This window comes from Manis pentadactyla, chromosome 6 (genome assembly GCF_030020395.1).
Source record: "Manis pentadactyla isolate mManPen7 chromosome 6, mManPen7.hap1, whole genome shotgun sequence".
In the NCBI taxonomy this organism is placed as follows: Eukaryota; Metazoa; Chordata; class Mammalia; order Pholidota; family Manidae; genus Manis; species Manis pentadactyla.
The window spans coordinates 135,719,223-135,791,311 of NC_080024.1; the positions used below are offsets into that span (position 1 = coordinate 135,719,223).

The 72,089-nt window shown below is 42.9% G+C and overlaps 1 long non-coding RNA gene across 1 annotated transcript; it reads right to left on the reverse strand.

The window, feature by feature from the left end:
• Positions 1-36,213: 36,213 nt before the first annotated feature.
• Positions 36,214-46,376, reverse strand: LOC118928955 (uncharacterized). The gene is made up of 4 exons (XR_005031421.2): positions 46,208-46,376; positions 44,582-44,741; positions 41,530-41,616; positions 36,214-41,429 (listed from the first exon to the last, which is right to left on the reverse strand). It is a non-coding gene; the product is annotated as an uncharacterized LOC118928955 (long non-coding RNA).
• Positions 46,377-72,089: the final 25,713 nt, after the last annotated feature.

Here is a 72,089-nt window from a genome sequence, read left to right on the forward strand (position 1 = left end):
CTGAGGGTGGAAACATTGTCAATAGATGGTAACACCATACAAGCGCTTCAGGAGGTTCTCATGACCTTACAACTTCTGAAAACAGGCTTGGAATGACCCCCCAGTGTTGCCTGAGAGCCTTGTGGAGCCAGGCAGGCAGTTTCATAGTGGGCAGGTGCCTGGCTAACCAAAAGGTCTCTTAAGAAGGGTGAAGCTGCATGTGAGACACACCGAGGTCATGAGCATCTATCTGATCACTTTGAGAGCCACGCATGCAGCTGGGAGAACAGCATCAAGTGGATGGTTTCACCGAATAGTCACTTCAGTGAACAGAGACTAAGCTCTGAGCTGCATGCTTCAACCTGAAGTTTGCCAGGCAATGAGAGGAACAACCCCTTTTCCACCAGCCCCTTTAACAAAAACCCACCAAACAGGCTTGGTCCGGCCATTAGGAAGCCCACCTTCAAGCCTACCCACTGTGCTGATGGGCAATTCCATTAGATCAGGCGTTTATGAGACAGGGTTGTATTTTCAGAGTGACAGGGTGACCTGCGGACCAGGGGATGGTTGTAACAACATGCCGTATGGAATCCGAGGGTGTATTGCACACTCTTCATGCTCACCTCCCATTGTTTTTCTCTCTACACCAGCATTTATAGTTCTTTAGTGTTACACTTCAAGGGCTGTTTTCCCATATGCAGCACCAGGGAAACAAACAGCCTACTGGGATAAAGAACTCATGCACACTTTGTAAATATTAGCACATTTTGCAATTAGTCAGCTAATTCCTTGATTATGAACATTGGTCAGATGAACAGGCCAACAAAATCTGCAGCAGAAAAGAAAAGAATTCGATTTTGGTCATGAATAAGAACAGACCCAGTGTTTGACCCAGAAAAGGACACAGGCCTTTAGGTAGGTGTGCTTGATTACAGGAAAATTATATATTGGTCATAAAATTAAACTGCTCCTTTGGTTCTTAGGAAATAGTATGATTTAAAGAATTTATCCAGATCTATTAGGATTTCTTCTGTTCTGTTTAAATGGGATCCTCTGATTTTGTTCAGTTCAATGAACTGAAATGCTGGACACCTGCTACATGAAGAGGACAAAAAGAAAGGAGGATATGTTCTCCTTCCTTAAGTCGCTGATCGGATTATGAGAGGCACCTTAGAGAAGCAGCCTCCAGCAGCCGAAGTGCCGGTTTGGATAATACAGTCCCTTGGTACCATAGAAGTTAAGAAGAGAGAGAAAGTGAAAAGCTTGGAGCTGGGAATGTTTCATCAAAGAGGTCACTCTTCAATGGGTCACTGAAAAACAGGCAAGACTGGATGGAGGAAAGGCATTGTGCCAGACACTTTGGGCTTAGCACCGAGGGCAGCCAGCGTGGAGACAGAGATGAACCAGGCTTGGGTGCGCAACAAAGAGCAGAGGGTCTGACCCAGGCTGGTGTATCCAGAATTGCACCAAGGACTTTCTGGAAAGGCAGTAAAACTAAATGTTAGAAGTGGCTTGTATACAGTCTGTACTGACATAAATAATTAATTGAATAATTGAAAATAAATGGATATAAATAATAGAATTGAATAATTCTCCATGTAGGATAAAAGACAAATCTTTTTTGCAGAAGAATTCCAAACAATATATGTCAATACTTCCGCCTCCAGGTGGGGGACCTTCACCTGCTCTTGCGGCTTCCCTTTGTGTAGGTCAGACTTAGTGACTTGCTTCCAAAGGATGGAACATAGAAAGGGAAAAACATAGGTTCACAGAGTGGGGAAATCTGGCAAACACCACATTAACCAAGTGATTAAGGTTAACATCACTGGTGATGTGGATGTCATGTACTTCCTTACGTTAGTCAGGGCTCTCCAGAGAAACAGAACCCATACGAGACTGGTACAATTTCTTATATATAAATATATATAATAGGAACTGGTTCACATGGTTACAGAGGCCAAGTACCGTGATCTGCTATCTGCAAGCCAGAGAACCAGGAAAGTCAGTGCTGTATTTCCGCCTGAGTCCAGAAGTCTGAGAATCGGGGCCTGATGGTGTAAGTTCCAGGGCGAATCCAAGAACCCAGGAGCCGGGAGGGCCAGTGTCTGAGAACAGAAGACGAATGTCACAGACCAAGAGAAATGCAAATTCTCCCTTCCTCTACCTTTGCGTTCTGTTCAGGCCCTCAACAGATTGGTTGATGCCCACCCACACTGGTGGGGACCATCTGCTTTACTCCATCTACCAATCGAAATGCTAATCCCTTCTGGAAGCACCCTCACAGAGACACCCAGGAATAATGTTCATTAGCTTTCTGAGCATCCCATGGCCCAGTCAAGTGGATACATAAAATTAACCATCACATCTATATGATTATAATTAATCATCATTATGACATATGATATGATGGCATATGTGATATGACGTAATATGATGAGATGGACACTCCATTTCTGTGGTATTCTTTTCAAAAAGCTTATAACCCAGTCTAATCATGAGAAAACATCAGACAGTCCCAAACTGAGGGACATACTGCAAAATCCTTGAGCAGAACTTCTCAAGATGGTCATGGTCATGAAAAACAAGGAGAGTCTGAGAAACTGCTATGGCCCAGAAGAGACCAAGCAGGCATGACACTATGTGCAATGTGGGAACCCGGAGAGGGTCCTGGAACACAGGAAAAAGAACATTAATGGAAAAATTGGCAGATACCAAACAAAATCTGGAGTCTAGTTAATAGTAATGTACCAATATTGGTTTCTTAGCTTTGACAAATGTGTCAATAGAAGGTGATAATATTTGGGAAAACTAAAACTGGGCTAGGAATCTGTGGGAACTTTCTGTATTATCTTTGCAGCTCTTCTGTAATTCTAACAAAATTCCAAAATAAAAAGTTTATTTAAAAAAACCCAGGACATTTGCCATAGAGCTAAGGTCTTGGAAATTCTTAGGTTTGCAGGCTTTGTTCCATCCGTGGGATGTTGGGATCATTGTGTTTGTGGTGTGCTATCCACTAGTTGAGCAAAGGCAGACAAGCAAACTGCTGCTTGCTGCTCATACAGTGCAGGGATTTCAAGCCCGTACACAGTGATCAAATCCCGCTTCTGCCACTTACTAGCTGTGTGGCCTTGGGTAAGTTACTTAGCCTTTCTGTGTCTGAGCTTCCTCATAAGTAAAATAGGGATAGTAATAATTGTATTTTTCTCTGAGGCTATTGTGAGAATTAAGCGAGTTAAATGATACATGTAAAGGGCTTAAGATAGGGCCTGGCTAAGAGTAAATGCTATGTAAATATTATCACCAGAAAGTCACTTGTTTTTAAGTGAATTTGCCTTTTGGTTACAGCACTACTGACTTTTAAAATACATGTGTGAGACGTACTGTTTAGTCAAGAAATGTGGTTCAAGAGCTTGTACATTCAAGGTCTACATATGGATTTGGGGGTCCTTTGCAGTAAATCTTTGCCTCGGGCCACTCCTACCCCAGGGACTGTCCCCACAGCAGCATGGTGACATTATGGGGGTTAGAGAGTACTGGGCTGAAGCAGGGGACACTGACACCCTGGCTGAGGCATCAGGTAAGCTAGGGCTTCAGAGCCTGTGTTGCAGAGGAGAGGAGCGTGACGCTGGCACTGGCCTATAGTGGCCTCCAAAGCACCAATTACATACTCGGAAACCAGAGTCCTAAGGCGACTCCATGAACTGTACACGCAGGGAAAGGAAGACCAGGGACCAGGGCTCCAGGGCAAAGAGTGTTTTTTATCAGATGGAAGAACATGGCCACATGCGTCACAGATTTTAAGTCCATCATGAAATGAACCAAGATCCAAGAAGAACCTTTAAAAAAATTTCAGCCTTGCACATGTGGAAACACATTCTGCCACTTCCACCCTCAACAACTTGCCTTACTAAGTGCATCAAAGGCCTGTGCCCCTTTCCTTCTCCTGGGAAGTATGACCTGACCAAGGAGAACGCAAGCCCTGGAGATGAATGCCCAGTGCAATAACTGGCTATACCACATCCCCTGTGTCCTTGGGCAAGATGCTCAGCCTCTCTGTGCCTCCATTCCTCCTTTGTAAATACAGGCTAACAATGGTACCTTCCTCACAGGGTTTTGTTTTGATGATGAATTGAGGTAAAGTGAAAAGACCAAGAAGGCTGTCTGGCATAGTCAACTTAAGATCAATGTTAGCAAGTATTATTGGGACTGAGAGTGTCCAGTGCAGCAAAGAATTCAAGGAGAAAGATGTGGCCGTGGGATTTGTTCCTATGGAGGTCCAGGCAACAGTTTGAGGGCTGGTGTTGGGACGGGGGTAGAAAGCCAGACTGCAGCAGACAGGCAGTGAGTGGATGCGCCAAGCTGCCTGCTCCTGAGTGTTCGTTCATACTGTTTGCTTCTTGAATGTTTTAGTCCTCTTTGCTGTTGGTTTGGGTGCTGCATTAGTGCCCCAGGGCACACACACTCCTGATGCTGGGGTTTTCTTGCGGATACAAAATCCTTGGTTCAGCAAGTATTAAACTTTTCACGGTTACTTCTCCATTTAGAGACACCAGCGCAGCCAGCAGATATGAGCAAGCAACCCTGGGGACTGGGAACTTCACCTCTGCCTCTCTTTCTGCCTCGTGAGCTGTCCCCAGGGAGACCAACAGTGGCCTCTGGCCCAGCTGCAGGAACAATAGGGAAGATGTTAACCTCTTCTCTTAGTTTCTTTGGGTTTGGAACTCCCAGCCTGCCCAGGAAGGTAAAATGAACCAGAGAAGGTGGTAGATGGCCCCCTGTTTCCATGATGTTTCCGTAGTGGAAGGGGAAGAGACAGAGAAAGGCCAGCTGCGATAGAGTCGCCCAGGCAGAGCAAACCCTTGCCAGCTCTTGGCAGGTTTTCTCCCAGAACTCCCCTAGGCTTCAGGGAGAGTACCAGATCTTTCCTGGAGTGCTGTGACCCCCAGGGACTGATTATTCCTCCTCTTGAATGTGGCTGTGAGCTAAGAACACTGCCCTGGTCCGAGGACAAAGGTCTACGGAGCTGCTGCAAAATGAGAGAGCAGATTTTGGGACAACAAGCGAAGGTGGGGAAGGGAAGGGGTGAGTGGTGCTGCAGCTCTGGGCACCTGGATAGACCACGGGGGTCAAGGACCGGGGGGGCGGGGCGCTGCAGCCCCGCCTCAGGGCTCTGTAGCTCTGGGAAGAGGGAGTTGAGAGGATGAGCCCAGGGCGGACCCCCTGACCCCGAGGAGCTCAGCAGACCCACCCTGAGCCGCTGCCCTCAGCCTCCAGAGCCAGCAGGCAGGCAGCAAGCGGGGGCAACCCTGCCCCGAAGGGCGAGCACGCGGGACAGCCGCCCCCCGCTGCCGCTCTCCTCGAAGCTGGGAGGCGCTTTAAGCTGCCTCCTCTGCCGGAAACGGATCGTCCTCTTTGGGAAAAACGGGGTGGGGAGGCGTGAAGTCTGAGATGTGATCGTTTTCTTTTCCTAGGAGGGCCTGTTTGGAATATTTGATTGACTGGGCTACACATATAATCTAATCTCCTCTGTCCCTTCCACACCACGGGGGGAGGACCCGTTAGTTAGGGTGTAATGGGTTGAATTGTGTTCCCCTAAACTCATATATTGATGACCCAACCCTCAGGACTTCAAAATGTGACCTTGTGGAAATAAGCTTGTCATCACACTTTATTAGTTAAGATGAGGTCATACTGGAGCAGGTGGGCCAACATGACTGGTGTCCCTGTGCCACAGAAACTGAACACAGACACACACACAGGGAGAAGGCCTCCTGAAGACGAAGGCTGAGATTGGTGTGACGCCAAATGCCGGGAAAGCCCCAGAAGGCAGGCGAGAGGCCTGGGACAGGCTCTCCCTGCAGCCCCAGCAGGAACCAGCCGTACTGACACCTGATCTTGGGAGTGTAGCCTCTAGAACCATGAACAAATTAATTTCTGCTGTTTGAGCCACTGAGTTCACGGTGCCTTGAAATGGCAGCCATAGTCAAGTAACAGCAAACATAGAGGAAACAGAGAGACTGCCTTTCCCATGCTCTCCAGGAACCAGCAACACTACTGACCTGCAGAGCCAGAGTACCCCAAGTCAGTCCTGCTGTGGGGAAACAGCAGCGGAGCCACCGGTGGTCGGGGCTGCAGCACCAAGAGGGGACCGCGCTGGGCCTGGCAGGTGCTCGCCAGAGAACGGGGAGGTGGCAGGCCAGGGCCCCTGAAGAAGCCTGTCTGAATCTCTGGATGCTTCGCTCCTTGGCTCTCTGGGACCTGCTCCGCATTTAACAACGGCCCCTGTCCCCTCTGGGCTGTCTGTTTCTCTGGCCAAAACCGGGAAGGAAGAAGATCACTAAGTTACGGGAGGAATGAAGTCTGGATCTGTAAAAGTGACTCTCTTCTATTCTTATCATGAATCCACGGAGTTGGCAACACCAACTGAAAGTCCTTTGGCATTTTCCTAGAGGAAGTGGGGCTCAAATTTGCAAGGCCGACTGCTTCAAGCACTGGCTGTGGAACCCCTGTTCTGATTCTCCCGCCTCCAGGAACTCTCCCTCGATGAGCCCCCACAGAGGGCAATCAGTTCCTTCCTCTGAGTCTCAGATACCCATTCACACGTACTGTTCACATCAAAGCTTTCCGGAGAAAAACAGTCACCCGAATGGTCTCAGCTGGTCCAAGTTGCTGTAACAGAACACCACAGGCTGGGTGGCTGGTACACAGTGGGAACATGTTTCTCACAGTTCTGGGGGCTGGAAGTCTGAGGGCAAGGGGTCTTCAAGGTTGAGTTCTGGTGAGAACCCCTTCCGGTTGCAGATAGCTGGCTTCTTGCTGTGTCCTCACATGCTAGAAGGCGAGAGAGCTCTCTGGGTTCTCTTGTATCAGGGCACTCATTGCATTCACCAGGGCCCCACCCTCATGACCTAATCACTTCCCAAGGACCCCACCTGCTAAAACCATCACACTGAGGGGTAGGATTTGAACATATGAGTTTTGGGGGGACAGTGATATTCAATCCAGAGCACAAAGAAGCAGAGCCCTGCTGGTACCAGAAGGAGATGCCATTGAGCCAGACTGGCCCAGGCTGAGATGCGACTGCTCAACAGACAGAGCAGAAGGGCATTGGGGTAAGTTGGTGAGATCCACCAAAGGTACGTCTTCACTTCCAAAAGCCATGGAGGAAAGGAGGAGCCAGGACCCTGAGGACCCAGAGAAGAAGCACATGGGGTGAAGGTCGGGGCACCAAGGGACAAGAGCCACTGTGGTCATCAGCAGAAGCAGCGATGGGACAGGTGTTTCAGTGGGAAGCAGCCAACAGTTCCAAGGTGAAGTAGATGGCACTTGGTGGTAATGAGGCAGAAAACATAAGGACTCTACTGAATCAGAGAGAAGAGGGTGAGCAGTTACCTGGCTGCCCTTCATTTAGGGAAGGGGAGAAATATGTTTTGATGCACATATGCAGCCTCTATGAAGCATCAGAATCACTCAGAGGTGTTTTAGGGGGATGATCCTTGGGTCGTGCCCCAGCCCTCTGGCTACTGAATCTCCGTGGAGTGGGTGGGTGTGGGGTCAGGGCATTCCTGCCACCCAGGACAGCGTCCACATGCCCACCTGTGCAGTAGCTAAAGAGCATTGTGATGGCTGGTATTTGCAACAGTGCTCTTGAATTATCAGGAAAAGATTGTCTCCTGTGTTGATCCTGTCCAGAGAAGGAAAGGATGACAACTATATGTAGTACTTTACAGTTTGCGAAGAGCTTCTACGTACAGTGCCTCATCACAGCCCTGGGAGGTACAGATTATTATGTCATTGTTGTGCTGAGGCAGTGATGACCTTTGCACAAGGTCACAGAACTAGCAGGCATGGCATTCCCTGATGCCAGACCCTGTGCCTTTCTATAAATCCTATCTGCAGAGGAGCATCACTCCACTTTAGGAAAGCTTGCATTAAAATTTATTAAATTAAAATCATATTTCCTAAAGAGCTTATTCATTCACTTACCCCACAGACATCACTGAGGGCCCACCGATTCAGGCACTGTACCAGGCGCTGGGCAGACCCTCAGTTATGTGGAAGACTGAATTATCCCAAATGCCATTCCCCTTACAGTTCGCAATAGCTATGGCTGCTGCAAATTTATTGATAGAGTCTCACTGGGAAGTGAGTAGAGGTAATTTCCTCTCTCTAATCAAGCAGTAGCCTCTATGAACATAGAGGCATGTCTCCTATTTCTGGGGTTCTTTCCAGCACTGAACACAGCTCCTGACTGATGTGCAGACCTTTGAGGACATTTCGCTCTCTGATGTTTTCTTTACAGGGAAACTCACCAGGGAATTTCCTCAATTCTGGGAATTGTTCAACTGGAGAAGGTCTGTTTATTTCCTACTTCTCAGAGCTTTTAGGGAATCCCAGGGGGGTCTTTGGGGTGAGGCTTTCCCTGTGATGGCATTTGTATTCGATTAGAGGGCAATATTGCCAGAGGGAAGGGGACATGCCTAAGGGACACCTCACCACATGTGAGTGGGTGAGCTCAGGATTCTTCTCTCACTTGGACGCCAGGGCTTTCCCCCTTGTGTGCAGTGTCCCCAGTGGAACTGCTTATCAGATCTCAGAAACTTCCGAGCTGGAAGGAAGCTCCGGAGTTATCAATTCCAGTTTTATTATTTCATTGCTGGGGAGACTGGTATCTGGAGGGAGGAAAGACTTTCCCAGGGTCTCACTGGTAGTTTTGAGGCATGGCTAAGGCTAGAACCCAGAACTTTCCAAGGTCAGGTTCCCTGTAGTTTGCCTACACCATCTCTACATCCTCACTTGTTTGCTTAAACTTTGACAGGATAAAAAACTGTCCTCAGGAGCCTTAGGAAGGAAAAGAAGAGCCGCACTACTGGTTCAACCTCTAGCCAAGCTGTTGTAGAAGAACTTTCAGACCTCGTCTAACTGTGTTGACTTCTATGGGACCAAAGAACAGTAACCACTTGAAATTCGAAGTTATGCACAGGACAGTGCCATGTGCTAGATTAGTCTGTCAATTGTCCGTTTCTGAGATGTGGATGCTATATAGATATTCAGCACATCCCTGGCCGGGCAACCTTCTTGAACCAGCAAGGCAGTTCTTGGGCTGCTGACCTGCTTGGGATTTTCCAGGTGTATGTGCCTCTTTTGTTTGGAGCCGTCTCACAGAGCAGGCAGGCAGCCTGCTGGGCAGATGGCCTGAAGTTAACCTAGAAACCTTGCCAGACTCCACAGTGGCTGGGCTGTGTGGTCTAAAGTTAGTCACATAGCTTCTCTGGGACACTTCTCTGAACACTGGAGTTTATGATCCATCCTATGACTGTTGGGAGGACTGAGTGAGGAACTGATGGAGAAACACTTGGAAAATAGTGCCAGAAAGCCGGGTGGGCTGGCAGCTGTCTGTTCACTTTGCTGCTCGCCTACCGCCAGATGACTTAACCACAGGCAGAGATAAGGCCTGCTAACTCCTGCCAGGAGCCATCCTGCAAGTCAAAGGTTTGTTGTCATTCCTGAAAACTTAACAACGTGGAGGAGGACAACTGTATTGAAATCCAGATCCCTGGGCCCAGGGGAAGTAGGCTAAAGGTTCTGACCAGGGTCTGCTAGTCTCCAGGGCAGGACACTGGGGCAGCTCTGTCTCAGGTCCTAGCTGGCGCTGCTCTTTCTGGGAGGCTGGAGACCACAGAGAAAAATGTAGGTTGAGTCTGAGGTCTAATATGGGTCTCCTATCTGGCTTAATATACTTTGAAATTGCTCACTTAGAAATGTGGTTCTTGACTCCCACTGAAGCTTAGCTCCCCTTGGAAGCAGTAATCCTGGATGCTAGCATGAGTCACATACATTTATAAGTTAGTGAGTTTGTCAGCTCCCTTGAGGACCAAAAAGTTGATAATGGGGAAGAAGAGAAGGGAGGAACAAAGAGTAGGGAAGAACCGAGGGAGAGAGGGGGTCATGAAATTCAGACCAAGGATAGGATTGTGCAGTTACAAAAGGTTAGTAAGTTTCTAGCCTCAGATAAAATTTGGGGATGTACTGTGACTTGAAAATGGCCAAGCTCTCCTTTGAAGCTGATGAGTTTGAGTTGATTGAATTAATTTTAATATTTTGCTATGTATCAACTAACAATTTAATTTCTGAGATACATTTTCTCCTACTAAATGGTGAGTGTGCATTTAGTGCATGCATGGTACTGGGGAAGTGTGATAGCATATTGATTCCTGTGATCACACATTCTAGAATAATTGAAAAATACTTTCCTTGATAGCCTTGCCAGGTTTTTGTGGTTTCTCCTGTTCTGTTGCCTGGAAGGGTGCTTCATAAATAATATTCTATCATTTTTTTAAGGTGATAATCATGATGATGATGATGATGACAGGCAACTTCCTAATTCATTTTCCTTAAACAAGTCTTCCATCTCAGTGTTCCTGACCTACTTAGTTGGTTCACATGCAGCGGGGAAAGAGTGGACCCCTGGCCCTGCCTTTGGCTAATAGCCTGAATCTATCCAAAGTACTTCATTTCTCTCAGTCTTGGTTCTCTCACATTAAAATGATGGGATGGTTGTAAAGCAATGGACACCAATTCAGATGCCTTCAGGATCAAGAGGCAAAGTGAATGAGTGAAACAGGACGGCGGGGATGGTGGCCAACTGGAAAGGCTGTGCCTGTTTGAAGGGGTGGTGCCTACTGGGTTCCAGATGCCAATGCCTTGCAAGAATAAGGGCCCAATTTTTTGTCCCGACCCTCTCCTTCTCTTTTTTTTTTTCTGCAAGAAAATGCAGAAATTCAGATTTATTTTTAAAAATCATTTGATTTTTAAATGTTGGCAACTAATTCAGGTTTTCTTTTCCATTTTTATAGCAATTTTATTTCAAAAATAAGCCTATTTATGGAACAAACACAAAGGAAATAAATTCCTTTATGATAAATTATTGTAGCATTAAATGATGCATTCTGTTTGCTTACAAAATACTTGCACATAAGCGTAATAAATTTTCCAGTTCACAGCATTTACTTTTCTTAAATCTTCCCACATACATCATATAGATTTTACTTCAGAAAGCACCAGATAAATAAAATAACATCATTGACCATTAAATCTCATGAATAAGTGAGTGAATGTTGCTTTCCAAGATAGGATAAATGAACTAAACAGATTTGGGATCATGATGATGAATTTTTTTTTTTTGTGCCTATATATATGTGCACTTTAATTTTTAAAATAGCATTCTAAAAAAACTGGTTAACAATGAGCATAATAATAAACAATGCTAGTTTATAGGTAAAGTCATTAAGGATTTTTTTTTTGTTTGTTTGGTTTTTTTTTTGTAGATAATTATTTTTTATTGAAGGGTAGTTGACACACAGTATTACATTACATTAGTTTCAGGTGTACAACATAGTGATTCAACATTTATATACATGACAATTCTAGGTACCAGCTATCACCATACCAAGCTGTTACAATATCTTGACTATATTCCTTATGCTATACATTACATCCTGGTTACTTATTATTTTACCATTGGAAGTGTGTACTTTTTTTTTTTGTGAGGGTATCTCTCATATTTATTGATCAAATGGTTGTTAACAACAATAAAATTCTGTATAGGGGAGTCAATGCTCAATGCACAATCATTAATCCACCCCAAGCCTAATTTTCGTCAGTCTCCAATCTTCTGAGGCATAACAAACAAGTTCTTAAATGGAGAACAAATTCTTACATAGTGAATAAGTTCTTACATGGTGAACAGTACAAGGGCAGTCATCACAGAAACCTTCGGTTTTGCTCATGCATTATGAACTATAAACAGTCAGTTCAAATATGAATACTCATTTGATTTTTATACTTGATTTATATGTGGATACCACATTTCTCTCTTTATTATTATTATTTTTAATAAAATGCTGTAATTCAGATTTTTTTTTTTAAAGTGCTGCAGGCCAAACTAAGCTCAAACTGAGAGTTAGCAGCTTGTCATCTCTATGGGAGGATCCAGAAGGCCCCTCTCAGTAGGCAGCTGTGGGTCTTTGGATAACATCAACTGAGGGTAAGAAGGGAGATTCTGATTCCTTTCCTAGTCTTAAAGCTAAAGGCTCAGCAGTTGCAGAGTCAGGGGAAGGGGCTGAGGGCTCCATCCTGGCTGAGCATCAGAGTTACCCAAGGAGTTCGAAAAATTACAGATGATGGAGTCTTACTTCAGACCCACTGAGCAGGAATCTCCGGCAGTGGCACCAAACCATCTTAGTTTTTAAAAGGCTTCCCAGAGGATTGTGAAACAAGAAGTTCACGGTCTACACCCTGAGAAGGACTGCTTGTAGACACTCATAACCTGAACACTGACTACCAATGTAAGGGAGATTTACGGATATTTAAAAATCATCCATGTATCTACCTAATCATTCCTTCACCCATCCATTGGCGATCTGTTGTTGATTCATCCATTCATCCATCTGCCACCCAGAAAATCTTTGCTAAACACCCACTGTGTGTTCCAGGCACTGTGTAGCCACCGTGTGGCAGAAGCCAGAGGCAAATTCAAGACTGGCTGTTCCCCAGCGACCAAGGGGCACTCCTAGATGGCCACTTACCAACAGGCTGTGGACTGTAGTTCTTGTAAACTTTGATACCTACTAGGCTGACTCTGGATGAAATTGTGAAACAAAGAGAGGTTCAGAACATTTAGATTCTGGTTGTTGGCTCAACTCCAGGAGCAGATAGATGCATGTGCAGAGAGCAGGGGACAACCAATTACTGGCTCCCACTCGGAAGACTCGGTCAAGTTAGATAGGAAGAAAGTTTCCCCCGTTCCTAGACTGACTGCCTGGAATTGAAGCAACAGGAACAAGATTTTGTAAAGACAAACAGGAAATACCCTTTTGTTTCTAACAAGTGTCTTCGGGGTAAGATTCGGGGCCAGACACTGAGGCTTCGTATTGTATCACCAATTAGTCATATGCAAAATCTCCACCAAGTGAAAGAGGACAGAAATATAAGTTTGATTCCTGCTCATGAGGCAATTAAGGCCTTAATGAGGCAACATATTTTTATTAAGAGAACAATGCAAGGCAGGAAATAATCAAGTGTGTAGCATGTGCAGACAGTGAGTGCTGCAGAGGAACGAGATGTCTCCGGAAATTCTTACTCTGGGCCCAGGAGACCATGCTCCTAGTCAACTATAATTGTTGTTTCCTCTCCCTTGTAAGGAGCTCCTGTTCTGGAACCATTCCTGGCTGCACTCCCTGCTCTACCTGCTGGCTCAATTAGTCTTGCCCATGTGGTTAGAGAGTTGCTAGAATCTTGGAGTCAAACAGCTGTGTGAGCTTGGGGAAATTTATTGATGACTCTGAACTTCAGCCTCCTGGTGTGTAAAATGTAGATAATCATCCCAACCTCACGGTATTATGCTGAGGATTAAATGAGACGGTATATATTAAAGGGTGTTATGGTACCTTGGCACTCAATAAATACAATTTTGTGTTTTCACGAAGGAATATTAATACCGATTCCTCTAAACCTACACTTCCCAAATAGACTATTTTGGGACACTGACAAATAGAGTAGTGGACAAGAATAGAAAGCCTGCCAAGTACACATGGAAATTTGGTATATGATCGAGGTTACATCTCAAATTACTAGATCAAAAATCTTTTAAATAAGTGGTGCTGGGACAATTGAGTAACTATTTGGAAAAGGATAAAATTAGACCCATACCTCACTCTATACACAAGAATAACACAGTAGCCACCAGGTGCATGTGATTATGGAGTGCCTGAAATGTGGCTAGTATGAATTGAGATCTTCTGAACGTGAAATGCATAGTAACTTTTGAAGAATTTGGTATGAAAAAAAGAAATAATAAAAAAATAATAAAGAGAAAGTGAATAGTGGTCACATGTTGAGATGATAATAGTTTAGATATAGTAGGTTAAATACATTATTAAATTAATCTGTTTCTTTTCACTTTTTTAAAATGTGGTAACTAGAGAGTTTTAAATTACATATGTAGCTCACATTGTATGTCTACTGAGCTGTGCTGGAAACTTCCCCAAGGCAGATGGCCTGCCATAGCTCAAGTTTGTCTAGGGGGCCGCCTCCTATGGATTTTCCTGGAAAGAAAAACTAGGGCCCAATTAGGCCACAAGGCACAAGACACTCCTGACTGATTTACAGATGGCTGGGCCTGTTTATATCCAATCTTCCATTTGGACAACACGAAGCTGCTCTTGGGATGAGCTGAGGCAGTTTTCCTCTGTGAAGAGGCATGAGTAAATTATAAGGGCTCAATACATATTAGTTCTTATTATTATTCCTGTAGCTTTGGATCATGTAATAATCCATGGCATAAGAATGATTTAAAGTAAGAGAAATAGCTATATGTACAAGAATGATTTAAAGTAAAAGAAATAAATTTTCTGTTTGCTGATGATATATTAGAAAACCCCAGGAAATAAGTGATAAAGCTAACTCAAACAATACAAGGATTCAGGATACTGGTAAGATATAAAATTAACATAGAAAAATCAAGAACCACCATACATAAATAATAACCAGTTAAAAGATACATAATTGTAGAGAAAATTCCATTTATAATAGCATAAGGGAAAATTAAATACTAGGGTAAACTTTGATAGGAACATCTAAAAGAGGAGAATTTCAAATACTTCTGAAAACTACAAAAATAGACTTTAACAAATGGAAAAGACATTCATTGTTGTTGGATAGGATGACTCAACATTATAAAGATGTCAGTTCTTTCTATGTTAATTTATAAATTTAATGAGATTCCCAACAAAAATACCCTCAAATATTTTGTGGAGTTAGATAGGTTGATGTAACATTCATATAGAAAAACAAGCATATAAGAGTGACAGAAAAACATTAAAAGAGAGAAACTTCCAAGGGGGCTAGCTCCAGCAGGCATTAAACACATTACAGTGTCCATATGAAGGTATCATGGTATTGGTGTGGGATAGACAAATAGGCTAGTGGAAGAGGATAGAAACTTGCCGATAGACCCAAGTACATGTGGAAATTCAGTACATGAGACAAGCAGCACCTCAAAGCACTAGAGCAAAGATGATCCTTTTAATAAATGATGTTGGGACAATTGGAAAAAGATAAAACATCCAAATCTCACTCCATATATAAGAATAAATTCCAAATGGATTAGACCTCTAAAAAGAAAATATGCAACCATAAAAGTACTAGGAAAAATTGGGTGAATTCCTGTTAACCTCAGTTAAGAGGTTATCCCAGTTAACTGACTCAAAATCCAGAGAAAAGACAGGAAAACACTGACCAGTTTGACTAAACAACCACTACCACTAACCAACTGCATGGCAAAAAAGCACCATAAATAACTCAAAATACAATTAACAGGGGGAGAAAATTTTTGCGACATATACAACAGGCAACAGGCCAATATTCCTAATACATGAAGAAGTCTTAGGAGGACAAAGGCCCAGAAACCTTATTAAAAAAATAGGGAGGAAGTCATAAACAGACATATATATGTATAAATGTGTGCAAACATTGTACTCTGGCTAAATTTGTTTCTCATAGGGTATGGGTTAGCAATTTTGAAATGACTTTATGTGTCTACACTAAAATTAAACAAATAAGCAAATATATATAATGACAGCCAGGTTTTTCACAGTGTAAGAAAAATTACAAATAAGGAAAGTTGGAGAGTTAGAATGAAACACACACACAGATAGATGGATACAGAAGTACATGTAGAAGTGTATGTATGTGTGTGGTTTCTAGGTCTGACTGCTGAGGGGGCCTAGAAGAAATGACACCCCATTAGCAATGAGTACACCTAGTATCCCAATCTTGGTTTCTAAATACCATTCTTAAATAAAAAGAACCAGAGCTCATTGGGGAAATGGTTGATTCCAGGGCTGGGGCTGAAAAAATATAAATGTACCTGAAACATCTTCTGTGCCAGTAAGTAATGCTAAAAAAAAAAAAAATTATATATATGATGGAACATGCCAAAGGACCTGAAGGATTTCCTAATACCAAAGATGGAATAGGTTGAGTAACAATATAAATGATGATAATATTATATTATAACCCATGGAAGAAAATAAATATCCATTAGCTCATACTATTAAGATAAATAGCTAAATAAAGAAACAATGGAGGAGAAGGGACAGCTCTGTCTTACAGAATTCCAATTAATAAAATGTAGAAGGGATGAGGAAAACAGAAAATAGAAAATTACCATTGGGCAAACCTCACACTAATCATTGTTACAAGCAAGAACTATCGATGGATGCTAAAATTAGTGGGCAAAAGTGTGGTGAGAAACAGAATGTTTGCATAGTCTCAAAGTATCTCCCCAAAGGAGATTTATTAATTACAACAGGGAAAATAAAGGTAAATTTTTATAGTGGAACAACTTGCTACCTTAACAAAATGATCAAGGCTAACATTACCAGGGATACTGCAACATGTACCCCTGATATGCTGCACAGAGAAAGACACGCATTGCCTCTGTGGTGTTCTTGCACAAAACAAATCTCAGTCTAATCATAAGGACATAGCAGGTGAACCTCTAAACTGAGAAACAGTCACAGGCCCAGGGAAACTAAGCAGACATGAGGACTGAGTGCAATGTGGGATTCTGAACAGCATCTTAGACAGGGAAAAAGACATTAGTGGGGGAGCTGTTGAAATTAAACTAAGATCTATAATTTAGTTCACAGTGTTGTATCAATGGTAATTTCCTTCTTTTGATAATAGGAGTACTTATATAAAATGTTAACATCAGGGGAAGCTGAGTGAAGAGTACACGGACATCCTATATTATTTTTCTAAGTTTTCTTTAAAAAAGTTTTGAAAAATGCCTCTTACGTATTTGGGTCAAAGATCCCAAGTCAAATATAAATAGATGCTCCATGGCTCCCCTTAGACCTCTTCCTATTACAGCTTCGCTGAGCTACTACACACTGAATTCATTTTTCTATTATACATTCAGTTTGTACCCTCTATGAACCCAGTCCTAGAAAACAGAAGTTAAAATACGGTCATGCATAAACAGTTTACATCCACCAGCACTGAAAAAACCCTAAAGGACAGCAGAATAAAAAAACTTGGAAGCAAAAATAAAAGTGACTACTGTTTTAACCTCTTTCAAGTTGAGAATAAAACGTAAAATTCCTTCTGCATTCCAGGGCCACAGTGCCTAAGAAAACCAGGAGAAATGGGGTAAGAAGCGATGAACCTCATCTGAGTCATTCGAATCAGCTTGATTTCCCAAAACTTCGTGCATAACTGCTTCCTGCTTCCTGATGTTCTAGATAAGTAATTGCTCCACTTCCACCCCTACCCCCTAAATTATCATCAAATAGGAAGCAGCTTTGTCAGCATGTGTTGGCCGTAGCTAGGGTGTGCGGTAAAAGGAGGGAAAAGCCACCGAAAAGGAGTGTCTCGGGGCAGAGGGGCATGGCAGAGAGCCAGTGGCACCTGCAGACTCACTCACAGGAGCCTGACAGGGTCCCAAATCCCTCTTGCAGAAGGTCCTTGTGAAGGAGGGATGGCTGGAGGAGCGTGGGCGCCAGGGCAGCTGCAAGCTGGCTAAGGGTCTCTTCAAGGGAAACAGAAGTTAGGGAACCATGGGCCTGGTGTCCTGGAGCATGGTCAGTACTTCACACACCTTTGCTCATGGCCCCATAGCCGGCAGAGCCTGTCAGTGCCCTGTCTGGGGAGAGGCCTAATAGGAAACGGGCCAGGAGCCCTACTGCAACAAATCACCAGTGGCTGGACCATTATCTGAGCTCCAGCCAGAGATCAGCTGCTGTTCTATTCCTGAAGGCAGGTCACAGCCAGTCCGAGTCCACCTCCTAATATAAGTCGAGTTCACCAGCCTTATGTGTAGGTGCTCTAGGCTGCCAGTTTCTGGTTCTCTTGCTCCTCTGAAGGACTGAAATTCCACGTTAGGACTCTGTTCCATTGGACTAGGAGTACATGGATAGATAATAGACATTACGGGTTATGAAGTGGCTGGGTTACCCTTCCTCCTGAAAGTTCAGTTTCAGTGGGAGACGAGGACAAGGAGCTAAGAGGAGCACAGGTGTCAGGGTAGGCCTCCTGGCAGGGTCCTGAAGGGGATGCCTGGGCAGCCTCCAGGCAAGGGGGCTTCCAGAAGGCGCTGGCGTCCCTGGACAAGGAGGGAGGATGCCGACAAGGACAAACTCAGCTCAGGGCTGCAGCAGGTCAGACTTTGGCAGCCTCTTCCAGCTGGGAGGCCTCTGGGTGTGTGGACTGGCACAGCAGAGCCCAAGTACCAGCTCGGGTAAAGGAAGGAGACGATGCCACTCTACCACAGAGGAGACCTGGAGGTTCTGGAATTGGGTGGGAAGGGTCCAGGGCAGGGATCAGCCAACCAAAACCCCTGCACCTATTCAAGCTCACTGTTTTCATAAATAAAGTTTTATTAGCACATAGCCACACTCATTATTGTATGTACTTCTATGGCTGCTTTCATGCCTCAGTGGCAGTCGAGTAGTTGTGATAAAGACCTAATGGCCTGCAGAAACTACAATATTTATTATCTGGCCCATGACAGGTAAAGTTTACTGGCCCTTAGTCTAGGGCATATTGGGTTCTGTCTGTGCTTTCTCAAAAGACATACCCATGCTTGAAAGAATAAATTCATATGCAAGGTCCCCCAAATTCTGCTTTGACTGTTCTACCATTCTAGAGACCAAGATGCCACGTTTCTGGCACCTAAGGCAGTCACATCACTTCTGTGAGTGCTGACCCCTCATACAGGGGCCAGTGATAGAACCATCTCTTAGGGAACTTTGGAAGGTGAGGGTCAACAAAGGGGAGAAGGGCCAGGAATACAGGGAATCAGGGTTAATGGTGAGAATTCTATGAAGCAGCTAGTAGATGTGGACTATTTTCAATTTTGAATTAAACATGTTTCCCTTCCAAAGTGACAATTTGTGTTAGCAACAATTCGTGCTGCACTCAGATTGTCAGTGCAAAATAAGCTCTATTTCTGGGGATGCCCAGGGTCTCAGGCAGGAGACAGGTTTAGGAACTGTGGAGAACGGTCTTTGTGAGAAGACTTTCTGACAGCACTGAGCTGTGCAATAGTCTCCCAAAGGAATTAGGTTTCCAAACATTGCAAGCTCTTTCTAAATTTAGATCTGGAATCTTTGATCGACAAAGGTGAATTATTCCAGGCTTACAGTTGCCACTGGGGACTTAGAATACACATGCTTAGTCTTTGGGATTTTGACAAAGCCAACATATGAAACACTCACCAGACCATGGTCCCAGACTGGGCCATGGTGAAACGAATCACAAAGCTAGGTATTAAGTGGGATGCCAAAAAGCTCTAAGACACCACTTGCCCCATCAAGGGACATAAAATCTAGCTAAGAAAAGAGATATGTGCATAAAAAGGTATCAGCATCACTGTACCTAATTGAGATTAGGTTCAGCCATGAGTAAGTCAAAACCTCTAGACAAGATGGAAAGTCCATAAGCATGCATTTTAGGTCTGGGGGACAGCTCAGTTTCATGCATCCCTTAGCTCTCTGTCACCTGTAGAGTGTGGCCCTCATTCCCTGGGTTCAAGGCTCAGCTGCAGCTGCATTCCAGGCAGCTAGAAGGAGGAAGAAACTAGGCAGGGCTAGTGTGAAGGAGACAAGAAATGTCAAGTGTTGGCAAGGATGTGGAGTAAAGGGAGCCCCTGTGCATGGTGGGAGGGTGTGTAAACTCGTGCAGTCACTATGGAAAACAGTGTGGAGGGTCCTCAAAAAGTTAAAAATAGAGTTACCATATGATCTAGTCTTTCCATGTCTTGGTATTTATCTCAAAAAATCAAAACACTGACTTGAAAAGATATCTGCATTCTCATGTTCATAGCAGCCTTATTTACAATAACCAGATATGGAAACCACCTAAGTGTCCACTGCTGGATGATGGATACAGTCGATCCGTATAATGGAATATTACTCAGCCATAAAAAAGAAAGGAAGTCTTACCATTTGTGACAATGTGGATGGACAATGAGGGCATTATACTAAGTGAAATAAATCAGGCAGAAAAAGAGGAATAGCTTATGATCTCACCTATATGTGAAATCTAAAAACAAAAAGCAAAACAAAACAAAAGCCAAAGTCCTAGACAGAATAGATTTGCGGTTACCAGAGGCAGGAAGTTGAGGGGGTAGGTGAAATGGATGAAGGTGGTCAAAAGATACAAACTTCCAGTTATGAGATAAATCCTGGGGATGTAATGTACAGCATGGTGACTATATTTAATAATGCATTATTGTATATCTGAAAGTTGCTAAGATAGTAGATCTTAAAGGTCCTGGTCATAAGAAAAAAACTTGCAACTATGTATGGTGATGGATGTTAACTAGACTTAATTTGGTGATCATTTCATAACATATACAAGTATTGAATCATTAAGTTGTATACCTGAAATATAATATTATATCTCAATAAAAAAGTAGTACCATCTTTAAAAAAGTGCTGAAGCTAATATATCAATTATATCTTAGTAAAAAAATCATGTGCAATATTTAATTGCACTGAAATGTGCTCATGGCATATGTTCATAGAAAATGAAACAGGATAAAAGTCCCTAAAAAAAGATCTTTTTATTCAACGAAAAACAGTTTGCTTGAATATTTTGAAGAAACTTTGTGTTCAGTCTCAAGTTTTTTCATAGCATTTATAGCTACTTTGCTGGTCCTTAGTTACAATATTATAAGATGCATTATAAGTTATTTAAAACTAATAATAAGGAACTGATTGTCTTGAAGGCTTTCTTTTACAAAATCAGAGAGGATTCAGGTTATTTCTCTATTGATGTTACTCTTGCACATTTTATTCAACATCCTCTTTTAGATTGTGGTAAAGAATAAGGCACATAGCTTGCACACTAGTAATTATACATTATGGAGCTGCCTAACTTCTCTATGACAGTGCTCTTTGGGTGCATTAGAATGATAATTACAAGTTAGTTTAATGCTTTACTTTTTCTCATTGCTATGGCCGTATGTTGGATTTATGAACAGTATTCATTTGTGTATTCAAGAAATATTTAATGAGCTTCTACTCTGCAGGGTTATGATGGTCCAAAGATGAATAAAAGACATAGACCTTGCCTCAGAAAAACTGTTTCTAGCAAAGATAATGGACATAAAAAATGTTTGTACCTGTGGGACATGACCTGGACCTGCTTCTGCAGGAGTCATCATGGAGCTGGCCCCTTTTGGTCCTAATGCTCTAAGAGCAACAGAAGAACAACATCTAATTTAAACGTGACAGATTCCTTTTCTCAGAAGTAGTCAATTGCATAACATTTGATGGACAAGTTGCTACCGCTGGTGTATTCTTCACTCTGAACATGAAGCAGAGAATTTCACAAGAGGAGAAAAATTCAGATCAGAGGATTCCCCCGCCCAGGTGTAACTTTTTCAGAGTGACTCTGACTAATACTCTGACTGCTACATTTGGTGAATTTCCTGGTTCAGCTCAGAGCTACTGATTCAGCAGCTGTTTCCCAAGTCAACATGTGCAAATGGAACCAACATGGAAGGTCTGGTGCTGGTCACTGTCAGGTGCTCAACAAGGACTTGTAGAGTAAATGAATTTGTGAATATTCACACTAAACAGTTGGTTTCTGTCTTCCCCTTTTTCTCCCCCTATTCCCTGACTGTTTTCTTCCTTCGCTCTCAGGCTGCAGTGCTTCTCTTAGACACAGGGGTGTTTTATGGTCCTGCTGGGCTTGAAAGAGTATGCACCTTCCAGGGTCCAGTGACTTGGTATCAGACGATCTAAGTTTTCTCCTTTTAAAGAAGTGTGCTGGAACTTCCCCAGCAGAAGTGGAAGTGGCTAAGACTACTCACATGTTTGCATGGGCAGAGGGAGCAGAAGAGAAAGAGGGAACTTGGAAGGGGTGAGAGCAAACATAAACCCTGACCACCCAGTGGAAGGAAAGGAAAACTTGAGTTCAAGGGCAATTTTGTCCCCAATTATAATTCTCTGTCATCAAGCAGGGTGCCAGAAAAAAAAGTTCATACTTTTATACATTAATTTTGGCAGCTGGGACTTTCTCATTTGCCAAAGGAGGAGCTGTACAAGGGGTGCACAATTTATAGTTAATTTGAAGATGCATAGAATATTAACATACTTTTTGTTTCCCCCCAACCATAATTCCTAAATTAGCAGAGTGCCCCGATTACCACCCTACACATGCACTTATATTGCAAATGAGCTCAGTTCTAAGCACATTTATAACAGCTGAGTGAGAGATGCATTACCAAGTGAGAGATGCATTACCATGTTTATATTAATAATGGTGACCTCCAGAACTGTCCCATCCTAAGACCACACACACACAAACACACACATACACATACACACACATGACACTGGGAAGGGGCCAAAGGCATATCCACCTGTCTCTCAAGGCAGGTTTGTGATAGCTGCTGCACAATAGTTTTACTTACATTCCATTGGCCCAAACTTAGACCACACCTGGTTGCATGGGAGGCAGGAAATAGTCTTTATTCTGAGTGGTCACCTGTATTGCTAAAATAGCAATTACTATGGAAAAAAAATAGCATGCTTCTTCTCTGTTATGAAAAGGCCTCTTTTTTTTATTGCTTTGCTATAAATTCCATTTTGTTTTGATATTCATGTTGTTACACTATGAGTGTTTCGGTTAGCATTTGCATGGTTTGCTTTTTCCACTCCTTTTTTTTCAACTCTTTTGGATGGATTTGTTTTAGCCAAGCCTTTTGGCTATAGCTTATAGCTGGATTTTGTTTTCTTTTTTATTCAATCCAATAATTCTGTCTTTAGGCAACTTAAATCCATTACACTTACTGTGCACCATTTTTTGTTTTCTGTGTACTATCCATTTGTTCTTTTCTTTCCTTTCTTTTCCCTCTGTCTATGCTGTATGTTGAGCTGGATAGAGTTATACAGATCTTTCCACCCCTTTTTGCCACTCTACTGCTTGGAAGCTGTAAGCTCTATTTATATTCATTTAGCAATTTCACTTAAACTTTAACATCATATCAGGTACGTGAGGCAGGTAGGATGTCTCACGCTCAAAAGAATTCTGGCTTGGCAAGGAGTCCAGTGATACTCCCTGGGATGTGCTTACTGGCTCTGATGAGCCCATCTCATGCCATGTGTATACTCTTAAGTCCATCATTAGCACAGGGAAGGGAGTGGTGGTGGTGTTCTCCGTGGTCCTGCCGGCATCATGAACGACCTGTTAGTCAGGGGAAGGGATCAGACCCACCCAGACAACAGAGACTGGGCATGGGGGAGGGGCGCTATTACCAAAGGAAGGGTCTAGATATCTACCCAGGAGGATCCATCCTATACATGTAGGCACCTAACAACAGAGCTTCAAATTATATAATAAAATATCATACAACATTATGAAACAACAATAATACAATTATTAATACAAATACAATTGTTAATACAATTAACAATATTATACAACAGAGCTTCAAAATGTATAATAGAATTGATTGAACAGAAGGCGCAATAGACAAATCTATAATTCATTGGCAAGTTCATGATGTTTTTTATCTCTGAGTCATTGGAAGATTGGAATATAATTTTATTTTCTCTCATCTCCTTAAACAGCTGGAAAACAAACAGCTCCTTGCCCTCAGGGAAGGAAATTAATTTTTTCATTGCTAATTATTCTGACTTAGAATTTAATGGACCATGGAGAATGACTGTGAAGGAAAAAGAGGAAGGAGGAGTGCCTTTGGGGTGAAGCCAAAGAAAGAGAGGGATTTCACCCAGAATGAGATGTCTAAGAGGGGAGTGCGAGTGAGTCTAAGAGCAGAACCACATACCACTCAGTGGTAGAGCTCATGGATGTCATAATACCTCACTGAACGGCAAGGTGGTGCTCTAGGGAGGTGGGTCTGCAATCACGGAGAGCTCCAGCCTTTCCAAAGTTTTATGCACCCAAGTGAATGCGTGCTGCTGGCCCTAAGGGAGTGTGGGAACTGTGACAATGGGCATTTAGGCAGTCATCAATGAGGACAGATTACTTATGGGGGGAGGGTCCTCCCTCATGTCTTGGTGCAGCCGAAGACCCTAGGACACAGGTAACATCTGTTGGGAAGTGGGGAGAGAGATCCATGAATGAGTGAAATTGGATTATCATCCTGATTCAATGAGAGCTTAGAGGTGAGTTCATTTATTTCTTCCTTTACAGATCATATGCCTTTTTATTTCTTCTTTTCCTTCCTCCCTCTTTTATCATGAACAGATGTTGAATTTTGTCAGATGCTTTTTCCACATCTATTCAGATGATCATATAGTTTTTTTCTTTGATTAGTTAATATGGTGAAATACATTGATTGTTTTTAAAATGTCGAGCCAGTCAGTCATTCCTGGAATAAATCCTTCTTTGTCATGACATATTATGCTTTTCATATATTGCTGGATTCTTTTTGTCGTATTTTGTTGACAACTATTTGCATCTATGTTTATGACTGATGTTGGCCTGTATTATTTTTCTTGCAATGTCTTTGTCTGTTTTTGGCATTAGGGTAATATCAACTCCATAAAATGAATCGGGAAGAGTTCCTGCCTCTTTTTCTGGAAGAGACTGTATAGAATTGAGTGAATTATGGTAATTTGTGTCTTCTAAGGACTTGTTCCATGTCATTTAAAGTTAGTGAATTTATGAGGTTAAGGGTTGTTTGTAGAATCCTTTTAGTCTTTTAATGTCTGTGGGGTGTGTAGTGATGTCTCCTCTTTGATTCCTGATGTTGGTTCTTTGTCTCATCTTTGTTTTTTTCTTGCTCAGTCTTACTGGAGTTTTAGCAGTTTTATTGCTCCCTTCAAAGAAACAGCTTTTGGTTTCACTTTGTTTCTCTATTGTCCTTCAATTTCATTTTCATTATTTCTGATCCTATCTTTATATACTTTCCTTTCCTTTCTTATGCTTGCTTTCGGTTTAATTTTCTTTTATAGTTTATTATGATTGGATCTTAGATCACTGATTTTAGGTTTATTTGTTTTCTGTTATATGCAGCATTGCTTTAGTTGCATCCTACAAATTTGGATGTTATATTTTCATTTTTATCCAATTCAAAATATTTAAAAATTTCTCTTTAGACTTCCTCTTTGACTCATGAATTATTAAGAAGTGTGCTGTTTAATTTTAAAATTTTGAGGATTTTCCCAATACATTTCTGTCTAGTTAATTCTGTCTAGTCATTTGATGTCTAGTTACTTATGTTACTGTCTGAAACATATTTTGTATGATTTCTAGTCTTTTAAATTTGTGAAAGTGTATTTTATGACCCAGAATATGGTGCATTTTGGTGAATGCCCCATGTGTCCTTGAAAAGAGTATGTGTTCTGCTGATGCTGGATGGAGTGTTCTAGAAATGTCAGTTAGGTCAAGTTGGTTGCTAGTGTTGTTCAGGTCTTTTTTTTTCTTACTAATTTTCTGTCTTCTTGTTCTATCAATTGCTGATTAAGGAGTATTGAAACCTTTAACTCTAATTGTGGATTTTCTATTTCTCCTTTTGTTCTACTAGATTTTGCTGCATGTTTTATAACACTGTTGTTAGGTACATTTAGGATTGTTATGTCCTTTTGAAACTTGCCCCCTTTATCATCATCTAATATCTCTCTTTATCCCAGATAATATTCTTTGTTCTGAAGCCTTCTTTGTTTGATATTAATATAGTTATTCCAGCTTTCTTTTGGTTAGTGTTTACATAGCATATCTTTTCATTTACAAATGTTTATATGTATAAAGGGAGTTTTTTGTAGAGAGCATATATTCCATCTGGCAATCTCTTTTAATTATCTAAATATGCCAATTAAAGGACAGAGATTGATAATTGAGTATTATGTAGTTAAAGTCCACTATTTTGCTAGATGTTTTCTATTTGGTTCATCTGTTCTTTGTTTCTTTTTTCCTTTATCAGCCTTCTCTTGGGTTAATTAACAGAACATATTTTATGATTCCATTTTGTCTCCAGTATTATTTATATCTAAAAATTCTTGTGATGGCTTTAGCATTCACATCTCTAATTAATCAAAGTAACCTTCAAATAATATCTTGCTTCATGTATAGTGTAAAAGCCTCACAAAAGTATGTTTCTAATTCTTTTGTGCGGCTGTTGTCATATATTTTACTTATACATATGCTATAAAAGTCTACTGATACTATTTTTGCTTTGGATAAATAATTTTTCCTTTAGAGTAATTAAAACATTTTTTTAATGCTCTAATTAAAAAAATTTTTGAATTAAGGCATTTTAATGAAACTTTTAAATTTTTAAAAAATTTAAACATTTTAAGAATTACTTTAATTTTACCATTATTTATTCCATTTCCGTTGCTCTATATTTCTCTGTGCGAACACCAAGTTTCAGTTCAGTATCACATTCCTGTGCCTGAACAACTTCTTTTGAATTTTCTTGTGGTGTAGATCTGCTGAGAATGAATTTTCTGGTTTTATTTGCCAGAGAAAGTCTTTATTTCTCCTTCATTGTTGAAAAATATTTTCACTGGATATAGATTTCTGGGTTTGATAGTATTTTTCTTTCTTTCAACATTTTAAAGCTGTCATTCAATTATCTTTTGACTTGCATGTAATTCCTAGCTTTATTCTTCTGTACATCATGTGTTTTTCCTTCTGCATTTGTCTTCAAAATGTTCTTTTATTTTCAGCAGTTTTAATACAATATGCCTAGATATGTGTGTGTGTGTGTGTGTGTGTGTGTGTCTGTATTTTCTGGAGTTGATATTTATCTTGGAATTCTCCAAGTTTTTAGATCTGTGTTTTGGTGCCTGTCATTATTTTGGAAAATTCTCAGCCATTATTTGTTCAGATATTTCTTCTACTCTATTATCTTCTTCACTTAATTTTTGGTCTAATTATGTATGTGTTAGAACAGTTGATGCTGTCCCACAACTCCTGGATATCTTTGTTCTCTTTTTCTGCTCTTTTTTTTACTTTGTATTTCAGTTTGGGTAATTTCTATGGGCCTATCTTTAGGTTCACCTATTCTTTCCTCAGATGTGTCAGGTCTAGTAATGGGCTGATTAAAAACATTATTTCTCTTAATGTGTTGTCATTTCTAGCATTTCCAGTAGATTCTTTCTTATAATTTCTATATTTTTGCTGAAAGGATCTTGCATATTATTTCTCTTTTCCAGTAGTTTTAACATGTTAATCATAGTTATTCTAAATTCCCTGTGAAATAATTCCAGCATCTGTGTTGTATCTGAGTCTGGTTCTATTGATTGCTGTGGCCTGGACCAGGCATGCAGTTCTGGGCCTGGAATGTATTCCTGCCCCTCCCCCAGGGGTAGAGGGTTCTTTCTCTTCCCTTACCCCAGTTCCAAAGGGTTTTTCCAGTGCCCTAATGGCTATGGTGTTGTGGCTGTTTCCCCTGCAGACTAAGGTTTTTGTCCCATAGAGGGACACGGGATAAACATTTGGATGGGGTATGTGTCCCCCCATGGTGGCTCCTGTTTACTTCCCAAAGGCCGGTATCACAAATATCTCAAGAACTCTCCCCAACCTTGGGGTCTACAGAGAAAATAAAATTCCATCCTTGGAGTCGCAGTTCTTGCCAGCCTATACTCCATCGCTCCTGGTTTGTTAAGTGTTCCAACAGAGTTCTTACTGGTATGCAGCTGTGTCAGCCCCTGGTAAGCCCATGTTCACTTCCTGTCTCTCCCTGTAGGCAGCTGTCTCTTCTTGGAGTTCAATTTAGTTGGTTGACCTACAACCTCAGCTCTCATGGGCTCAATACAAATGGTAAACTTGCCATTTTCCCAGCTTTTAAAAATCTTTGTAAGGGTGGGAACAATATATTTTCCAGGTTGCTGCATCTAGGCTCGAAACTGGGAGACACAGTTGAGTTACCTTGAAGGGAACAGAAATCACTTTGCTCATTCATGTTTGTGGGTTGAATTGGTAACCACTTCTTATATAGTGTATTGCTGTTTGGTTCCGATAATCCAATGAGGTAAGTCATTACTATTCCCTTTGACAGATGAGGTTCAGAGAGGATGAGAAAAGCAGTTGGGATTCCATTTCGGGCCTGCAGAATTGCCCAGGAGCCGAGGCTCTGTGCTGCCTTCTGAGACGGGGAAGGAGGAAGTTCCGAGGAGCCTGGCAGAGAAGCAGCACAGCCCTGTCCTCGGCCGGCACTGCAGGGGCTGTCCAGGACTGAGCAGGGGGAGGGACCAAGGCGTTAGGCTGAGCGGGAAGGATCTGGCATGGGTCGGGTGGGCTGAGGCGTTAGCTGGTGGGCTTCACCCATGAACTCAGGAGGAAGCAGACCTTGGGGGAAGAGTGCTAACGGCTGGAGAGAGACGGGAGGCTTTCTACTGAGCACCGCGCTGCTCACACGGGAGAGTGGAGTCCTCACGACCTTGGAATATGGGCTCAGCACCAGGCAGGGTGGAGCTTCTCCTGATGTTGGGGAATCCGGGCCTTGGCTCTGTGAGTGTGGCTGGTGGTGGAGGAATGTGTAGGGGAAAGGCGATGATGGAGATGGAGCTGCTAGACAGTGACCCCAAGTTTCTGCTCAGTCAGGACTCTCTCCCCTTCTTCAGGAGCACAGCCAGTCCCATAATTTCAAGACGAAGGGTAGGATGGCACCTCTCTCCCTTTACCCTGTCTCGCCAGTGGGTTTCAGCTCCGGACAAGTTCACTGTGGATTCAGTGAAACTGAAAAAATGACAGTGGAATGTTTTTGGGTGAAAGGGTTTATACCCAGCTTTATTCCCACAGTGGCCGGTCAGTCACTAGAATTGTGTCCACTCAGAGCGAGTCTGCAGGCAGCAAGCCAGTCTCTGTCTCTGGGCCTCTCTGCCCCACAGCCACCTCAGTCTCTGTCCTGGGTGCTGCCACCACTCCAGCCTCTGCTCTCCTGCAGCCGTGCAGCCCAGAGCACAGGGCAGAGCTCTTTATATAGAGTCAATAACAACATGTTGCCCACATGTGTGTTGTGAGCAAGTCAACCAGGGCCAGGTGAGAATTCTGGACATAGGAACTGGAAGGGAAGAAAGGATGCCGACTCCACCACCCAAGCAGGTTTGCTGCTAAGCCTGAGAGGGACCTCTCTGTTATAGTGAGTAGAACGAAGGAAAAAGCGGTCCCTAACAGGCCTAGAGGCTTTTTATGGCCAGGTTTTTCCGTGGGCTTTTTGAGGGGAGGGGTCGGGGAAAGGCGGGCTTGTGGCTTGCTGACATGTCCTCTGGAGGATGCTTGTAGCCTAGGGAAGATGACACCCAGGTCTCTCTGAGATGGCGGGTGGGCTTATTCAAAAGGCGGTACTCAGGTCCGGATTCTATCAGGAACCTTCACTTGACTGACACTGACACACACACACACACACACACACACACACTCTCTCTCTCTCTCTCTCTCTCTCTCTCTCTCTTCTCTCTCTCTCTCTCTCTTTCTCCTTTTATGCCTTCCTCTAGAAGGTTGCAATTACATATTCATCCACTCATTCACTAATTTCTATCAATAAGTATTCATTATCATCTACTCCATACCCTGTAATCTGGTCTGCCTGAACAGGGGCAGGGGAGGGGAAAGTTACCTGGGCGGCTGGCTTGGCATCAGGTCTCTGCTGTGGGCATGAGCAAGGCTGACCTTTGAGCTCACCTCTCCCCGCGCAAGGAGCTACAGATCCTCAGTGTGCTATTTAATGCACGGCAGCTGCGTCGCGATCCACATCTCCTGCCTCCGCCTCCCTGCGGGCTACTCTGCTCACCTGTTCCCGAGGCTGGCCTTCCACTTGCAGGCTAGCAAGCTTCCTTTCCTCCTCTCTGCCCATCCAAGGCACCAAGCCCTCCAAGATGCAGCTTAAATGTCACCTTCTCCAGGGAGACTTCTCTGGATCTTCTAATCAGAATTAATCACACTAACCTCTCGGCTCTCATGTGAAATTGTTTGTACCTGTTCCATATTTAACTAGTTTGATCTTGTTTCACTAGAGGCAATTCCTGGATAGCTGAAATATCACTGTTCTCCCTAACCCCCAGGTGTGCTCAACAATGTTGAAATACAACCAGATCTTTTCTGTGGAAACCCTTCTGTGACCTCCCTACAGATCAATTCTGAGCCTGCGAGGCTCTGCACAATCTGGCCTCCCTCTCCTGCTCATCTGTAAACCACTTGGGGACAGAGACCAGAGGGGGCCCCAACATGTGCCACCATCTCAAACAGCTGGGCAAACAGTGAGCTAGCTCAGCCCCAGTGCTCAGTGCTGGGTGCCTACGGGGTCTGCCCACCTGGAATGGCCTGGAGGACAGGCCCTTCATATTCCTTGCAGGAATAGTGAAGTGAGGATGGGCCTTCAGGGAAGGCTCCCCTCTCTCTCCTTCCTGGAGGGTAAAAGACACACAGGCTAATAGGCCCTTCCCATCCAGCTGTGTCTGGCTCCGACTGACTTGAGGGCCTTTACAGGTAATTACCAGGAAGAGTGCTTTGCAGCTGTGGAAAGTCCCCTTAGCAACACCTTCCTGACCCCTTGGCCTAACTGTCCACTGTATCTGGCTTCCCAGGCTTCTAAAGGAAAAGTCCACATGTTTAGGACATAAGTCTATCTCATGCCAACCTGATACTACTAGGAGTTTCCACACTTCCCAAGGAGGGGGAAGTCATGAATTAGAAGAGGTCATGGTCACTGGCCTAGAATCCCAGGCCTAGGAAAGTGCAGGGGCCTAGCAGCCACTCACCACCCGTGGCCCTGGGCTTGTGCAACCTCAGCTTATTGTATTTGTAATACAATGGAGGGGGATAGTTAGAAGAAGGGGTGGATTTTCAAGCTTTTTTCCCTTTGGCTGTGGAAACCTTTCTTTCAAGAGGTGACAGACGAACCCCACTGTGAGGACACCACTGGGGCTACTGCGGTGTTTGAAATGGGCACTGGAACCCTGTTCCCTGTCCTCCCTCCCATCTCAGGTTAAGCAGCAACCTAGGCTCCTTTGGGCTTTGTTGAAAACTGCATTCCTATGACCCCAACCACTCTACTCCTAGGTATGCACCCCAGAGAAATGCAAGCACCCACACAAACACTGGCACGCACATGGTTAAGTGCCACCCTTTTGGTAATAATCCCACATGGAAGCATACTCAGTGTCCCTTGGCAGGTGAGCAGATAAACAAATCAAGTGTATGTACAAAGGGATTCTGCTAGATGACAAAAATGAATGAACGGGCTGCCGATACATGTAACTACATGAATGAATCCCAAAACCCTGGTGCGTAGGTGAAAGAAGCCAGACCGGAGAAAGTATATCCTATACAACTCCATTCAGCCGGAACTCTAGACAATGCAGCTGATCTACCGTGAGGACAAGCAGATAGGTGGTTGCCTGGGGTGGGAAGGACGGAAGGATTCCAAGGGATTGGGAAATTTTTGGGGGGATGGAAATATCCATATCCTTATGAAGGTGATGACTTATAGGTGCATGTATCAAAACAGAGTAAATTGTACACTTCAAAGGTGCAGTTTATTAAATGTTAACTATACCTCAATAAAGTATATAAAAGAAAAAAAAAGGCCACCAGATTGTTCTAGCTCAAAGAATTAGCCTGAAAAGCCCAAAAATGATCACTGAATTCTCTATCAAAGCTAATCCTGGGACATTTCTCTCCAGAACCCTGTGATCAACACTGACCCACTCCCTGTCCTTTGTTTATCTGTTTGTCCATCCAGGGCCATCTGGGCTGTTGCCATGTCTTGGCTATCATGAATAATGCTGCTATGAACATGGATGTACAAATACCTCTTTGAGACTCTGCTTTCAAAGTTTTGAGTATCTTCCAAGAAGTGAAGTAACGGGATCCTGTGGTGACCTATGTTTGTTTTGAGGAACTGCCATACTGTTTTCCACCAGCAGTTGCAGCATTTTACCCGCTAACAGTGCACAGGGTTCAAATCTCTCCACTTCCTCACCAACATGTGTTATTTGGTCCTTACTTTTTTTTGAGAACAGCCATCCTAAGGGGTGTGAAATGTTATCTCAGTATGGTTTTGATTTGCATTTCTCTAATGATTAGTGATAGTGTGCATTAATTCAGGCAGATCTATGAATGTTTAAGTAATAAAATATTTAAAATATTTCATCAGTGCAAAGGAAAAGATGTAATGGACTATGAGGAAACCCTCATACATTTTTCTTGCCTCTTGAAATGTTTCTGATTTTCTACAAACATGATATTGTCCGTCACCATGTGGAGTGGTTCTACAGTGGCAAAATTAACACCACCTGGTTCATCTCTGAGATGCGACCTTTCTGCCCAGGCCATGGCCACTGGAGTCCTTTGAGGCTGCACTGTTTCTCTGCGCTGGTGGCCAGATGGAGGCTTAGGGGTCAGGGATGTGAGAAGGTGCAGGGGAGCTGAGAGTGAAGGCGGTCACATCAATCAGTATAGTAGGCAAGGGAGTTACAAGCCTCTGACAATTCACAGCTGTTTTGCTTCTAGATGGGTTGGAAAGCAACCTCTAGGCAGGTCAGTTGTCTCGTGGCTAGAAGGCAGCTCCGCTTAAGTTAAGGACAGTTTGTAGGTGGGGGACTTGCTGGTTTCCAAGTAGTGAATACAGTTCTGGGTATGTTCAGACTTGCTTGACCTCAGGATGGTTTGTGGAAATGCCCCTAAAACAGCTGTTCATTAATCCACATGGGGTAAAGAGACTTTGTAAAAGGGTGTGGGCAGTCTGGCTGTCTTCACTTTATGGAGCTTCCCATTTGCAGAGTGAGCTCAATCATTTTTTCTCCAGGTTCACCCATTCCCATCTTTGGACAGCTCTGCTAAGTAGGTTTCTGACCCAGGGAGGAGCTATATGCGGCCAAAATCTGAGTCAGCATTAAGACTTCTGGGCTGAGATTTACTTCCTCTGAAATCAAAAGCTCAAAGCATTTCAGGAAAATGACTCCTCTTTAATATAACACATTTTTCTACATGTTGCTCAGACTGGATGATCTGGCTGTCTCCCACATGCAACCTTTCCTGTCTTATTGTTTTCAAGTCTAATTCAACCTTCTATGATAGTGCTGTGTTGGTTAGTTTCGAAATGAACTGAATTCCTTTAAGTTCCCAGAAAGAGCTTGTCACTGTATTGGAAGATTTTCAGTTGGGGAAAGTGACCTCAGTTGGGGAAAGTGACCTCAGAGAGCTTCTCATTCAAAATCTTGATATACTTGCAATTGAATGGAAGTAGCTGGGACAGCCCACCTTTGAGGGTCTTTGCCCTGCTGTTCCTTCTGTGGGGACTGTCATGTTTTCTATTTGGCAAATCTGCCTGACTCTGCTCAGGCATCGTCTTCTTTGTAAAACCTTTCTTGGCCTCCCTAGGCTGCTGGACTCCCTCCACCGGGCTGGCTCCGCACCATGAGGGCCCTCACTACCTCCCAGTGGAGCCCATGGTAGGCACTCCTCTCTCCCATTATCCTAGAACCTCACAGTGTCTGGCACATAATAGGCTGTCAGGGATCCGTGAAGAGTTTCCATTTCATGCCGTGGCTTCTGAGGAGGCAGGGACCAGCCTGGACCAGTCTCCATAGATTTCAACTCTGGTTTTCTTTGAGGACAGGAGACTGGAAAGAGGCCACCGGTAACGCCGCTGATGGGATCAAGGGCACCATCGGCCCTAGGCTGCATGAGGGTGCCGCTCCCACGGTCAGCTCCTTTTACTTCTCAGACTCAGAAGGGGGAGTGTGGGTTTTATACTGAGAAAAGCCACAGACCTATAGCTCTAGGCAGTTTCCCAGAAACTTGAGCCTGACCCCAGGACAGCACCCTGCCAAGCTCCTCGGGCCAGGGCCAGCCTGTGCAGTTCCTGGGGGCTTCCTGACTCCAGGAAAGCATGGGCTCCCTGGTGCCAGTGCCAGCTGGAAACTGCCAAGGGGCTTGTGAGCAGTGGAAGTGCAGGCTCCTTCTCTATCCAAACTGCAGAGGGGAACGTAAGTGAAGGAAACTCATTTGTGGAAGGCCCACTGGCCGCCTACTCCAGCCCTGCCTGCTTTCTGGGACTTCAGCTCTCAAGAGCCATTGGCCTGGCTGGTCCCGCAAGTGCCAGCAGTCCCGGGCCCTGATCAGTACTCTTTTAATGAATTTGCTCTCATTTAAAGGACTAAGTTCCTCTTTCTCCTGCTCTTCTCTTTTTCTGCATTTGGAGCACAGATTCAACAAGACTAACAAAACCCAGCGGTAACCTGAAGTAATTTGGATTTAACCATTGTTATTCTCCACACCTCTTGTCTGACTTCTTCGTCTACCTTTCTTGCATTTATAACTTAAAAAACTACCAAAATGGTATGCACATTCTAAACAGTTGGAAAACAGAAAAGAGAGAAAAAAACTCATTCCCTCATAATCCCATCACCGTAACACAGCTGTTTGGGTGTATTCTCTCCTAGTTTGTTTAGCGCCTCTGTTTGACTAAAGTCAGTGAATGTAAAAGGCCATGTGATCCGCTGTGGACTTTTTCTCTACAACATTGTGTCATAAACAGTGTTTCCTTAGAAACCTATGCCCACCATAAATCATTTTAGTATCTGTAGAATATTGAAGGATGGGATTTCTTTAAAATTGTCCCTTATTTGCTTTGTTTTCAACTTTTATTTCTAGTAGAGCTATTCTTAAAAAAAAAATGTTGGCTTGCATTCCCCACGCCCGGCTCTGAATGCCCTGTTTCGCTGTCTTCCTCCTGGACTTGGGCATGTAGGTCCTTGCGGAGTCCCTACCACTGCAGGGCCCTCCTTCTCACTACCCTGCAGGGAAGGCACAGGAGTTGTCCTGAAGCATGCTTAAATTAGGGGAGTTCAAACCTAGGCTCGTGGCTCTTACATCACCATGGTGGATGACAACAGAGGTGAGTGGGCCTGGGACAGTGCTGGCGAGGCCTGTGGGATGAATGTGTGGGTCATTTTAAAAGGCTCCTGAGCAGTGGGAGAGAAAGTGTAGCCCATCTGAAGTAGTCAGGCAGGTGGGTGATGGTTCAGCCAAGGCCCTTGGGAAAGAAACGAAAGGATAAATGAAGTGTCCTAGAGAAGCCTTGTCTAACAATTACAGGAACTGATAAAGGGCTGTATACTCAAAACACTGTGTGGTGTAATGTTTGGAAATTTCAAGGGATTTTTTTTTCAAGAGTAATTTTTATTTTATTTTCTACTTTCATTCTGACGTTAGGACCAGATGGACTCCACCATGGGTGGGAATGACCTAAGCTAATTTGACTGGTCCTCTAGCATTTGTCACGTTCTTTCAATAACCTCCAGGAAGGGGAAATAGGCAGAGGCCACTTGTCCCTTTCCCCTGGTCTCTCCCTGTGGTGGCATGTCACAACAAGAGCAAGTCTTAGTCCCAATCTGTATGGCCTGTTCTTGTAAATTCAGGGTGTCCCCACCCACTCACAGGCATGCCTCTGGCACCATGCAGGAGATGCCTGCTCTGACGTGGGTGATGTAATATTCTGATGGTAGGATCAGCCAACATGCAGTGAGTCAGGCAACTGACCCCTGCATGAAGTGGGGAAGCCCAGGGCCAGGTGGAGCCCAGGACCTAGGCTGTACCGCAGAAGGGTTAGGCCTAGTCTTACAAGGGTGGTGGGTACTGTGACACCTTTGTAGCTAACTGCATTCAACAATATTCATTCTTCTAGTGAAAAATTAAAACATTTCTAACATCTCATCTGTTAATTATTGACTGCTGTAGATGGCCAAAGATATGTGGGTCTTGCTTTTGCCCCCTCAGGAATGTGGATTCCTGATTAGACTGCTTCCAATATGATTCCCCACTCCTAGGATGTGGATTAAAGTTAGTTTACAGCAGGAAACAATGAGAATGTCGACCGACACAGGACTGCTTAAATCAAATTCAATATGATCATATAATGATATAATGAAACACTCTACTGCTGAAATAAGAAAAGAAGAAAGCTCTCTGGGAACTGGTGAGGAAAGACCTCGGGCTAGAGGATTCAGTGGAAAGAGCCAGGTGCTGATGCATGAACGGATAACAGGCTACATTTTGTGTACATGAAGGTGGAAGGGGGTGAGAGCCCGTATTTGTATTTGCTTGTAATTACAGAAAGAGTCTCTGGAAGGATATATAAGAAACTAATGTTACCTCTGGGGTCAGGGGTGGGCAAGGGGATTGGGAATAGGGCCAGTAGGGAAATGGAAGCAAGACTTTGCACTGCAATACATTTTATACTCTTGATTTTTTTAACATGTGAATGTATTTCCTATTTGAAGCAAATGGATATATAATTTCATTTTCACATACACACATCTTACAATTTATTCCAAAGTATTTGAAAGTAAATTCCAGCACAGGCAATATGACAGTGGCCCTCAGTTCTGGCGTCACTTTAAGGTAGAGCTTCTCAAGGCAGGGGACCAGGCCCCCCAGACCACCGGACAAACATGTTGCTGGGAGATCTGGAAGGAGAACAGACATAGCCATATTCTCGCGCAGAAGGTGGCTTTGCTGAAAGCTCCCGGGCTCACTGCATGCAACTGACTGCTGGCCTTCAGGTCTGTGGGGGGAATGAGCAATAATCACAGACTCTCTCTCTGCCCAACTGATGTACTGTCAGTCCTTGTGAAGTTCATCTGTGCGGGCTTTTTGGACTTCATAAACACAAATTTTATTTGGTCTCCACAACACCTCTGAGAAGTAGTAAATATTATCTCCACTTGACACAAGAAGAAACTAGGGCTCAAAGACCACAGGGTTGGATTAAAGTAATTTCACTAAAGTAAATTCCAGACCAGTATCTCTATTCTGACTCATGAACAATGTCTATGCTCTGTTGGAATTTATGTATTTATGCATTTTGTTATTTGAGACAAGAGCTATCATTGTCTTGCTCCTGACCGTAAGTTTTTGGTTTTTTTTTTATCTAGTGAATTTTCCTGATGTTTTCAAGGGAAGTCTACATACACAGAAGAAGGTCCATGGAAAATGAAGGGAGGAAGGATAAATCAAAGCCAAGAGGCCTCAGTTCTGCAACATGGGAAGCCAAAAAGGTGGATGCAACCTCTCCCATAGACAGTGCTAAAAGGGAATCAGGGGAAATTTGGCCTGTCTTGTGGCCCTTGCTGGGGACCTTGGGAATGCTTGTGGAATAGCAGGCTGGGCAGAACGATGACACCAGACGGAGCTGACATCTGTTTATAAGCAGAGATTGAAAAAAAAGTCCAGAAGGTGAGCGCCTCTTCTTTTCCTTGATAATTTACCAGAGAAAATGTGGATTCTTTCCGGTAGTGAGGCGTCGGTTGATCCACGGATCCTTTCACTGTTGCTTCTTATCAGTATTCCTGCCTCTGACTCACTCACCTCCACACTGTGTCCAGAGTAGCTGTCACCTGTAAAGGGTGGGGGCCCTCATTCTAATCTCAGTGGCTCTATTTGCATCACCCAGATGCTCACCCAGAAGCCAGGGTTTGGCACTTTCTCATTTGATTCCTGCACTAACAGGGAGGAAGGCATGGCAGGTGAAGGTCATGACTTTCACTAGGGAAAACAAGACTGAGTGGGAGACGGCACCAGGCCTAGCGCCGGAGTCAGGAAGCCTGGGGAGGAGCTCTTGCAGCCACAGCAAGTGTTGGGGTGAAGGGTCGTAGGGTCTGGGGCTGCCCACAGCTCCTGGGCAGCAGAGCCCAGGTGCCATCTGCTGCTGCTTTTCCAGTGCCGGGCACGGTTGGGGTGGCCTCATGGGCATTTGACCAGTGCATAGGACCTCACACTCGGAAAGGCCCACACGGTTTAATGCTCTGCAGTCACTGTCTTCAAATCCTTAATGTTATTTTACCTCTTAAAAAAAAATTATTGTGGCAAAATATACATAAAATTTACCACCATGACCATTTTTAATTGAACAGTTCAGTAGCATTAAATACATTCACAATGTTGTATAGCCATCACCACCATCCATTTCCAAATGCTTTCAGTCCCCTAAACAGTAACTCTGTACCCCCAAACTCCCCATCTTCTTCTGCTCCCAGCCCCTGGGAATCTCTATCCCACCTCCTGTCTCTATGAATTTGACTATACTAGGAACCTCATGTGAGTGGACTCATACAGTATTTGTCCTTTTATGACTGGCTTAGGTCACTCAGCCTAATGTCTTCACGGGTCATTCATGCTATATAGCACATGTCAGAATTTCCTTCCCTTTTAAGACTGAATAATTGAGTGGCTGCACCATATTTGTTTTATCCATTCATCCATCACTGAACATTTAGGTTGCTCCCACCTTTAGGCTATTGTGCATAATGCTGCTATGAACACTGGTGTACAAGTTACTATTGGCTTTTAATTATTTTTAAAATGGAGAAAACATTAATAATAAATACATGGACTAATAAATAAATAAGTGGGTTAATAATAAATGGAAACATTAATAAATGGCCTTCAAACTCCAAGGCCAAAGGGAAGAAAATAACAGAAAGGATCTCCGGTGGTAAAAATGTAGGGAAAATTGCTCAAGGGCAAGGTTGTTTCCTGGAGAATTTTCTTCCCTGCTGTTCATTTGCATCAGCCTGTTCATCCTTAACCAGTTGTCAGTTACCTTGATGATTTAATAGATTTGGTGAGGTAAAGAAATACTACATTAAATATATCCACTGACCATAAATGTATCCCAATTTCAGAAATGCTCAATGTGGATAATTATTAAAGCTGAGTGATGGGTGTGTGGAGATTCATTGTACTATTCTTCTAAATGTTTGAAATTTTAATAATAAAATTGGAAAATAATTTGAAAAATGTGAAAAGTGCATCTTGAAGTGGAGGAAAAGGGTTCATTCTACTTCCTGACTTAACCCAGTTTTCAGCCTTCATCTTGGGGGTTGGAAGTTTGAGGCTTGGCTCATGTCCCTGGGTGTGGGTGCCCCCAGGAGGCCTCCCCAGGGCCCGGATTGTTATAGCAAGTTGTCCTGGAGTTATTTCCCTTCTCCATCCTCTGGCCTCACATGCTCTACTCAAGTGAGTTCCAGTAAAATTAACAGCCTGGATGGAGAAACAAGAAGAGGGCGGGGAAGCCCCTAGATTTCTCCTGGGAGGCCCTTCTGTCTCCCGCCACCCCTGCAGGGCCAGCAAGAGCTGAGCTGCCGGGGGAAGGGGGCTGGGCTGTAAAACGACGCTCCCTTCAATCCCCAGCCCCCACTTCCTTATGTTAGGAATTTTAACAAAAGGAGGAACATTAAACCGGAGAGTAATACTCTGCCAGTCTTTCAAGTGGTCCGGGAACATCTGCTTGAGAAAACACATTGTGCGGTGAGTCACTGGGGTCCGGCCTGGCCTCGCATTGGCCAGGAGGATCTCCTGATGCCGGACGAACGCTGGTCCTTCTCCCATTGGAAGGGAGCTGACCCAGGCCGCCTGCACTGCTTGGCCCGGGTGATGCTGGAGCACACTGCCATCCCCGTGGCCTCCCAGCTTGTCCTCAGCCCCTGGCAGAGTGCATGGCTTCCTGAAACTGTCTGCTAACTTTGGAAGAGGTTAGAAAAATGAGAAAGACGTGCAGCGTAGGCAACATGTCTGAGTATGAGTGTCTGCCCCTTCAAGAACCGGCCACAAGGCCTGCACCTGTTTAAATGAGCTGTCAATCCCGGGACGGTGGTCCTGCTGGGGCTGGAAAAGCGTGATGGCTTCTTAGCCTGCAAAAGTAAAAGTCTCACTGTCCATAGTAGCAGCTCATTTGGGCTTGGATCCAAAAGCTTGGGCCTGGTGGATGGGCCCCAAAGCAGCCTAACGAGGGCAGGGTCCTGTGTGAAAACTACAGTCAACACCTGCTGCCTCAGGCCTCTGACATCCTAGAAGGTGGGATTTGCTGTTTATCCTACGGCGACTGTCAAGAAGGGGGCTGTCTGCAATTACCACTGGCTCACGTCTTCTGGGCCTGTTCCGAACCAACTCTTCTCCCCTCTGTCTCTGCTGGCCACCTCCCTCTAGTTACCATGGACACATCTTCTCCATTTTCTGGAAAGATATTTGAGAAAAAAAGTAAAGGGGCTTTGGGGCAATACAGAATCCAGGGCCTTAGTGAAAAGGGCATGCAGGGACCATACAAAGTCTTAGAACGTCCGAGCAGGAACAGTATTGTAGGGCTTCTTGAAAAGAAGTCATAATTGACACCAGTCTTGGAGCTGAACTTCCATGGCTTATTTCATTTAACACTAAACAAACTACCTGGGGTAACCTCCTGACTTTACAGGTGGAATCAGGGCAGGTAACTTGCCCAAGTTCCCATGTGTTGCACATGGCAGAGTTGACATTCATGCTTGTCACTAAGCTAGACCCAAGCGCCAAGCGTGGAGGTGGCTGAGAATTCGCCCAGCCTACTTCGCAGACGTCTTCCCACTGTGGCCAAGAGTGAAGCAGAATCTACTTTGCTTTGTTGAATGAGGCCCGAAACCCAGTGACTCACCTATGGAACAATGGCGAGGAGGCCCCTTGTTAGGCGGCTGGAGTGCCCCCCACACTGCTCAGCCCTGTCCACTGGGAGCCCCACCAGCCACTTCCCAGAGTGAGGCCACTGTGGGGCAGCCCTAGCCTGCTGGGCCTGGGAGGGCAGGCTCCTTGTCGGCAGGGCCCTTCCGAGGGACTGAGGCATTCTGAATGTGTGTATTTGCATTATTCTTCTTAAAGCAGGCCCCCCAAACTGCATAAACTTCAGGGTCCCTCAGAACCTGGATCTACCCTTGCCTGAAGGCAGTGACTATCCAGAGCTGAACTTGGGCCTTCACAGAGCAAGGAATTGTTCTGGGAGAGAATGCAGGGCATCTCCAGCTTCAGAGCTTGGGGCCATCCTTGGGGAGTCTCCGCCTGGTGAAGGTGGAAGGATCTGGGGCAAGGAAGACTTGGCTGGAAAGCAGCTACGACCCTCAGCACCCTATAGGGCAGGGAAGTCAGGCTGCTTGCAGACCTGTAGGGCACTGTGCTCTGATGTTGCGGGGCCAGGATGGAAGGGGATACAGAGTTGAGAAAACAATGCCTTGCAGAGAGGGAGGTTGACTGGCCTCTCAGTGCTGCTGGACTTGTGGTGGGTAACATTCTCCTTGAGGTTCTGTTCTCAGCCCTAGATTCTGGGAAAGGAGGCTGGCTGGTGCTCCCTACAGCTTCAGCTGGAGCGCAGCCCCTTGTAGGAAAGGCGTTGCAGGGCCCTGAGCTGTGCGGCCTCGGGCAGGATACTTCCTCGGGGCCTCGGTTCCCCCGTCTGAAGTGCCTGACTCAAGAGAAGACATTGCTGCCGCTTCTCTTCAGCCTCCATAAGGCCTGCCCCGCTCCAGGAAAAACAAGCAGCGACACAGTGCTGTGGCCATACGATGACTCTGTGAATCTTGGTGAGGCAGGGGCCACAGGGCAGAAAGAGCGCCTTGAGGGGCTGTCTTGTGACCTCCCGGAGCCCGACTCCCCACTGTTCCCTGGCAGTCGGGCAAACAGAGGGGGCAGTTTAGGAGAGCCTGAGCTCAGTCTGGTGTCACTGCCATCTGCCCCCAAGTTTGGCTGAGCCTCTGTCCTCACCTGTTAAGTGCAGGGCTCAGGGTGGTGGAGGGGAGCACTCCTATTTGGATTTTTTCTGAGGTGGTGTAAGCATCAAATATGAAAGACCTTTGAAAAGGATAAAGTTCCACTCAGACTTAAAGGATTATTATTTACTTGATTCCTTGAAAGAAAATCACAGTGAGAACTTCTTTGGTCCTGGACAGGCCAGGGTTTCTGGGGATCATTTCAACACCATTCAGTGGCACTTTCACACCTGGCCTCGTTAGCTGGTAAACCCTCATCCGGGAGAGGTTTTCAGTGGCTCTCGCTGCTACAAATGGGCCAGAAGAGGCCTTAGTGAGCTGGCCTAAAACATTCCCTGGTTGGATTTTTTTTTCATAGCAGGCCAAGACTGTTAGCCCAAAGCCTGCCAGTGCCAAACTCTTGATTTTTACACATTCCATTGCATAAAATATAATCCAAATAAACATTTTTAGCTACTTAGGGCCCACCAACTTTGCATATCCCATCAAAGTACACCTGACATCTGCTAACCACAGATAGGACAAACCATGCAGCCAGGAGAGGCCCCCACGTCACTGCTGCCATCAGGAGCTCCCTGGCCCAGGGACCGCATATCGCTGTCACCTAGACACCCAGCGCCCTCTCTGTCCCGGGAATCCCCTTGCCCTGCTCCCCTTCTGGGTGGTGGCTTTGTGCCACTGACTCTGGAAGGACTCTTGCCGGGGCGGCCTTCCCCTTCCTTCAGCCCTGCCCGAAGTCCCCCCAGTATAGCTTGCTCTGTGTTACTGACTCTTGTGGTCCCGTGTTCTCTTTACCAACCCTGAAAATCCTCAAACTCACCACATTTGATCAGTCTGCTTCTGAGTCAGAAAAACCTCAGGCATTTTGCCAGTGGCTCAGCTTAGGAGCTTGTGTAAACACCAGCAAACTTCTTTAGTCTGGAAGTTCTCCACATGAGACACGGCTCCCCAGTACTCAGAGCCTTCAGAACAGGCAGCAGCTCCAGGGGGAGCAGAGGGGCAAAACCCCAAACGCAGCCCAAGCATCAGGCTCCAGGCTCGTAATGGCACATGTGGTCAGACACATGTGTGTGGGATGGCCTGAGGGTCCCCCCTGGCTGTGCCTGGCATAGGGATCAGGGCGGACTGGTTTCTGGGTGTCGTCATAAGGTAGAACTTGGGAAGTAATTTACCAAAGAGAGAAAGAGAGAGAACTGGAGGAGCCCAGGGAGAGCAAGTGCAGCTTCATTTCACAGAAAAGGAAACAGGTCTGGGGAGCTGGGCGAAGCGACTTGCCCAGCTCACATTCCAATTCCTGGCAGAGCTGGGGAGCCTAATCCATTACTTTTCAACCACAGTGCTCCACTTAAACATGGAAGGGTCACTTTGTACTAGTGAGCTCATTACATGATTTGCCGTGAGAACAGTACCTGCAGACTGGCCTTATCTTTATCTTACAGCTGTGAAGCCAGAACACCTCATCCCCGGCCCCAGTGTCTGGCTCAGGATGAGAGTACATCAACAGGGCTGGCAAACGGCAAGACCACTTCGGCTGGAACAGTGGGAGAGAGGGGGCATGTCCTTTCCAGCTGTACACAAACCCAGGCAGCGCGGGCCTGCACCTGCCGCGGGTCCTTGCCTCACACCAGGCCTGAGAAGGGATTCAGCCTGGAACGCAAAGGAAGCTTCACCTGAAGTTCTCCTGGGGCCTTTCAGTCATGAAAAACCTGGAATACCCTTTTCTATGTAACAAATCTGAGTCAAATTTTCTCCTTTTCAGCATCCACTGGGGTGCCAAACTGCCTGTCCCCCTGTTATTTTCTACCATTGTTCTGTGGCTGTGGTTCTGATCGTTGTGCTCATGCTGATGTACCACCTGTCGTTGGAATCCTGCACAGGCCGGAGGTGGAGGACCAGGTGCCCTGCCCTGAGCCCCTCCTTAATGCGAAGGCTTTTGGCCAAGGTCCCATGCTAGTTAGGGCAGAGTTGGACACCCCACCTCTTTCTACAAGACCACGTTGCCCCGTTATGCTGACCAACCTGGAGGCACTACAGACATTTAAAATATGCCAAGTGTAGGCCACAGAAACTGGTGCCATCGCCAACCAACATGGGAGACCATAACTAGAGGGGATAAAGGGAAGCTGATCTCATTTGGAGATGTAAAACCAAGGAAGAGGCTGGTGAGAATTCTTGGCATCATTCTGGGTCAGAAGAAGTGAGAGAGAAACTGGAAAATATAAGTGAAAGAAAGGAGGAATTTGAAAAGAGGTTATTATTAGAAACTGACCAGTTGGCCTCAGGGCCGGTTTCCCACCCTGCAGCTGTGTCCCACTTCTAGCAACAGGGCGTGGCTCTTGGCTGAGGAGACTCGCTTGGCTGTGGCCCAAGAGAAAGGAATGCTGGGCTCATAGGGTTTGGGGTTATTGTGTTCAAAGTTAAGAGGGCAGGAGGCTATGCCTCGTAGGATGTGAACTCCTAGTTCCACTGGACTCTGTTGAAGAACTGGTAGAACATGAAGGCTGGCTGCTCTGAAAAGATTTTAGAATTTGGCAGTGGGCAGCTGATGCATGATAAATTCCAGTATCCCAGAGGCCTGCTCAACTCTGTGGTTGAGACCAGAAGCTGTTCTCAAGAATGAGAAGAACCAGAGAAGACTTTTAGTCTCAGATGCCCATTCCCAAAATTTAAGAGTTTAGTTTTGTTGGATCTGTTACCCCAAGAGGTTTTTACAAAACAAAAATTACAGCAGTAATTTTGAAGGTGTATTTCTATGGTTAGTTGTTAGAACTCCAAGTGGAAAAGTTAAGCACATTTCTTTAAGGCTGCATGTGACTGACACTATTAATTGGCTGCCCACAAAGGCTCTCCCAACCCCCTTCTACCTTGCCAATTTTTGCCATCAATATTAGAATCTCCACAGTCCTCCTTGTAGATAGGGGTGAGCATATGATCCTGTTCTAACCCAAAAGATATAAATGGAAGCCTAAAAGGATAGAGGTTGGGGGGTTCTGAGAAAGCTTATGCCTTCATGATACACAAAACAGAGGGTCAGCTTGGGGCCTTACCTTCCTCCTCTTATCTGTTATAAATACATTTGTGATGGTTGGAGCAGCAGCAGCTATCATGTGATTCTGAGGGACGACCAAGAAAATTGCAGTCACATCTGCTCTGGTATGACTAATTCATTGAACACCAAGGCCACAACCAGCTTGCCAGGCTTCTTGTCTTAAAAACAAAACAAACACAAAAGCCTTATATTGAGGTTTCTGCCTCTTGTAGCTGAATGTCATCATAATCGATATCTAAGACTTCTCAGTACATTTAATATGCTTGGGTGTCTTTTGAATCTCTAAGAGGGGAAGAGAATATGCAGCAATTCCAAACTTGTGTAACTGAGGTGTGATGTAAAAGAAATTTGTGTGGGGGGGGGACTAGTGTGTCAGTGGTTCATAAGCCTGGTATGACAGGCTGACCCTAGGATGGGTCTAATTCCATCCCACTGAGTTTAGCCAGAACCTGAGACTCACTTGTAACCAGTAGAATATAGCAACAGCCACATGTTTGGAAGAGGACCCCGGGCTTCAGAGGTAGCACCCTGGCTGATATCTTTATTGCAGTCGTGTGAGACCCTGAGTAGAACAGATAAGCTCTACTGACTTCTGACCCCCTAGAAACCATGAGATAATAAAGTGTGTCATTTTACATGCTAAGTTTGTAATCGTTATACAACAATAGAAAACTAACACACTTAGGAAAGTGCCAGCTCCAGTATAAAGCTCTGACTTGTAAGTTGCTTCTGGTCTTTGGGGTCTGGGGATAATGATGTGAAGGCTTTCTGATATGGGTCACCCATTGGCTTTTCTTCTAGGGCACTTTTCTTCCAATAAAGATGTTCTAATCTAGTAAGTATTAAATCCTCAAAAAATGAAACAGGTCTAGATGTGAAGGCTTTCTGATATGGGTCACCCATTGGCTTTTCTTCTAGGACACTTCTCTTCCAATAAAGATGTTCTAATCTAGTAAGTATTAAATCCTCAAAAAATGAAACAGTTCTAAATACATGTTGTTCTGCATGAGTTTCATCACCTCTGACTGGTTAGAAATACCAACTTCCTCATGTAGAGTTCATTCCGTTTTCCACCTACTTGGAGAGAAGTTGACTGTCCTAGGTGGGGACACAGATATTGTTCTGAGAGACTGTTTTGCTCTTCAGAGTGAGGATGCTGGTTTCCTGGTATTTTGGTTATTGATCATCCTTCCTTGTCTTCATTTCACATTCAAAATATATACCTTCCTATGAAATTTCCAAAATAGGTAGGTGGGTGAGACAAGCAAATTAGACTTTGTTGGGCCCCTTAGCCCAGTGATATTCCAAAACTTTTTAGAAAAAAAGAGAGCTCAATTTACCTGAAGCTATTTATAATTTTTGTCTTTTGTTCCACACCAACAAGCAGTTCTCTAAAACCAGTTGGCTGTTCTATAATTTAACTCAATTCTGATACCATCAACCCAGAGATAGCATCAGACCCCACAGGTTAAAGGCTCAGTCCCACAAGGGCCTCCCACCTGCACTCAGAGTCCAGCTGCAAGTCCAGACTGTCACCTGTGCTTCTGAGGTTCCTGTGACCCACCTCTGGGTTTGATTAATTTGCTAGAGGGGCTCACAGAATCCAGAGAAACATCTTACTTACTAGATCACTGGTTTTTTATAGAAGGATATAACTCAGGAACAGGCAGATGGAGGAAGTGAACAGGGATTCGGAGCTTCCATGTCCTCTTCCAGGGCACCACCTGCCTGGTGCCTCCACGTGTTCGTCAGTCTGGAAGCTCTCTGAACCCTGGCCTTTTCGGGTTTATGGAGGCTTCATTACATAGGCATGATTGATTAACTCATTGGCCACTGGTGATCGATTCAACATGCAGGCCAATTACAGCATCAAGCAGTTTAGGTTCAGGTGAGGATCCTGGCCATAGGGACTTCCATTTACCCCACACTATTTAAAAGTTTATTTTGTCATTTTAGATTGGCAAAGATTAAACACAATAAAACCTAGTGTAGTCAAGGTCTAGCAAAGCCAGTCAATTTTATACCCTGTTGTTAGGATTGTAAATGGAAACAGTGAATCAGGAAGCCTATGATTTGAACTGTGCTTGTGTTCAGTGCCACCATTTATGCACACCTTTATTACATATTGGGACAGATTCCCTACGTATTGCTGGGTGGAAAACAGCCTGGTGTTACTGATCTCAAACTGCACACTGTATGTATACGATTGTGTACTGTGTATCGTTGTACTCACACAATACAGGGACTGAGGGAAGAGTTTAGAAAGAGAGTCGCAGTACTTGTTCTGGCGTGTGGGATTTGGGGTTATCTTGTTCTCGCTTACCAAGTCTAAGAGACCATTCTGTCTCTGCCCCATCCTCACTCAGCCCCACTGAGGTACAGCAGGGACATGGGGCAACATGATTAATTTTTCCTGCCTATGATGAAAAATGCCAAGATATAAATAGTATAGTAAGAACAGGAGGGACCCTATCTTAAGGCTAAGATTCCATTTTAAAAACCAAGGAGTTAGGAGTAAGATTCCTAACATACTTTATGGTAATTAGCTAATGACCAACCCTATCTTAAGGCAGGGTAAGCATTCCTAACTGGTATGTTCCCACTGCTTGAGGGCAACCACATCATGGAGACGAACAGGATTAATAAATTCCTTCTGTTAAATTTAATCTCATAGAGTATCTAGAGGACTGACTCTGGATGATGCATCGTGTCTCTCACCAGAGACGTCATGAGACCACAGAACAAGCCTATGCCCCCTTGTCCTTTACCCCATTCTCAAAATCCTTAAAAGATATGAATCCTAAGCCTTTAAGCACACTCCCCTTTCTTTGAGTGTGTACTTTGCATTTTATTTCTGTGCTCTTCCACCCTCTCGAGAATTTAATAAGAGACCCCTTTTCCCTGTGGTGTCTCTGTTACTTTGCTATTTCCTTCAATTTTCTAGACTTAAGCACAAGTCTTCACTTTCTCTGTTCTACTTCAGACAAGTAGGGAAGGGCTGCTAAGATCTCTGATTTAAGCTGTAAGTTCCCATTGCCTGGGTGACCTGGATGAGGCTGCTGCTCTACATTCATGCTCTGTAGGAGCCTGCCCCCAAATCCCCTTTCTTTGCTTTGGGAAGCTCTCAGAACATGATCTCACTCCATCCAGTGCTCTGCAGCTCCCCCAAATCCTGGGGTGGTAGGGGCTTAGTTCCCATGCCATGCAGATCAAGTGGACACTGGATGCCAGGCGATTCTAGCTTCAGGAGTCAGCAAGGGATTTGCCCTATGCTGCGCAGGAGTTCAATGAGCTTCTCTTTCTTCTCTTTGCTCTTCTTTTAAAAGGCATTTAAAAACCTTGAGGCTCTCTACTGCCTGCATAACTACTGCCATTCGCTACTACTCTCACTTTAATGAATTTCTTCCTTACCTACACTCATCTGACCTGTCTGTGAATTCTTTCTTGATCAGAGTCAAGAACCCTCCCCCATCCAGGGTGAGGATTCACCTAGTGCACAGGGAGAGGCCTCCCCAGATGCTGCTGCTGGCAACCCCAGGACGAGAGCTCCTATTCCTCCGCTCCTTTCCAGGCTGAACTGGTTCTGTGGGCACAGCCACAGTGGGAAAGGAGGCAGGGCAGTCAGGCCATTCAAAGGAATGCAAAGACAATTTTGGCGTATGGAGAGAAGATGAGTCATTCATTTTAATACCAAAGAACAACCACCTTAGAAACTAGGAGAAGCTTCCTGGCCTAGCTGCTCTAAGACTGAAGATAGTGGGGTATGTGGATTTTCAGTATATTTTTTTTCTTTCTGGAGCATTTCTCTGTATCTCCCACTCCCTTATATTGTGAAAGAATATATATACATGTTATATATGTATATAATATAATATGTATTATATATGTGTGTGTGTGTGTGTATACATATATATATATACATTTGAGAATGAAAGTTTTACATATGCAACCTAATCAAACCACAGGAAGTCCCCTACCAAGTGGTGTTTCCCAGCCCAGCTACTCTACATGCCTGGGAGCCAGACTAACAAGGAGAAACTTGGTATCTATGGCATATAATACATAACATATAACAAGTACTTGCACATCTGGAGGCATATGAGTTTCTCCAGCTTTTCATCCTGGTTTTTTTTTTTTTTTGGAAACCATTGGGCTTGTTTAAACTGTGTCTGAATGGAAAGTTTTATGAAGAACAAGAATGAAAATTTATTTTAGAAAATCAGTTTTAGGTCTTGTTTACCCTGGGGCCAATATTCATTCTAAGGGGAAAACAAAAAAGGAAAAAACATCTGAGTCTTGGGTTTTCTCTAGGAAGGCTGAGAGCTGAGATTCTAGAGTCCTTTTCTTTGTTTAGGGGCTGGAAACCCAAAGCAATGGGGCCAGGCAGCTGACGGTGAGGCTGGTGGATGGAGGCTCGCCTAGCTAGAGAGTACAGCCCTTCTAAAGGGGGCACCGTTACACAGAGCCAGGAGTGTCACCTAATCCTCTCATTTTTAAAAGAAGGCAGAGATTGATTTGAAAGATATATGTGCCCCTATGTTTATCGCTGCACTATTTACAATGGCCAAAATATGGAAGCAACCTAAGTGTTCATTAATAGATGAATGGAGATGAAAGAAGATGTGGTACATATACACAATGGAATATTATTCAGCCATTAGAAGACCACAAATCCTACCATTTGCAACAACATGGATGGAGCTAGAGGGTATTATGCTCAGTGAAATAAGCCAGGTGGAGAAAGACAAGTACCAAATGACTTCACTCATTTGTGGAGTATAACAACAAAGCAAAAACTGAAAGAACAAAACAGCAGCAGAAGCACAGACACCAAGAAGGGACTAATGGTTACCAAAGGGAAGGGGCTGTGGAGGGTGAGTGGGGAGGGAGAAGGGGATTAAGGGGCATTATAATTCACAATTTCAATATAGGTAGGTCATGGGGAGGGCAGTACAGCATGGAGAAGACAAGTAATGATTCTATACAATCTTACTGTGCTGACAGACAGTGGCCTCAATAGAGAGGATGAGGACTTGATAATATGGGTGAATGTTGAAACCACAGTGTTGTTTATGTGAAACCATCATAAGATTGTATATCAATGATATTTTAACAAAAAAAAGAAAGAAAAGAAAATATTCACAAATATATAATTATACTTCAAGCATTATTTCTAGTTACAGTTTAAATACACCATGGATGCATATATCTTTCTTCCTTTAAAAAAAAGTGTTTTATATGGGATGTGGACACCAAGATGTTAATGGTGTTTATCTCTGTATGGATCATGAGTTGTTTTATTTTGTTTTATAGTTTTCTATATTTTTCTAGAAATAACATCAATACTTTGTAATTGGAAAAAAATATGGATTAGAGATAATTTTTGGCTTATGCAAAATTCCTTTCTTTTGTGAAAATACAGAGGAAAATTCCAATGTTATGTTACAGTGAATATATGTTATATGTAAAATGAATTCTTTTAAAGAAGTCCTTGGAAATCAAAGGAAAAAACAGATTGGCTTTTCACTGGTCAAATCTCCCAATATGTAAATATAAGTAATTGATTGGAATTTTTAAGAGATAATGTCTGAACCAAATGATACAGAGCAGGAGAGACCTTAGAGATCATCTTGTTTAATCTATCATTTGGGAGATAAAAGTTTGAGGTCCAGAGGAAGAAATGACTATCCAGGATAATACTGAAAGTTGGACCCGAGACTAGACCTATTGACTCATGATGTGGTTTTATTAATGGGCTTTCCACTGCTGGTACTTCCAAATAACCCAACACATTTCATTAGGGTAGTCATCCTTTCCTCCCCCCTTCCTTCTCCCTCTCTCCTCCCCTCCCTCCCTTCTCTAATTCATCCATTCATGTATGTGTATCTCCTTTTCATTATTTTCTAGGCAATTGTAAATCTGAATTCCTCTCATGGAGGAGGCATTTGGGACAGCGGTTCTTAATTCTAAGTACTTAAGACTTTTTAAGTACGATGTTTTCATGTATTTTTAATTTTATTGCCCTATAATCAGGAAATTTGGCTTGTAAATCTCTACTTTTTGTATTTTATTGAGGTTTTCTTGGAAGCCAAATATATGATCAATTTTTATAAAGATTCCATGGACAAAATAAAATAATGTTCATTTTTCATCAGTAAGACACTGAATCCTATGTACATATTAAATCAAGTTTGTAGATTATAATATTCAAATCCTCTATGTCATTTATTTGTTTTACGAGATCTGTCAAATTCAGAATATACATTAAAGTATTTTAATATGCATATATAAACATACACATACGCAGGAGGCAGCATAGTCAGGCCATTCAAAGGAATGCAAAGACAATTTTGGTGTATGGAGAGAAGATGAGTCATTCATTTTAATACCAAAGAGCTCTTTATATATAGTGACTCAGTCAATAATAGCTCATTGCCTATTGGTGTGGGAGCAGTAGCCTAATGCTTCTACATAGTGTATGTGTGTGTGTGTTCATGTTTTAAATTAAGTCCTAGTATTTTTAGTTTTTGTTTTATGTATCTTATAACTCTATTGTTTGGTATATCAAAATTTATAGCTGGTATATTTTCTTCAAACTATACCTTTTACCATACTATAATGTCTCTCTAACTCTGAGTAATGCTTTTGACTTTAAATTCCCCTCTGTCTGATGTTAGTATCTCTGTCTACCTGCTTTCTTTTTGAGTGTTATCTGTTTGGTATCTCTTTGTCCATCCCTTTATTTTCTTTATGCATGGTATTTTAATATAAACTGTACATTCTTATTTCTTTAAAAATTTAAGAAATACAGAGAGTTATGAAGAAGCAAAAAATTACCCCAAATCCTACTACCTAAAAATAATTTATGATGATGTGTGGTTGACATCATTGCAGACAGCAGTTTATACATGTATAGAAAGAAGGATCTAGAGAAAGACAGAGATAGAGAAACAGAGATAGGGAGATGAAAACAATTAGATAATAATGGCATCATTCATTATGTGATGTACTTTTAAAAATAAAGACTACATTTAATTTTAAATGAATTTAACAGAAACACTTAGATCAAATTACTTCAGATAATTGTTTCTTCCCTAGAAGGTTAGTAAGTTCCTAAAAGATGCCTCTAAATATAAGAAATCATCGTGGAGTTATTGTGGATTTTTAAAAAGCATGAGTTTCCTGGCATGTCTGTATGTCTGCATACATACATAGACAGGATTGACTGATTACTTGCTAGGAAAGACAAGGGATTAACACTTAAATATATCCTTCATCCTGCCCTCTTCTCCCTCCCAATTTTGATGCTTATTTTCATTTTGTTTGAGTTTACAACAGTTGTGTTCTTTGTTATGAAACCCTAATTATCTCAGATGTTTAATTAGCATGTTTTAAAGTTTAATACTTTATCTGAATTGACTGCATTCCCCAGCAGGTCCATTTCAATGGCTTCAGAATAACCGGACTCTATTGTAATTCACCCTGTAGTGAGCAGGATTTCACCATCAAATAGATTTGTCAAAAGGGGTCATCAAGGCCATATTTTCTGAGTTTTTTTGGTCTGAAAATGTGAGCTCTTGCCTGTTCACTCATGCTCCAGGTCGGCTGGGTGGAATCCACTTGGACTGAGCTCTCTTTTCCTTGTAGCCTTTTCTCCTTTGCTCTGGCACTGATTGCTGCTGGAGAGACATCTGGAGCACGCATTACTTTTCTCCTCCTTTCTTTTTGTCCTGAATATGAAAAAAAAAAATTATATATATATATATAGTCCTGAATATGAAAAAAGAAATAGGTATATATATATATATATATATGTATATTATTTTCTAAGTTCAGTAGTTTAGCCAGAATGTGTCTGAAGGTTTACTGTTACAGGTTTTTCCTACTAATCAGGTGTTTTCAACCTTGCAGATTGCCTTATTCTAATACTTCTCTGAGTTTACTTTTCAAATACAGGTCTCTCGTCCATTTGGAATTGATTCTGTGTATATATGAGCGATGGGTCCAACATTATCTTTTCCTGATGACTATCCAGGTACTGCGAGGGGCATTTTGAATTTGAAGCGCTGATGGAGCGTGCAGGTGAAGCTGTCTACAGGGCCACTGTAGTCAGGGCTGGAGAGGAGTCAGGGACAGAGGGAGTGATTTGATGGTCAGAATAGGGATGTCCAAAAGAGGAGATGAATGGGATTGACAGGTGTAAAAAATCGAGAAATAGCTAAATTAAACCCACCAAAGCAAAAAACACTGCTTAGTATGAGTTTATTGTGCATATAAGAATAGTTTGTAAACTGGGAACTTTTAAATTCAAAAGACAGATATGGAGTTCAGGGACCTGACATTACAGGATGGCAACAAAGTGAAAGGGAGGAGGTTGTTTAACCTTTACAATGATTGGTTATTTCAATGAGGGTTTCCAGATGGCAGGGGATTGTCTAAAAATGATTATCTCATATCATTTTTAGGAAGAGGACTTCAGGTTTTTTTTTATGAGTATCAGGCATTTACGAGAAGTGGTCCAAGTTGAGTTTTGCTTGTTTCGCAGAATAAACTAAGTTTCCCTTAGGTGGCTTAAATGGTTTTATCTGCTTAGGGAATTTTCAAGTCCGGGCACCCTTTTTAAAAAATTTTTTTTATTAACTTTAACAGTTCCTCCCTTTTGGTCATTCTTTCAGTCAAAAGCTGAGACTATGACTAGTTAGCATTATTCGTGGCTTCTACTGTTGATATTGTCAGACTGAAAACATCACAGATTTGCTGTTTCTGCTAGTTGAGTCCTCAGGATGGAAGGCTGTGGAGTTTCTGTTACCAACACGTGCATTGCCAGGATGGAGCTGGCAGTCAGATCATTGAGTTCCCCTAGTTGTCTAATCCGATGCATAACATTAGACATGCAAAAGGCATTTGAAAACCTTGAAAGAATACATCATCAAGGTTGATATGATGACTATAAGAATAAGAGACAAGAACTGAAGAGTTCTCCAGAGTAGAGATCCCCGGGAGCCAAGACTTAACCAATTAAATGAATCAAATGAGTTATGATCAGATTCAGATTTTACCTTTCTAAGCTGATCTTCATTTTGGGGGAATAATATGTAATTGGGTTTCAGGTTTTTTTTTTTTTTTGAGAGGGCATATCTTATATTTATTGATCAAATGGTTGTTAACAACAATAAAATTCTGTATAGGGGACTCAATGCACAATCATTAATCAACCCCAAGCCTAATTCTCAACAGTCTCCAATCTTCTAAAGTATAATGAACAAGTTCTTACATGCAGAACAAATTCTTACATAGTGAATAAGTTCTTACATGGTGAACAGTGCAAGGGCAGTCATCACAGAAACTTTCGGTTTTGATCACACATTATGAACCATAAACAATCAGGTCAAATATGAATATTCGTTTGATTTTTATACTTGATTTATATGTGGATCCCACATTTCTCCCTTTATTATTATTATTATTATTTTAAATAAAATGCTGAAGTGGTAGGTAGATGCAAGATAAAGGTAGAAAACATAGTTTAGTGTTGTAAGAGAGCAAATGTAGATGATCAGGTGTGTGCCTGTAGACTAAGTGTTATTCCAAGCTAGACAAGGGCAATAAAACATCCACAGATGCAGAAGATTTCTCTCAAAACAGGGGGGGTGAGGTTCTAAGCCTCACCTCTGTTGATCCCCAATTTCTCACCTGATGGCCCCCCTGCGACTGTGCCTGTCTTAGGTTGTTCCTCCCTTGAGGAATCTTACCCGTCTCTGGCTAACCAGTCATCTTCCGGGGCCATACAGGGAAATGTAAAGTTGGTAAGTGAGAGAGAAGCAATATTGTTTGAAAGGTTTCAGGTTTTTTTCTGAATTATTTACATAGGCAAAACTTGATGTGTGAGCAATCACATAATGTTACTTGGGATGAGATGAACATCAGGATGTTTTTTCAGAAAGGGGTATTGCAGGTGAGCTTCCCTGTAAATCAGGCCTCTACATGTTGTGAGGAATCAGGTAATTTAATAAGAGGCATTTCTATGGAAACAAAAGAAAAATAAAGGTTAATAGCTGGAGAAAACTCTAAGTGCAGTTTCTGAGTTTGGAGAGCAGCCAGTTGAGAAAATTTCTAGATTTAAGTTAGAAGCATCTTTTAATGACGGAAGGAGGATGGCAGTTTCCATCTGATCGGTTTTTTAAATTTGTAGTTTGACTACCCTTGTATTAGGTGTTCTGGTCACTAACTCTGTTGAGAGGCCCACATAAGCAACAGGAATGAAGACTATTCATACATGATCTGTTGTGGCAGTTTTTCTAAAGTTTACAAGTAGATGACAAAAACCTCAAACACAATGAATGGGACTAGAATCTAATAATGGACGCACTATAGTTTTCTAACGAAACAATTTCAAAATAATCACCTATTTTTATCAAAGATAACTGTAGTGAAACTGATTTTTTAAAATAAAATAGGTCTAATCTTATTAACTTGGCTTGATTATTTATACAGTTGTAACAAGATAGTGATTCTATACATGTCCTGAAATGTGACATTCCAGTCAAAGCTTTGGTAATCTCTGAGGGGCTTTATTGGTTCCATAAAGTCAACCTTAGTTCTTTAAAATTGTCTGGTAATTAGGATTCTCAGACTAGATGTTTTAAACTCCTTTAGACTAAGAAGCCAAGCTAAGGGCTTGTCCAATTGTGTCCCGTTACAAGAACAGATTTTTATTGAACTTATGTAAATACATATACTGTCATGAAAAATAAGAATATTTGATAAGAGTTTCTAAATTTTGGAGGGATCAGCTAGGGAGAAAAAAAAAATAAAAGTTTTAAACTTTGTTTATATGAAAGTATACTTTACCAAATTGCTATAACTTATAGATAGCTTGAAAGAGTGGAGCAAAAGGGATTCTTTTCCTGGAAAACAAAACATTAAAGAACCAGCAGTGTTTTAAGTTATACAAATTGTAATCATCTTCATCAATCTATTCATTCTCTTGTAATGAATTCTTGCATTGCTTGATTTTGGGTTAGCAGTTTTACGAATCAATTTTCCATGAGAATTTTAGAAGTTCTTACCCAGTTCAGTGTTATGATCTTAGTTTATCAGAAACCTGTATCTGGAGTACTTGTTAAAGTCATTTCCATGAATCTCTAAAGGTGAAGCATTTTTTCCTACAGTTGATTGTAAATGTTTTCAGAGAAGAGTCAAGAATAAAATAATAACTCTCCATGAATGACAAAAAACTTAAAAACAGCCCCGGTCAAAGACCTGGTGAGAGTCTACTAAAAAATCATGCAACTGACAAGTAAATTTGGTTATTCTTGTGATACACAACATTTAAGATAATAGCTGGAGCCTCCTAGTCTTTGGGGGCTCTGACATCAGAAACTGTCAAAAATCCAGAAATAGCTAAATAAAACCCACCACATAAAAATTAGTACCTAGTAAGGTTTATTATACATACAAGAACAGTTGATGAGCTGGGAGCTTTTAAATTTGAAGACTTACATGGCTCAGTGGCAGGATGTTAGACAGCGCCAATAAAGTGAAAATGAAGAAGTCATTCAACTTTTCAATGATTAATTACAGCAATAAGGGTTTCCAGATGTCAGTGCCAATGTGAGCAGAGCCAAAACCCAAACCTTTGGATCCAAGATCCAAATTTAGGTAATGCAAAGAAGGAACAAGAGGGAGGAGGGGCTTGTATTCCTTGCTCAGTGTAGCAGGGAAGACAGGCCCATGGACATTTAATGAGAATGCATCAAATGCATTGTGAGGAACACTGCAGGAGGGATAGGAGGCAACCTATAGCTGAATAGAAGGCATTTGTTTTGTCCCAGGGAAAGAGCTGGTTGGAATGAGGGGATGGGCTGGGAAGTGTGGACATACTGGGGAAGGACTTGCATTTTCAGTAGGATTTTGTCACATGTTATGGGTTAAATTGCAGATTCATGTGTTGAAATCCGAACCCCCAGTACCTCAGAGTGACTGTATTTGGAGATAGGTCTTTGAAGATGTAATCGAGCTAAACTGAAGTGAATAGGGTGGGCCCTAATCCAATGTAATTGGTGTCCTAATAAGACAAAGAGATTAGGACACAGGCACATACAGCAGGAAGACCTTGTGAAGACACAGGGAAAAGAAAGAACAAAGACACTAAAATACATTCTAAGAAGCAAGTCATTTTACTGGCCCAGGAATAGGCAATTGGATCAATGGAACAGAATAGAAAGCCCAGAAACAAACATGGGAATTTACTATTTGCTTAAAAATGTCATTTCAAGACAGAAGGAAAGGAAATATGATTCAGTGTTGGGATAGTTGGTTTCCATTAGGAAAAAAAGTTGTAACCCTACTTCAAAAGAGTCACAAAAATAAATGGGAGGTGGGTTAAAGACTGAAATCATTTTTGAATGCTATAAATACATTAGAATAAAATATAAGATATATTGATAATCTTGGGGAAAGGAAAGCCCCTATACAAGTCACACATGCATATATTCACATACAAATAAGACTAAAGGAAAAGTGTGACACCTCATAATTTGATCACAACACAACCAGACAGTCCTAAATGACAAATACATGTGTGTACACATGAGTGTATGTGTATGTATGTGCGTGAGACAACAAATAATGTTAAAAAACAAGTGACAGTGAAGAGAGCAGGAAAATGATAGGGTTTTCCATTGATGATAAGAAAGAAGCTAATATACTACCTGTCTGTGCCCAGCCCTACCAAACAATCCCCCACCAGTGAAGGCAATGCTGCGTTTCAACACTAAGTAGTTGTGCATTGAGCAGGACTAGACTTTTGATGGGTGGATCTCTGTGGCATAATTCCCAGAGGTCCTGGCAGAACCTCCTGTCTACTCTGCCCCAAAAGAATTCTCCTGCCTGTTGCCTACTGCCAAAATTCTCCCTCAAAAGCTACATTCCTAAGTCAAGTCTTTGATTCCTGGCATTACTCTCCCGTGGCTGCAGGGTGCTTTACATTTCAGAGGTGCTTTCCAACCACTGGCACAGTATTCACTCCCCTGAGAACTCTGTGCTGCAGACAGATACAGCTGGAGACACCGAGAGGTTAACTGGCCTGCCCAGGGTCAGACAAGGGATCCTTGGCAGAGCTGGGGAAAGCAGTAGCCAGGACAGTGGGTGACTCACTGGCTGCCTGGTCCCTGGACACCTGGCCGCCCAGGGAGCCGAAGACGCAGGAAGCGAAAGTGAAGGCTCCAAAGTGGAGCCACAACACTGCAGCCCTGGCAGGGACTGTCTCTGGTCATCAGTTTCCTTAGAAGAACCCACGTCAGCTTGGTCTGCAACTCTGGCTGCTCAGCGACCATTCATGGAGTTGGCTGTTCAGGGAGAAATAGAATCATTCCAAGGATGCCTCTCTGCCCGGAGACAGGCTCCCAGCTGGCCACACAATGACGGCCCGGCACAAGGGAATTCTCACCTCTGGGAAACTGGGAAGTCTGCACCATTCCCTGGGCAGTCAGTCCGTTGTGCTTGACCTTGTTGTGTCTGGACAAATTCTTCTGCTCCAAGTTGAAGATACTCGTCTACATTTTATTCTTTTTTTTTTTTTTTGTATTTATTTATTTATTTATTTATTTATTTAAAATAATTATTTTTTATTGAAGGGTAGTTGATGCACAGTATTACATTACATTAGTTTCAAGTGTACAACACAGTGGTAGAACATTTATATACATAATTCTAGGTTCCAGCTATCACCCTATCAAGCTGTTACAATATCTTGACTATATTCCTTATGCTATACATTACATCCCGGTTACTTATTTATTTTACCATTGGAAGTCTGCTTTTTTTTGTTTTTTTTTTTTTTTTTTTTTTTGTGAGGGCATCTCTCATATTTATTGATCAAATGGTTGTTAACGACAATAAAATTCTGTATAGGGGAGTCAATGCTCAATGCACAATCATTAATCCACCCCAAGCCTAATTTTCGTCAGTCTCCAATCTTCTGAGGCATAACAAACAAGTTCTTACATGTAGAACAAATTCTTACATAATGAATAAGTTACATGGTGAACAGCACAAGGGCAGTCATCACAGAATCTTTCGGTTTTGCTCATGCATTATGAACTCTAAACAGTCAGTTCAAATATGAATACTCATTTGGTTTTTATACTTGATTTATATGTGGATACCACATTTCTCTCTTTATTATTATTATTTTTAATAAAATGCTGAAGTGGTAGGTAGATGCAAGATAAAGGTAGAAAACATAGTTTAGTGTTGTAAGAGAGCAAATATAGATGATCAGGTGTGTGCCTGTAGACTATGTGTTAATCCAAGCTAGACCAGGGCAATAAAACATCCACGTATGCAGAAGATTTCTCTCAGAACAGGGGGGGTGAGGTTCTAAGCCTCACCTCTGTTGATCCCCAATTTCTCACGTGATGGCCCCCCTGCGACTGTGCCTGTCTTAGGTTGTTTTTCCCTGGAGGAATCTTACCCGTCTCTGGCTAACCAGTCATCTTCCGGGGCCATACAGGGAAATGTAGAGTTGGTAAGTGAGAGAGAAGCCTTATTGTTTGAAAAGGTTAGCTTTTTACTTCTTTGCATATTTATGCCCTGTGGCTACTATGCCCAGTATTTGTCTTGAGGTATCTTTACCACTTGGAAGAATTATGATACTCGGTAAATTTGATATGAGGCACGAATTCTATTTAAGGGTTGTAATTAGGAAGGAAGAAGAAAAGCTATAGAAGTAGCAGGTGGCAGAAAACATGGGAAGATTGATTATTTCTTTGACATATCTTCTTGTAGAGTAACTTCAGCATGGATAGGTTTTAAGCTACTACTTAAATTGCGCACACACATTAACATAATAGGAGTATAGTTACATAACCAAAGCATATCTGTAATTACCAGCCATCTCCAGTGAAACCAAGAAAACCATTAAGGCACCTTAGGCATTTGTGAAAACTTATCTATGATATGGTGGATATTGTCCAACTGAACTTGAACAGTCTGAGAGAAATCAGAAAAAACAACCCATTCCTGGGGACTGTTCACATGCCATATGTTCTTTTAACAGTAAATAGTCTGTAGTTGTAAGAGTTTGGAGCGCTACAATTTGCACTTCTCCAAATTCTTGGTTGAGTTCCAACAGTATAGATCCAGTCAAATTTGTTGTTTTACTGTATGCACAGGCCAGCTTAGATATCTCCTTCCTCATTCCCATGGCAAGTCCAGGAGCTGGTGGGATGAGTGCATCTACAGCTGTAGCAGGGCGGGGATCTTTGTTGGGGTTTTTTGATGATCATCTTCTGGCATGAGTCTTCCAGAGAGTGCAGATGTTGGAAGTTCTTTTTCATATCGTATCTTAGTTCATTTTTGGGGTAGCCCAATTAGGCTTTGATCCTCTGTATAAACACAAACAGACCCTTTGCCTACACTTTTATATGCCCTTTATACCCTTGTGTAGAACTCGTTGGAGGTTACCACACAGGAACTGCCCTTTTTTTTTTTTTTTTTTTTTTTGCTTTGTTTTTGGTATCACTAATCTAAACTTACATGACGAATATTATGTTTACTAGGCTCTCCCCTATACCAGGTCTCCCCTATAAACCCCTTTACAGTCACTGTCCATCAGCATAGCAAAATGTTGTAGAATCACTACTTGCCTTCTCTGTGTTGTACAGCCCTCCCTTTTCTCCTACCCCCCCATGTATGTTAATCTTAATACCCCCCTACTTCTCCCCCCCTTATCCCTCCCTACCCACCCATCCTCCCCAGTCCCTTTCCCTTTGCTACCTGTTAGTCCATTGTTGAGTTCTGTGATTCTGGTGCTGTTTTGTTCCTTCAGTTTTTCCTTTGTTCTTATATTCCACAGATGAGTGAAATCATTTGGTATTTCTCTTTCTCCGCTTGGCTTGTTTCACTGAGCATAATACCCTCCAGCTCCATCCATGTTGCTGCAAATGATTGGATTTGCTCTTTTCTTATGGCTGAGTAGTATTCCATTGTGTATATGTACCACATCTTCTTTATCCATTCATCTATTGATGGACATTTAGGTTGCTTCCAATTCTTGGCTATTGTAAATAGTGCTGCAATAAACATAGGGGTGCATCTGTCTTTCTCAAACTTGATTGCTGCGTTCTTAGGGTAAATTCCTAGGAGTGGAATTCCTGGGTCAAATGGTAAGTCTGTTTTGAGCATTTTGATATACCTCCATACTGCTTTCCACAATGGTTGAACTAGCTTACATTCCCACCAGCAGTGTAGGAGGGTTCCCCTTTCTCCACAGCCTCACCAACATTTGTTGTTGTTTGTCTTTTGGATGGCAGCCATCCTTACTGGTGTGAGGTGATACCTCATTGTAGTTTTAATTTGCATTTCTCTGATAATTAGCGATGTGGAGCATCTTTTCATGTGTCTGTTGGACATCTGTATTTCTTTTTTGGAGAACTGTCTGTTCAGTTCCTCTGCCCATTTTTTTTTTTTTTTTTAATAATAATTATTTTTTATTGAAGGGTAGTTGACACACAGTATTACATTACATGAGTTTCAAGTGTACAACACAGTGGTAGAACATTTATATACATAATTCTAGGTTCCAGCTATCACCCTACCAGGCTGTTACAATATCTTGACTATATTCCTTATGCTATACATTACATCCCGGTTACTAATTTATTTTACCATTGGAAGTCTGTCCTTTTTTTTTTTTTTTTTTTTTTTTTTGTGAGGGCATCTCTCATATTTATTGATCAAATGGTTGTTAACGACAATAAAATTCTGTATAGGGGAGTCAATGCTCAATGCACAATCATTATTCCACCCCAAGCCTAATTTTTGTCAGTCTCCAATCTTCTGAGGCATAACAAACAAGTTTTTACATGTAGAACAAATTCTTACATAATGAATAAGTTACATAGTGAACAGTACAAGGGCAGTCATCACAGAAACTTTCGGTTTTGCTCATGCATTATGAACTATAAACAGTCAGTTCAAATATGAATACTCATTTGGTTTTTATACTTGATTTATATGTGGATACCACATTTCTCTCTTTATTATTATTATTTTTAATAAAATGCTGAAGTGGTAGGTAGATACAAGATAAAGGTAGAAAACATAGTTTAGTGTTGTAAGAGAGCACATGTAGATGATCAGGTGTGTGCCTGTAGACTATGTGTTAATCCAAGCTAGACCAGGGCAATAAAACATCCACGTATGCAGAAGATTTCTCTCAGAACGGGGGGGTGAGGTTCTAAGCCTCACCTCTGTTGATCCCCAATTTCTCACCTGATGGCCGCCCTGCGACTGTGCCTGTCTTAGGTTGTTCCTCCCTTGAGGAATCTTACCCGTCTCTGGCTAACCAGTCATCTTCCGGGGCCATACAGGGAAATGTGAAGTTGGTAAGTGAGAGAGAAGCCTTATTGTTTGAAAAAGTTAGCTTTTTACTTCTTTGCATATTTATGCCCTGTGGCTTCTATGCCCAGCATTTGTCTTGAGGTATCTTTACCACTTGGAAGAATTATGATACTCGGTAAATTTGATATGAGGCACGAATTCTATTTAAGGGTTGTAATTAGGAAGGAAGAAGAAAAGCTATAGAAGTAGCAGGCGGAAGAAAACATGGGAAGATTGATTATTTCTTTGATATATCTTCTTGTAGAGTAACTTCAGCATGTATAGGTTTTAAGCTACTACTTAAATTGCACACACACATTAACATAATAGGAGTATAGTTACATAACCAAAGCATATCTGTAATTACCAGCCATCTGCAGTGAAACCAAGAAAACCAGTTAGGCACCTTAGGCATTTGTGAAAACTTATCTATGATATGGTGGATATTGTCCAAATGAACTTGAACAGTCTGAGAGAAATCAGACAAATTAAAACAACCCATTCCTGGGGACTGTTCACATGCCATATGTTCTTTTAACAATAAATAGTTTGTAGTTGTAAGACTTTGGAGCGCTACAATTTGCACTTCTCCAAATTCTTGGTTGAGTTCCAATAGTATAGATCCAGTCCAATTTTGTTGTTTTACTGTATGCACAGGCCAGCTTAGATATCTCCTTCCTCATTCCCATGGCAGGTTCAGGAACTGGTGGGATGAGTGCATCTACAGCTGTAGCAGTGCGTGGATCTTTGTTGGGGTTTTTTGATGATCATCTTCTGGCATGAGTCTTCCAGAGGGTGCAGATGTTGGAAGTTCTTTTTCATATCGTATCTTAGTTCATTTTCGGGGTAGCCCAATTAGGCTTTGATCCTCTGTATAAACACAAACAGACCCTTTGCCTACACTTTTATATGCCCTTTATACCCTTGTGTAGAACTCGTTGGAGGTTACCACACAGGAACTGCCCTTTTTTTTTTTTTTTTTTTTTTTTTTGCTATCACTAATCTACACTTACATGACGAATATTATGTTTACTAGGCTCTCCCCTATACCAGGTCTCCCCTATAAACCCCTTTACAGTCACTGTCCATCAGCATAGCAAAATGTTGTAGAATCACTACTTGCCTTCTCTGTGTTGTACAGCCCTCCCTTTTCTCCTACCCCCCCATGCATGTTAATCTTAATACCCCCCTACTTCTCCCCCCCTTATCCCTCCCTACCCACCCATCCTCCCCAGTCCCTTTCCCTTTGGTACCTGTTAGTTCATTCTTGAGTTCTGTGATTCTGCTGCTGTTTTGTTCCTTCAGTTTTTCCTTTGTTCTTATATTCCACAGATAAGTGAAATCATTTGGTATTTCTCTTTCTCCGCTTGGCTTGTTTCACTGAGCATAATACCCTCCAGCTCCATCCATGTTGCTGCAAATGATTGGATTTGCCCTTTTCTTATAGCTGAGTAGTATTCCATTGTGTATATGTACCACATCTTCTTTATCCATTCATCTATTGATGGACATTTAGGTTGCTTCCAATTCTTGGCTATTGTAAATAGTGCTGCAATAAACATAGGGGTGCATCTGTCTTTCTCAAACTTGATTGCAGCATTCTTAGGGTAAATTCCTAGGAGTGGAATTCCTGGGTCAAATGGTAAGTCTGTTTTGAGCATTTTGATGTACCTGCATACTGCTTTCCACAATGGTTGAACTAACTTACATTCCCACCAGCAGTGTAGGAGGGTTCCCCTTTCTCCACAGCCTCGCCAACATTTGTTGTTGTTTGTCTTTTGGATGGCAGCCATCCTTACTGGTGTGAGGTGATACTTCATTGTAGTTTTAATTTGCATTTCTCTGATAATTAGCGATGTGGAGCATCTTTTCATGTGTCTGTTGGCCATCTGTATTTCTTTTTTGGAGAACTGTCTGTTCAGTTCCTCTGCCCATTTTTTAATTGGGTTATTTGTTTTTTGTTTGTTGAGGCGTGAGAGCTCCTTATATATTCTGGACGTCAAGCCTTTATCGGATGTGTCATTTTCAAATATATTCTCCCATACTGTAGGGATCCTTCTTGTTCTATTGATGGTGTCTTTTGCTGTACAGAAGCTTTTCAGCTTAATATAGTCCCACTTACTCATTTTTGCTGTTGTTTTCCTTGCCCGGGGAGATATGTTCAAGAAGAGGTCACTCATGTTTATGTCTAAGAGGTTTTCGCCTATGTTTTCTTCCAGGAGTTTAATGGTTTCATGGCTTACATTCAGGTCTTTGATCCATTTTGAGTTTACTTTTGTATATGGGGTTAGACAATGGTCCAGTTTCATTCTCCTACATGTAGCTGTCCAGTTTTGCCAGCACCACCTGTTGAAGAGACTGTCATTTTGCCATTGTATGTCCATGGCTCCTTTATCAAATATTAATTGACCATATATGTCTGGGTTAATGTCTGGATTCTCTAGTCTGTTCCATTGGTCTGTGGCTCTGCTCTTGTGCCAGTACCAAATTGTCTTGATTACTATGGCTTTATAGTAGAGCTTGAAGTTGGGGAGTGAGATCCCCCCTACTTTATTATTCTTTCTCAGGATTGCTTTGGCTATTCGGGGTCTTTGGTGTTTCCATATGAATTTTTGAATTATTTGTTCCAGTTCATTGAAGAATGTTGCTGGTAGTTTCATAGGGATTGCATCAAATCTGTATATTGCTTTGGGCAGGATGGCCATTTTAACGATATTAATTCTTCCTAGCCACGAGCATGGGATGAGTTTCCATCTGTTAGTGTCCCCTTTAATTTCTCTTAAGAGTGACTTGTAGTTTTCAGAGTATAAGTCTTTCACTTCTTTGGTTAGGTTTATTCCTAGGTATTTTATTTTTTTGGATGCAATTGTGAATGGAGTTGTTTTCCTGATTTCTCTTTCTGTTGGTTCGTTGTTAGTATATAGGAAAGCCACAGATTTCTGTGTGTTGATTTTGTATCCTGCAACTTTGCTGTATTCCGATATCAGTTCTAGTAGTTTTGGGGTGGAGTCTTTAGGGTTTTTTATGTACAGTATCATGTCATCTGCAAATAGTGACAGTTTAACTTCTTCTTTACCAATCTGGATTCCTTGTATTTCTTTATTTTGTCTGATTGCCGTGGCTAGGACCTCCAGTACTATGTTAAATAACAGTGGGGAGAGTGGGCATCCCTGTCTAGTTCCCGATCTCAGTGGAAATGCTTTCAGCTTCTCGCTGTTCAATATAATGTTGGCTGTGGGTTTATCATAGATAGCCTTTATTATGTTGAGGTATTTGCCCTCTATTCCCATTTTCCTGAGAGTTTTTAACATGAATGGATGTTGAACTTTGTCAAATGCTTTTTCAGCATCTATGGAGATGATCATGTGGTTTTTGTCTTTCTTTTTGTTGATGTGGTGGATGATGTTGATGGACTTTCGAATGTTGTGCCATCCTTGCATCCCTGGGATGAATCCCACTTGGTCATGGTGTATGATCCTTTTGATGTATTTTTGAATTCGGTTTGCTAATATTTTGTTGAGTATTTTTGCATCTACGTTCATCAGGGATATTGGTCTGTAGTTTTCTTTTTTGGTGGGGTCTTTGCCTGGTTTTGGTATTAGGGTGATGTTAGCTTCATAGAATGAGTTTGGGAGTATCCCCTCCTCCTCTATTTTTTGGAAAACTCTAAGGAGAATGGGTATTATGTCTTCCCTGTATGTCTGATAAAATTCCGAGGTAAATCCATCTGGCCCGGGGGTTTTGTTCTTTGGTAGTTTTTGATTACCGCTTCAATTTCGTTGCTGGTAATTGGTCTGTTTAGATTTTCTGTTTCTTCCTGGGTCAATCTTGGAAGGTTATATTTTTCTAGGAAGTTGTCCATTTCTCCTAGGTTTCCCAGCTTGTTAGCATATAGGTTTTCATAGTATTCTCCTATAATTCTTTGCATTTCCGTGGGGTCCGTCGTGATTCTTCCTTTCTCGTTTCTGATACTGTTGATTTGTGTTGACTCTCTTTTCCTCTTAATAAGTCTGGCTAGAGGGTTATCTATTTTGTTTATTTTCTCGAAGAACCAGCTCTTGGTTTCATTGATTTTTGCTATTGTTTTATTCTTCTCAATTTTATTTATTTCTTCTCTGATCTTTATTATGTCCCTCCTTCTGCTGACCTTAGGCCTCATCTGTTCTTCTTTTTCCAATTTCGATAATTGTGACATTAGACCATTCATTTGGGATTGCTCTTCCTTTTTTAAATATGCTTGGATTGCTATATACTTTCCTCTTAAGACTGCTTTTGCTGTGTCCCACAGAAGTTGGGGCTTAGTGTTGTTGTTGTCATTTGTTTCCATATATTGCTGGATCTCCATTTTGATTTGGTCATTGATCCATTGATTATTTAGGAGCGTGTTGTTAAGCCTCCATGTGTTGGTGAGCCTCTTTGCTTTCTTTGTACAGTTTATTTCTAGTTTTATGCCTTTGTGGTCTGAAAAGTTGGTTGGTAGGATTTCAATCTTTTGGAATTTTCTGAGGCTCTTTTTGTGGCCCAGTATGTGGTCTATTCTGGAGAATGTTCCATGTGCACTTGAGAAGAATGTATATCCCGGTGCTTTTGGATGTAGAGTTCTATAGATGTCTATTAGGTCCATCTGCTCTACTGTGTTGTTCAGTGCTTCCGTGTCCTTACTTATTTTCTGCCCAGTGGATCTATCCTTTGGGGTGAGTGGTGTGTTGAAGTCTCCTAGAATGAATGCATTGCAGTCTATATCCCCCTTTAGTTCTGTTAGTATTTGTTTCACATATGCTGGTGCTCCTGTGTTGGGTGCATATATATTTAGAATGGTTATATCCTCTTGTTTGACTGAGCCCTTTATCATTATGTAGTGTCCTTCTTTATCTCTTGTTACTTTCTTTGTTTTGAAGTCTATTTTGTCTGATATTAGTACTGCAACCCCTGCTTTCTTCTCACTGTTGTTTGCTTGAAATATGTTTTTCCATCCCTTGACTTTTAGTCTGTACATGTCTTTGGGTTTGAGGTGAGTTTCTTGTAAGCAGCATATAGATGGGTCTTGCTTTTTTATCCATTCTGTTACTCTGTGTCTTTTGATTGGTGCATTCAACCCATTAACATTTAGGGTGACTATTGAAAGATATGTACTTATTGCCATTGCAGGCTTTAAATTCGTGGTTACCAAAGGTTCAAGGTTAGCCTCTTTAGTATCTTACTGCCTAACTTAGCTCGCTTATTGAGCTGTTACATACACTGTCTGGAGATTCTTTTCTTCTCTCCCTTCTTGTTCCTCCTCCTCGATTCTTCATATGTTGGGTGTTTTGTGCTGTGCTCTTTCTAGGAGTGCTCCCATCTAGAGCAGTCCATGTAAGATGTTCTGTAGAGGTGGTTTGTGGAAAGCAAATTCCCTCAGCTTTTGTTTGTCTGGGAATTGTTTAATCCCACCATCATATTTGAATGATAGTCGTGCTGGATACAGTATCCTTGGTTCAAGGCCCTTCTGTTTCATTGTATTAAATATATCATGCCATTCTCTTCTGGTCTGTAGGGTTTCTGTTCAGAAATCTGACGTTAGCCTGATGGGTTTCCCTTTATAGGTGACCTTTTTCTCTCTAGCTGCCTTTAACACTCTTTCCTTGTCCTTGATCTTTGCCATTTTAATTATTATGTGTCTTGGTGTTGCCCTTCTTGGATCCTTTCTGTTGGGGGTTCTGTGTATTTCCGTGGTCTGTTCGATTACTTCCTCCCCCAGTGTGGGGAAGTGTTCAGCAATTATTTCTTCTAAGATACTTTCCATCTCTTTTCCTCTCTTCTTCTTCTTCTGGAACCCCTGTAATATGGATATTGTTCCTTTTGGATTAGTCACACAGTTGTCTTAATATTGTTTCATTCCTGGAGATCCTTTTGTCTCTCTCTATGTCAGCTTCTATGCATTCCTGTTCTCTGATTTCAATTCCATCAATGGCCTCTTGCATTCTATCCATTCTGCTTATAAACCCTTCCAGAGTTTGTTTCATTTCTGCGATCTCCTTTCTGGCATCTGTGATCTCCTTCCGGACTTCATCCCATTTCTCTTGCGTATTTCTCTGCATCTCTGTCAGCATGTTTATGATTCTTATTTTGAATTCTTTTTCAGGGAGACTGGTTAGGTCTGTCTCCTTCTCTGGTGTTGTCTCTGTGATCTTTGTCTGCCTGTAGCTTTGCCTTTTCATGGTGATAGGAATAGTCTGCAGAACTGGGACGAGTGACGGCTGGAAGGACTTCCTTTCTTGTTGGTTTGTGGCCCTCCTCTCCTGGGAGAACAGCGGCCTCTAGTGGCTTGTGCTGGGTAGCTGCGCGCAGACAGGGTTTCTGCTTCCTGCCCGGCTGCTATGGAGTTAATCTCCGCTGTTGCTGTGGGCGTGGCCTGGCTCGGGCAGCTACTCCAAGATGGTGGAGTCGCGCTGGAGCAGGAGCTGCTGGGAGGCTATTTATCTCCGTAAGGGGCCTCCCTGCTCCCTGCAGCCCAGGGGTTAGGGTGCCCAGAGATCCCCGGATTCCCTACCTCTGGATTAAGTGACCCACCCTGCCCCTTTAAGACTTCCAAAAAGCACCCGCCAAAACAAAACAACGCCCACCAAAAAAAGAAAAAAAAATCTTTTTAATTAAAAAAACAAAAAAAAAAAAGGTGGTCGTTCGTTTTTCTTTATTCTCCGGTGCCAGCCTCAGGCCTCTGCTAACCGGTCTTTCTGCCCTGTTTCCCTAGTATTGGGGTCCCTATCCCTTTAAAACTCCCAAAAAGCGCTTGCCAAAACAAAACAGCAAAAAAGCAAAAAAAAAATGGTCGCGCGCTTTTTTTATGCCCTCTGTCGCCCAGCCTCCAGTGCCTGCTCACTGTTCTTGCTGCCCTGTTTTTCCAGTATTGAGCGCCCTGCACTCTGTCCCGGATGGCTGGGGCTGGGTGTTCGGCAGTCCTGGGCTCCGTCTCCCTCCCGCTCTGCCTGCTCTTCTCCCGCCCGGAGCTGGGGGGAGGGGCGCTCGGCTCCCGCGGGGCCGGGGCTTGTATCTTACCCCCTTCGCGAGGCGCTGGGTTCTCTCAGGTGCGGATGTGGTCTGGATATTGTCCTGTGTCCTCTGGTCTTTATTCTGGGAAGGGTTGTCTTTGTTATATTTTCCTAGATATATGTTGTTTTGGGAGGAGATTTCCACTGCTCTACTCACGCCGCCATCTTCTGCCCCTCTCCCTACATTTTATTCTAAAGTTTGTTTTTGACATTTAGGTCCCTAATCCACCTGAAATTCATTTTGTGAATGGTACGAGTTGGCAATATTATTTTTATCTTATGGATAGATGGCTTTGCTAGCATCATGACTTGAATAGTCCACCCCTTCCTGCTAACCTGCAATACCACGTCTGTCACATGTCAGGCCTCCCTAGTGTCACTGAGCTGTCTCTTTCCTACTGCCTGCACTGAACTGATGCCATACTGTCCCACTACTATAGCTTAAAAAATTTTTTTTATGATCTTCTTTTTTTGGTATCATTAATATACACTTACATAAGCAACATTGTGGTTACTAGATTCCCCCCATTATCAAGTCCCCTACCATAGCTTTTTAATAATTCTTGAGATACAATAAGGCAAATCTATCCTATCTTGTTCTTCAAATTTTTCTTGGCTTATTTTGGCCCTTTGCTGTCAGGTTTAGTGATAGTACATCAAGTTAGGACTTTGGTCGACATTACAACAAATTCATAAATTAATTTAGGCAGAATTGGCATCTTTAGAATATTGAATGATCCTATCCATGAGTGTGGCATATCTGTTTAAGTTCTTCCATCTCTCTTAATATTAAGTTTTATATTTTTCTCCATTAAACTTGTGCATACCTTCAGTTAGACTTGTCCATTCTTTCTTTATATTTTTGTTGCTACTGTAAAAATTATCCTTTTTTCCAATACTCTTTTCTATTAAGGTAGAATTACATGTGATAATGTAAGCGCAGACTTTAGGTGTACAGTTTGATGGATTTTGACAATCGTACACACCTGTATAATAATGACACCTAACAAAATGTAGGACATTCCCATTCACTCCAGAAATTTCCCTCCAAAGAGAGGAAAGGGTCTGGATGTTGAACTGATCGCCAATGGCCACCGCTTCTGCTGCACCTCATCCTCTTACAGATGACCAGTGAGTATTTAGCCTTTTAAAGGCCCTGAAAAGCCCTCCAGTTAAAAAACTTATATAACTTAACTCGGTATTCCCCAAACTTACTTTGGGGTAAAGCCCCCCAGTTAAGAAACTTATATAACTTAACTCGGTATTCCCCAAACTTACTTTGCCATGAAGCTGTGCCCTTTTTTCACACCAAGAGCTGCTGCAGGGATGGGGCAGGCATGTGGACCACCTGTGTGTCCAGGCTTTAACAAGCCAGCTTATTTGGGATCAGGCTGGTCTGGGAAATCCAGGCCTTTGGTCTCAACAAGCCCGTGACAGCCTCCAGCTGTAAGGAGTTAACAGTCTGGGGGAGACGACTGACCTTCACACCAACTGTGTGGGGCTGTGTCTGGGTGCAGGAAGTCTCCTGGGGCTTGAGGGAGGGTTTGGAGAACTGCAGGAGACAGTCTGTCCAGGGTGCAGGCAGAGCTGAAGTGGAGGGGCCACTGTGCCAGGTGAAGGGTCCGGTGGCAGCAGAAGCTGTGGGCCAGTTTGGCTGCATGTTCAAATCCTGCCTCCATCGATGATGAGCTCTGAGATGCTCGCCAAGTCCCTTCCAGGCTGTGTCTCACCTTCCTTACCTGAAAAAGGGGATGGAAATAATCGTACCTGCCCCCTCTGGTGGTGGGAGCCTTGGAGGCCTGCAGAGCAAGTCTTCAATAAATGTCAGCTTTTATTTTTATGCAAATCCCTTTTTTCTTTCTCTCTGGCTCTTAAACCTGCTTCCTGCTCAAGTGCCTCACTGGGACACAGGAGTCAGTCTGAGGCTGAGAGAGGCTGAGAGAGATGCCACTTTAGAAATTAGCTCACAGTGTGGTTGGGATGCAAGAGCTGGGGGAGGGTTGCCCCACCTCTTCCCAAACTGCTGCAGCGGCCTGTCTTGACAGTGGGTTTCAGCCCCAGGCAAGTTCGCTGTGGATTCAGTGTGACCGAAGAAATGACAGTAGAACGTTCTTGGGGTGACAGGGTTTATTACCTGGTTTGTTCTCCCGGCGGTAGGTCAAGCACTAGCGTCTCTGCCGGTGCCTGGAGCACTGGGCCCAGCTCTCTCTCTATATGGTGCAAGAATGGCTTATTGCCTACAGGTGTGGAAGCGGTAGCCTAGAAACAGGCCAGTTACATCATCAAGTGGTTTAAGTTCAGTGAGGATCCTGGCCATAGGAACCCCAACTTCCCCACACGGCCCCTCACCAGGCCTCTGGTCAGACTGGTTCAGGTTATCTGTGCTGCTGGGAGGTGCTAAGAGTTTTGTTACTGAGAGAGATTTTCACAGGCTTTAAGGTTGGAGGGGGTGTGTGGAGCGCCTTCCTGTGGACAGGCTGGCGGAGCCCTCGGCCCTCTGGGAAAGGCTCCCTACATTCCCCCCGCCCCCCAACACAGCATCACTCACTCACTCACTCACTCACTCACTCACTCACTCACTCACTCACTCACTCACTCACTCACTCACTCACTCACTCACTCACTCACTCACTCACTCACTCACTCACTCACTCACTCACTCACTCACTCACTCACTCACTCACTCACTCACTCACTCACTCACTCACTCACTCACTCACTCACTCACTCACTCACTCACTCACTCACTCACTCACTCACTCACTCACTCACTCACTCACTCACTCACTCACTCACTCACTCACTCACTCCTCCGGGTCCTGTTGGTCAGTGGCCCTCGGAGAGGGATGCAGGAGAGATGCGCGTGTCCTTTTGTGGCATCTGGCAGCTGGGGGCGGCCCTGAGCTCAGGCAGGAACATGAGAAGGCGCCCAAGGCTCTGTTGACCAAAAGGTTTCATCCAAGTGCCCAGAATTCTACTGTTAGAATCATTGGTTTAGCCTCCCAACAGGTTCTCACTGTGCGAATGTGTCCCTGGGCAGCGGGGCAGGGCTGCACAGTATCGCTCCTGGCTAAGTAAATGCTGACATTGCGC